Source organism: Tenrec ecaudatus, chromosome 2 (assembly GCF_050624435.1).
Source record: "Tenrec ecaudatus isolate mTenEca1 chromosome 2, mTenEca1.hap1, whole genome shotgun sequence".
Taxonomy (NCBI): Eukaryota; Metazoa; Chordata; class Mammalia; order Afrosoricida; family Tenrecidae; genus Tenrec; species Tenrec ecaudatus.
In genome coordinates this window covers 160,065,864-160,136,834 of record NC_134531.1, presented here as the reverse complement: position 1 = coordinate 160,136,834, position 70,971 = coordinate 160,065,864, and the positions used below count along the sequence as shown (strand labels likewise).

The 70,971-nt window shown below is 49.9% G+C and overlaps 1 protein-coding gene across 2 annotated transcripts; it reads left to right on the top strand.

The window, feature by feature from the left end:
* Positions 1-18,142: 18,142 nt before the first annotated feature.
* Positions 18,143-58,554, top strand: CCDC69 (coiled-coil domain containing 69). Of its 2 annotated transcripts, XM_075541842.1 has the most exons (10): positions 18,143-18,352; positions 24,647-24,864; positions 38,347-38,416; positions 39,785-39,891; positions 43,408-43,495; positions 53,680-53,753; positions 54,746-54,847; positions 55,784-55,903; positions 57,005-57,102; positions 57,876-58,554. In XM_075541842.1, exons 2-10 carry the CDS (start codon positions 24,838-24,840, stop codon positions 58,054-58,056), a joined length of 867 nt encoding a protein of 288 aa, XP_075397957.1. In that variant the 5' UTR covers positions 18,143-18,352; positions 24,647-24,837; the 3' UTR covers positions 58,057-58,554. The 2 variants fall into 2 exon arrangements, with proteins under 2 accessions (XP_075397957.1, XP_075397956.1); XM_075541841.1 differs by lacking the exon at positions 24,647-24,864.
* Positions 58,555-70,971: the final 12,417 nt, after the last annotated feature.

Genomic DNA, 70,971 nt, shown 5'->3' with positions numbered 1-70,971 from the left:
TTTAATTCTTCAAGAGAAACTAGGGATCCAGATTTGTATATGAATTCTGAGACTTTTATAAAAGACTTCATGAGATAAAAGTGGATCCGCCGGCAGACGCATTCTAAGGAATCCTCATGAACTTCGTTCAAAAATGCCAGTGTTTCCAAATGGTGTGTTAGACATATCTCTGCTGCCCGCACGCACGTACGCACGCGCGCGTGCACACACACACTTTTTTTTTAAGTGTCAGAGTTTCACCATGTGATTCCAGCACCTTCTTCTACGTGCTGGGAAACTGGGATGCAGAGAAGAGAAAGACCGGCCCGATTTTGTTAGGGTGTTGCCCAGCGGAGGGCCAAGAGTCCTGACTTCAGGTCTGCCCCTTGGTGCAGGGCAGCACTAGGACCCCCACATCCCCAAGATTCCTCCTCCCACGCGGTGGGGGCGCGCTCCGGGGAGCTGGCCCAGGCAAGGGAAGCCCGGTGGGGCTGGGGAGGTCGCCAAAGTCCAAGGGCAGAAGGGGGCGGGGAGTTTATTTTTAGCCGCCTAGAGTGTGCCTCTAAGCCTTATTTAGACATCAGGCGACAGGGTGAGCTGGCCACAGCGGGGGCGGGGGAGGTGGTAGCCCCCTTCCCCTCTGGGGCTCCTCTTTCAACTGCGCTTCCCTGCCTGTCCCCTGAATTATCCTTTCTGGGGGCTCTGGGGCCCACTCAAAGGAGCAGTCACTCCAGAGTGGGCGCTGTCCAGTTCTGGCGGGCTGGCTTTGTCCCACGCCGCTACCCCACCCCCCTTTTCCCTCTGTCTACAATCACAAGGGGAAAAGAACCCCAGGACACGGAGCGCTTCATCTTCGTCCGTTTAGCCCACAAACCCATTTGAGAAATGTGCTGATTTATCATGATGCCTTCTAGACCAGGCTGTGGATTCCCTTAAACTAGGCTGCGTGTTGGCCTGAGCAAGCAACTTAGACTCCGGAAATCTGAGTTCTCCTTTGTGGGAAAGAGGGAAGGTTAGGGATAGAGGGGCTCTCTCAACCCAAGCCAACCCTAAACCAAAATTAGCTGGGCGGACACAATAAAAGGTTGGAAAGAAATCAGGCACCCGGTAGACACCTATGGGGACGACTTAAAGCTGGGGATGCTCAGACCAAGGTCACCTAGACACAGGTAGAGGTCAAGCTGGACAGGCACACACAGCACTGGGCACAGGTGCGCCCAAATGCTTAGCCGCTCAGAATGGCCGATACCCTCAACCATGACCTCTCAAGTAGGGTAGGAGGAAATAAAATGCAGGGGCCAAGGGCAGTTGCTCTTCTGATTCCCCACTCTCATTCCAAGACTCCTTCCACGTGGGTTTTTCCGTCCCCTCAAGTGGCCATCTTCAGTCTCCAACTCTTGTGTGGTCCCCTGCACAGTGCAGCCTTGCACGCGTTCCAGAGAGCGTGTACTATCTGAGACTGTAATACGTGAAACTGCCCTTTCCCCCATACAAGTGACTGGATTTACACAAGTGCTTCTGCCGGGTGAATTCTTTCAGCGTTGAGAAGCTAGAACCGAGGGAAACCACCCCAGAAAACTAAAAGAAATAGTACCTAATGGAGTTCATGGGGTCCTGAACACTAAATGTGCTAAAGGTGTAATAATTGGTGACGATTAAATTTATAGCCACTCTTGGGGTGGGGTGTTACTTAAGCATACACAATTGAGAATGTAATTTCAGGAAGTTCATGTACCCTCTGAAAATCTCAGATCCTAATCCAGTGTTGGGCCCGACCCAGTGAGTTCACTCATTTGCTCAACATGGCTTAGCTAGAGCCTACTCAAGACAGGGCTTCCTAGCTTCCTACTCCCTGAGGTTCAGGCAGTTCCACCTGGGCTCAGAGGGTCCCCATGAGTCAGAATCAACTAAACGGCAGTGAGTTTGTTTTTGATTAATTCAATGCCAACCATTGGGCGGTGTGTAGACTGAGGGACAGGAGACAGGGCTGCATGGGACTTGCCCAGGGCCACACTGAGACCAGCAGCAGACTAAGAGTCCGAATGAAGTCTCCAGAATGCCTGACTTCATTCCTTTCAGGAATAACTTCTGCCTCTGAAAAGGGGCCTCCACAAAGAGCCCTTACAGCCCCGATCAAAATGGATGTGAGGTTCCCCTTCCCTCAGCAGACATGGTATGCCTTCGCCAATGCTTCGTGCCAACATTGGCCTCTGCCAAGAGTCCCTTCCACAACGGGAAACTCACACAGTGGCCAAGCCAGGCCCCAGAGTCTGTGACCAGTTGGAAGGTCTTTCTTCCTCCCCAGGATCTGAGCTCCACTTCCCTGACTTTCCAAGACAACTCAGAAGATGACTGATCTCCAAGTGCTTTGAAGAAGATTCTGAGAAGGGGGTGGAGGGGTCATTCGGGAAACTTAACCCACCTTGCAGGTTTGTCCTGCTCCCAAGCCCGGCCTGAAAGCCAGCTCCTGGCAGCATTCCAGGTTACCAATTCATGCTCCCGCTGCAGCTGCTTCTTTAAGAAGCATGATGGAGGCCGGTCCTCACTACTGTCCTTGGATTCCGCCCAGAGCCATAATTTAAAAGGTATTGCAACTTTAAAAAACAAAACAAATATGTGTTGTAACCCAAGGCCCTGGTAACACAATGCTGGCTGCTAGCTGCAGCCTCCCAGGCTGAAAGCTGAGGAAACTCCTCTCCACCTACCCCAAGTCCACTCTGCCAACCGGCTGGCTGTAGTCACCATATTATATTAGGGAAGCTCACTGTGAGTGGGCCTTGAACTTGACCTCCTTTGGAAGCAGCCTTTCTAGACTGAGGTGCCTCTGGATACTCACCAGCTCTCTGGAGAAACCTTTCAGGAGGTTGTTGTGGGCTCCTAGTCAGCACGTTCTATCTGTCCTCCATTTGAGCCCACAGTGACTTATGTGACACCAGTCTGGTAATGCTCCTCTCCACGAGCTACAGGATAAAGCAAAATCATCTCAGCCAGACCTTCGGGGTCTCTTCCTGTCCCCTCACTCCCCACCCAACCCAAGGCCCAGCCACATGGAGCCCCCTGAGCCTCCTGGAACTGCCACCTGTTCTGGGCATGAAGACTCTCCCCCACTTTCTGATGAGAAGGAAGCCTACGTATCCACAGAGCCAGCCTCACTGCAGCCCGGGCCAGTCTTCACCCAGACGGAATGAGTCACTCACGTGGTGGAAAGCACTTCTCCGCACTCCTCACGGCCTCACTGTAGATTGTAGGTCAACTTGCCCTTTTTTAGGGGTGCTGCCTCCTTGGGGGAGGGGTTGGCCTTTTTATTACAGCAACACTGGGTACCCCTCCTCTCTCTCTCTCTCTCTCTCTCTCTCTCTCTCTCTCTGCCCCTTCACCTTCCTGCCCCAAGGGGTGGTCCAGTTTTCTTGAAAAATTGAATGGTCGGGTGAGCCTACATCCCCATTTAAGGTACTTTAGGGGACCCACTAGCACTCCGTTTAGTGCATTTCTGACTGTATACACGAGGGGTTCCCCCCAAAACTGGATGTGATGTGAGGGGGACTGGATGTGATGCATTTGGAGTCCGTTCCACCAGGTCAGACTGTTGATCAAGCTTTCTATTGAGAGGTTCTGAAAAGATTGTGTAACAGTGTCTGAATAAAAAAGGCCTGCCCTGTGGCAGACGGGGCACTGGTTTTGTCACCACAACAATGTACCTGCTCACACAGACATCTCAGTGCTCCAGTTGGGGCATGCCTCTTGCCCTACGAAACTGACTCACCTGACCGCACTCCGTGCGAATTCCTTTTGTTACTGCAAGTGAAGAGGGACATGAAAGGACAGAGATTTGATGACATAGAATAGGTGAAGGGAAAAATGAGGGAGGTGCAGTCAGCCAGCCAAGCAGATGAGTTTGGAAAGTGTTTCTAAGAATGGACTCACAGATTTGGCAAATGTCTTAAGTGTACTAGAGAGTACTTTGAAGGTGTTAAGGTTGTTATGTAAAAAATTAAAACACATAGCTCTGAAAAAAATCCAGGTGTTTGGGGTGGGGGCACCCCCGCATCTATACAATCTCTGTTGGTGCAGTGGGTTTGCATTGGGCTGCCCACTGCACAGGCAGCAGTTCAAAACCATTAGACTCTCGGTGGGAGAAAGACAAGGCTGTCTACTCCTATAAAGCCACAGTCTCCCAAAATCCACGAGTCAGTTCTACCTTTTTCTACGGGTTTCCAGGAGTTTGAAACACACCGGCCTGATCTCTTGATGGACTGGAATGCTGTTGGGTCCCGGCAAGCCCTTTCCAACTCCCATAGGATGCAAGGCATGGGGCAGAGCAGAGCTGCAGCCAAGGGTTTCCTTGCGGCGATCTTGCCGGAAACAGATCACCTGGCCTTTCTCCTGCAGAGCTGTTGGGTGAGCGAAGCATCAACCTTCTGGCTTGTAGCCAGGTGCTTAACCATTGGGCGATCAGGGCTCCTTCACCTGGGCTCCTTTAAGATGGGTATATGCTTCCCAGTTTGCATGCCCCGGCCCCAATCTCTCATCCTTGTATGTACCTACTCAGACCTGGAGACACTGGTTTTCCACCTCCACCCACATATTCTGAGTCCCTGGTCCAAATATCCTCTTTGTCCCCACCAGCAATGTGGAGGTGCTAGAAACTCCAGTATCTTAGTAAAGTAGCTGAATGAAGAGAAACAGATGAATAAAAATATACGTGCCATAAAGTTCCTTTGCCAACTCATGTGCTCTTTTTAAAATGATTATTATTTGGAAAAGCCAGCCTTTGTACTCTCCACTCTCTGACTCACGCTCCAATTAGTTTTCTGGGGAAAGCCTGCCCATTGGAGGGAACAAGGAGGATGGAGCCAGGGGCCAGGACACCACATGGCCCAGAGGAGAGGTTTGGAGAGGGGTTGCTTACATTGTAATTACGTGGCAGCTTCTTTGAGGCTGGACTAGATAGTCATACTTCCAATCAAAGAATGAGGCGAGACCCTAGGAACTGGCTGTCCGACTGAGGAAGGACACACAGTGAGTGAGTTTGGGGTTGAACGGAATTTGGCAGATGGTGACCAGTCGGAAAGTTCAGAGGGGAAATCTTTTGAAAAGGGTGTGTGTGTGTGTGTGTGTGTGTGTGTGTGTGTGTGTGTGTGTGTGTGTGTGTATGTGTGTGTGTGTGTGTGTGTCATAGGAAGAGTAAATAGATTACTGATTTAGGGGCAGCCAGAAAAACAGGGGAACATCCTACTCGGATCTAAACCTGGAAAGACTCACTCAAGAGAGTACCGGAGTCCTGCTCATTTGAAGACCCAGAGATGAACAAGCCACGCCCTGCAGGATTCTATCCAGAGCGAGCTTGGGGATCTCCTGGTCAGGAAGAGCTTGCTCAGGTGACTCGAGACTTAGCTCCGAGCTGGTGGAGCAGACCCTTGACCTTCACATGGAGGGCACAGGTAGGGGTGGTCTGAGACAGGGGGCCTGTTTTCTTAACCCAACGGGCTTTCTGATGTCATCAAAGACAGCAAACCCTCAACTCAGCCAAGAGCGTTTCAAACACAGAAAATAGGACTCCCTCCCAGACCTCCTGAGACCTAGATCCTCCACTGACCCTTTTCTCTGTGCCCATTTTTAAAAAATGCAGAGGAACTAAAGAGGTAACGCAGTGGTTCTGAAACATAAGTGTACATCAAAATTGCCTGGAAGACTTCTCAAACTCAACCTGCTGGGTCTCACTCCCAGGCTTTCTGATTCAGCTGGTCTGCATCAGGCCTGAGAATTTAAGTTCCTGTCAAGTTTCATAAAGCATCCTGGTGGGGCAAAGGTTAAGCCCTTGTTGCTAACCGAAGGGTCAGCGGTTCCAATCCAGATCACCAGGAAGAAAGCTGGGTGGTCTACTCCCATAATGATTACAGCCAAGGAAGCCCTAGGGGGTGGGCCTCCTCTGTCCCATGAGGTCAGTATGCGCCTAAATCGCTGGAGCGCCCTGCCAACAGCATCATTAAGTTCTCAAGAGATGCCGATGCTCCTGGTCCTGGACTACACTTTAAAAGCCACTCAAGTCAAGAAATGTCCAATCCCGTTCCTTACTCCAACCCAACCAAGCTCACTGTCATGGAGTCCAATCCAACTTATGGTGACCCTATAGGTCAGGGTAGAGCTGCCCCTGTGGGTGTCCAATACTGTCAGCCTTTATGGGAGTAGCAAGTCTCATCTTTCTCCCCAGGAGTAACTGGTGGCTTTCAAACAGCCTAACACATAACCCATTATGCCAATACCTAACCAAACCCAGTACCTAACCAAACCCTAAGCCTACTGCCATCAAGTTCCAGTTTGACTCCTAGAAACCTGTAAATCTTTCTGGAAGTGAATAGCCTCGTCTTTCTCCCACAGAGAGGCAGGTGGGTTCGATCACAGCCCAAGATGGAACCCCCTGCCCCACCAGGCTTCCTAAAAAGCCAAACTCGCCGCCATCCAGTGGATTCTGACTCGGAGCAATCTTAGGTAGTTCCCAAGACTGTACTTCTTGATGGGAGCCGACAGCCTCATCTTTCTCCTGCAGAGAGGCTGCAACCACCACCCACCCTGTGCGTAGCCGCCTGGCAGCACTACCAGGGCTGCTTCGCCCTCCTCCAGAGCTCTGGTCTAGAAAGATCAGTTCCCTAGAGAAAAATCCATAGGTCATGTTCTAGCTCTACATTACTCTATCCACTCCTTGAGGCCAGAGACTTTGATGGGAATTCCATTTAATAGAAAAAAATGCTGTTGTTGTTGTTGTCATCCTTGATTCGATTCTGACTCACAGGGACCCTCTGTGCCATAGAGTAAAGCACTGCCCCATCCTGCTTCCCGCTCACAGCCATTGTTTGAGCCTATTGTTGCAGCCACTGCGTCCATCCATCTCCTTGAGGATCTTCCTCTTTTTCGCTGCCCCTCTCCATTACTAAGCAGCATGTCCATTTCCAGGGACCGGTCTCTCCTGACAAATGTCCAGAGTACGTGAGACAGTCTTGTCAGACTGGCTTCTATGAAGCATTCTGGCCATACGTCTTCCAAGACAGATTTGTTTGTTCTTCTGGAAGTCAGTGGTCCGTCGAACCTGCTCCAACACCATGATCCAAATGCACTAGTTCTTCCGTCTTCCTGGTCTAATTGAGAAGACGATGGCTGGGGTAAATTGCTAACCGGTGGAATCTTGGTAGGGAGAGTTGTAAGTGGATCTGCTGCTGCTACTCTTCCCAAGGCCACCCCAACTCCCAACCACAGGTCTCCTGGGAAAAGGCTCAGATGGCTCCTTGCTCATTAGTATTACCCAGATTAAATTCCCCTTTCCACGCACTTCCCCTGCATTCAATGCAGCTCAGTGAAACACTAGGAATCTAGCAACTTGACTCCCTGGGGAGGTGGCCCACCACCCCCACTGGGGCAGTGCCACTTGAAGCTTAGGATGAAGAGTCCTCAGACTCAGTTCTTCAGGTCCTGAGGTCAGTAGATGCTAGAACAAAGAGGAGCCCAGGGACTGTGCAATTAACGAACAGCCCCCACTGGATTCGGAAGCACGTGAGCCTGCCCAGACCAAGACACACTCGAGTGGAAGCCGAGGTCTTAAGGAGCGCAGGGCACCCTCTCATTGCTTCCCTCGCATATATTTCCAGATGAAGTTGTTAAAACCAGCATCTTCGTGAGCCTGGCAAACCCGAGGTCCCTTTCTCAACAGAGCCTCTTTCCCCACCCCCTATATCAAAGGAGCCGTAGTGGCTGCAAACTGCAAGGCCAGCAGTTCAAAACCACCAGCTGCCCCATGGGAGAAAGACCAGTTTTCTGCCCCATAGGGGCAGTTCTACCCTGTGCTAAAAGGTCGCTACGAGTCAGAATCAAGTCAGTGGCAGAGAGAGAGAGAGAGAGAGAACTGAAGTAGGAGTGTCGGTAAGAATAGCCTAGCTCAGTTCCATCTCCAGATGACACTGAGTGGACTCCAACACGCAGCACCCCAGTGTACCAGAGTAGAATTGGGCTCCTTTGGGTTTTCAGTGGTTGATGTTGTAGAAGTTGATCACCCAGCCTTTCTTCCAAGGCACCGCTGGTTGGATTTGAACCACTAAACTGCTGGTAAGTAAGTAGCCACGTGCGGTTTGCACCTTTCCGGGATTTTTGCACCTCCCAAGACACCACCCCCAAAGTTAATGGTCTTAATCAGTGATTCACGTCTTGGTTAGGAATGGCTTTCTGTGGCTACTGACTGAATCTCAATAGCAGTTACTTTTAAAATATTACTTATTTCATTTTTATTTTTTATTGTTTCTCTTGAGTTTACCAGTTTGTGAAGCACAGAAGGAGTGGGTACATAGAGGTAATACCTGATGCAAAGGCTTATAGGGATGGGGGGTACGGTGACAGGGAGGGAAAAGGGGATTTGGGGAGTAAACAACGAAGGCGGGATGAGGAGGGAGCACCAGAACTGATTATTGCAGTTCATTTTAAAGGGGATTCAAGCATGGGGGTGGAAACTGTTCTAAATTGATTGTGGTAATGATTGTACAATTCTTCTTGATATGATTGAATCACTGAATTATCAAATTGTATGCTATGTGGATTGGGGGCCAATAGAGATGTAAAAATTATATTACTGGCTTACCCTAATATGAGAAAAAGTTTAGAATTTGAGTGTCCACGCTGGTGTGGGCTCTTCACAAAATCAGCAGCAATCAAGCTTCCTTGTCTTTTTTCTCAAGGTGTTAAGATGGCTGCTGGGATCCAGTCATCACATCTGCATTCCAGGCAGAGCAGCGTGGGTGGGGAAGAGGGAGCCCTGCTCCCAACTGAATCATCCCTCTATTAAAAGCTTTCCTGGAAGCGCTGGGCAGTAATTTTCCCTACCTCTCACTGGCCATCCCTAGATGCAAGGGAAGCTGAGAGCATAGCCGTATGCTGTCCCAAAGCATACCAGGATTCTGTCAATAAGGGAGAGGAAAGGAAGGGTAGCGGGCTAGGTGAGCCTCTGCCTCAACCTACTGAACTGGGGGGGGGGTAGGGGGGGGGAGACAGAGTCCATACAGAGGGTACACAGCACACTGAACACCTCTGACTGAGAGGGAACTCGAGCTGAAGCAGAGGGGAAGGGTCCTCCCTGCTTTGTATTCACAGTGGGCCTTTGGGACAAGAGCATTGGAGCTGTAGAATCACAAGCCCCAGAGACAGACAGGTGAGGAAAGGCGTGCTGGGTAAACCCATTGACACGGGATCTATTGGGAGCCTATGGGACAGAGGAGAACTGCCCCACAGGGTCCCCAGGCTGTCAACTTTACAGGAGCAGACTGCCATGTCTTTCCTGCAGGGAGCAGTGAGGGGTCAAACCACGGGTCTCTGCCCTTTTCCCTGGCACCACCAGGCTCCTCCACTCAGATTTGGAGAAGGGCTGGCTCCAGTCAGGAGAACCTGAATAGAAAAATCATTTCAAGGCTAAGAGACATTGAATGACCCCTGAATTGAGGGGCTCTGAACCTAAAATGCTAGGACCCAGAGTTCCTGGTTGATGCAAGTGATTGATGCACTTGGCTGCTAAACAACAGGTTGGAGGTTCAAGCCTGCTCAGAGGTGCCCTAGAAGGAAATGCTGGTGATCCAGGACAGGGAAACTTGACCACTGAGGGTCCTCTGGAGCACCTATGGAGTCCCCATGGCTCCCCAGCAGCTGGTCTAAACCTGGGGTCCATCCACACACAACCTCATTGGGTAGGTTGCAAGGGGTCCTTGAACTGCCAAAAAATCTACAAAACCTTTTATTTGGGGGCTCAGGTTAATCCCTGCATTGCTATTTCCAATCCTTCCTCCAGGAGCCCGCCTCGGCCCAAACTCGATCCCTTTACTCACAGTCACGGTGCAGCACTAACTCTTCATTTCCTAAATCCCAACCCTCCCGTTCTACCCCGACTGGACTCACGCTGTTGCTCCGCCCTGATTCTCCTCTGCTGCCTAAATGTGGATTTGTTATTGCTATTTTTAGGTGCCATCAGAGTTCCAACTCATTGTGACTACATGAAACACAGCCTTTTTCTGGTCCCATCCTCACAACTGTTGTGTCTGATCTTACTGTGGTAGCCAGCGTGTCCACCTGTCTCCTCGGGGGTCTTCCTCGTGTGTGTCGGCCCTCAAGTTTGCCAAGGAGGATGTCCTTTACACGGGACCTGGTCTCTCCTCAGGAGCCCTGATGCTGTAGTGGTTATGCATTGGGCTGCTAACCGCAATGGTGGCAGTTCAAAACCAGCCACTCCAGGGGAGAAAAATGAGACTTTCCACTCCCGAAGAGTTATAGTCTCAGAACCCACAGCGGCAGTTAGACTCTGTCCCATAGTGAGTTGGCTCTGTCCTAAAACATGTCCAAAGTAGATGTGAGTTGGTGTCTCGCCATCCTGGTTTTAAGGAGCATTCTGGTTGCACATCCTCCGACATACTTGTTCTTCTGACAGTCCACGCCACTCTCTATATTCCTCACCAACACCATATGGATAGGTTTGCAAACCGGCTATACAACCACCCGGAGGCCAAATTAGTCAGGGTTCTTAGTTGCAAGAAACACAGGCTCGGCCATTAGACCTCATTCCAACCTGAGCTTCCAGGATGAACGTTCTTTGGCTTTAGTATTCCTCCAGGAAGTCTTCCTTGACAATCCCCGTTCACCGTGGCGTCTTACCGTCCTTCAGTACTAATGTTTTCTGCAAGAGGACTACCGCTTGCCATTTGTCTCAAAGCCCATCTTGCATTGATTTCCACGTTCCCGTAGGGATAGGTCTCCTGTCACCAAACAGATGGCAATTAACTCAGGGTAAGGATCAAGTCTTTCTCTCTGGCGCCTCCAGCGTGGGTGAGCAGCCTTCCAGTGTGCCTGGGCAGGAGGAGCTTCTTGGGGCATAAACTCTCAGTGCTCACGCTCTAGGCAAACCAGGATGTTAGTCACCTTACTTGCCCAGGAAATGGGCATGTCGTAGTCCCTGCTAGTTAACTGCTCACATCACTGCTGCACACTCATATTTCTGGTTCTCCTCATCTTCTGGACGAGTGTTGTATTTCCTCATCCCCTTGAAGTTGGGCATGACCATGTGCCTTTCTTTGGCTAATGAAATGTGTGGGCACCCAACGTGTATCACATCTACATGGAAGTACGTAAAGTCCCATGGCCTTTGCTCGCCACGGCAAACCCTGGAGCATCATCTTGAATTCGCTGCATCACAGGATGGTACTTCCCGGAGGTGGCACGGAGCCCTCTGCCTCCCCGTGCTCCCATCAGAGATGCGTATGATACGTAATGGCATCTCCAGTGGTGAGCCACCGAGATGTCTACAGGTCTCACTGCTGCCGCAAAACCTCACCTAACCAGCAATCAAAATATTCCACTGGCAGCTTTCTCAAACTCAACTTCACAATCCAAAAGCGAACGGACAAGAACAAAATGCAAAACAAAGAAATGAATTGTTTTCAGTTGGCATCTCAAAGCATGTGGCCAGAAGCCCAAATGTGGGGCAATGCAGAAGCGAGTCTCTCAGGAGGTTCAGAGCAATGGCCGACTCGAGAGCAGAGGTTGAGCAGGGGACAGAATTTGCTTTCCATGGTCAAACCCCAGGAGGAAGCTGGGGTGTTCCACTCCGTAAAGAGTGTCAGTCCCAGAAACCCACCTGAGCAGTTCTACCCTATCCTACAGGGTCTGCACCAGTCAAAACTCAACTCAAGGACAATGGGTTAGTGGGGTTCTCATGAATGGGCTTAAAATCTTATTTTTTGGTTAAAAAAAAAACCCCTTTTTCTGATTACAAAAGTAGTAACTGCATCCTCCTTTTTTCAGTTGTGCTATAGTTTATTTTTATTTTAATTTGATGCTTTGTTAAAGTATAAAATACAAAATATTTAAATATCTTAAAATAAAATAGTCTTGTTGGTGAAAGTATACATAGCAAGCAGGTTCGCATTCAGCCATTCCTAACATACCATTCCGTAACAGTGGTTACACATCTCCCATTGTTGTCAACATGCTCATTATTTTAATCCTAGTTGTCCATTTCCTTAACTAAGTCTCAATGCCCCAGTCTTCTCGATGCCCTAGAGCAGCGGTTCTCAACCTGTGGGTCACAACCCCTTTGAGGGTCCAATAACCCTTTCGCAGGGGTCGCCCGATTCATCACAGTAGCAAAATGATAGCTATGAAGTCGCAATGAAAATAATTTTATGGCTGGGGGGGGGTCACCACAACATGAGGAACTGTATTAAAGGGCCACATCATTAGGAAGGTTGAGAACCACTGCCCTAGAGCAACTGTCTACTCTGATAATCGATTGTTTTATAAGAGCGCAACACGCAAATGTCGTATTCTTTATTTTTAAAAGAATGTAATGACATATATTTTACATATTCAATTCAATAGTCCATTCATAGTAATAAGAGTTGCACAATCACTTCCACAATCAATTTTAGAACATTTACGTCTTTCTTGTGCTCATTGTCATTGGCACCCTACCTCCCTCCTCTTTATTTATTTATTTTAGCTAATCTGCTGTTTAAGAGATTACTTCAAAGAATAGTGTTTTTAGTTTTTTTTTTTAACATTTTATTAGGGGCTCATACAACTCTTATCACAATCCATACATATACAAACATCAATTGTATAAAGCACATCCGTATATTCTTTGCCCTAATCACTCTCAAAGCATTTGCTTTCCACTTAAGCCCTTTGCATCAGGTCCTCTTTTTTCCCCCTCCCTCCCCGCTCTCCACCTCCCTCATGAGCCCTTGATAATTTATAGATTATTATTTTGTCATACCTTGCCCTATCCGGTGTCTCCCTTCACCCTCTTCTCTGTTGTCTGTCCCCCAGGGCAAAGGATAGTTTTTATAAAACATTTCAAAGGTATCTCAGGGCAATAGTCTTGGGAGCCCCTTTAGTCTCAAAAAAACAAAAACTTGGACCCAACTCGTTGCCATGGAGCCGATTCTGACTGGTAGTGACACTACCGGGCAGAGGAAACTACCTGTGTGGATTTCCAAGACTGAAAATCTGTATGGGATTAGAAAGCCACGCCTTTCTCCCAAGGAATGGCTTGTGGTTTCAAACTTCTGACCTTGCAGGCCAGAGTATAACCCACCATACCACCAGGGTGTCCTTCATTCTCAAAAACAAACAACAATCTCTTCCTCTAGACTCTAGGAATTTTAAATTCAAGACCGTATTTTCTCCCTTCCTATCAGGACCCTGTTAGTGTGTCTCATTCAGATCCAAATTTTCAGTAGTGCTCGCTGGCCCCTCTAGTTCTCCTGGCCTCAGGATAGACATACACATTCAAAAATATTTTTTTAAATGAAAAATAAAATTGGGAGCCTACAATCCCACTCATCTATAGGTAATTGCTGTTTTTACTGATAATTGTTGCTGTTGAGAATATACACAGCAAAATGTACACCGATTCAGCCAGGCTACGCGTCCCGCTCGGTGCCACTGGCTGCATTCTCTAAGGTGTGCTAACACCCTCACCCCTTACGAAAGGTCCTTCCTCATGGACATGGGATCACTCTCCTTCGCTTTCCAGCCAGGGCTTCACACCGCTGTCCTCAGTGCGACCTCTCCTCGCTAATTCTCTAGGAGGGCCCAAAACAGATGTCCTTCCTGAAATTAGATCCTGGTTTTCGTTCAAAGAAGGCTTCAGGGGCCGGTTTGGGTTTTCAGTTTAAAATTTTTTTTTTTTTTCAGTTCCACCTTCACTTTAGTTCTGCTTTCATTTTTTTTAAACTTTTTATTGTGAGTTAGGTGAAGGCATACAGAAGAGATCGGCAGCTTCGCATTTGACTCACCCATTGCAGCCCCCTCCCTGTGCCATCCCGTGCCCCACACTCTCCTGTGTTCTCCATTTCCATTCCGACCCTCTGAACTTTGTCCTTGGGGGAATGCTGCCCTTCTGATCTTAAGTTCAGTTCCAGACCTGAAAGGAGACTAAGGGCCAGTCTCTTAGATGGTCTACCTATCTCTAACATGACCAGTAATAGAGCTCTTTTATGATTATGAATTGTGTTACACATTTCTGCTCCCACTCTATCCAAGACCTTCTAAAGTCATCCTACTCAGAACAGCCACAGCTGGGCACCCTCTGATTCCGCTGGCCTCCGGCTTGTGGACACTGATGTTGCCGTGTCCATTATTCCAGTAGACTAATTGCTTCCATGTATCTTTGGATTTTCATCACCATTTTTTTTCCTCCAGGTGGGGGAGACCAGTGTGTACACCTTAGATAATGCTCACCAGCGATGGAGACCCCAGTCACTGCTCAGCAAGCTAGAATGTACAACATTGCCTTTGTGAACTATGTTATACCAGTTGACATTAGTGTCCTCTGACCTATGCTTCTGAGCCCCAAGCCCAGCAAAGCATCCCCTCGAGATACTTGGTTATGTCTAAGTAGTTGTCATGACCCCACCACATCAGAGGATCTATTGGCAGCAAAGGTAAATGTCCGTGTGCAGATATGCCCTGTTGAGCCTGTACCTATCTCTGGGTTTGCTCGCACTCTTCCTCCGACACCTCTTCGGTCTGCAATTATCTATGGGAAGATCATCGTTATCGTAGGGTCATGGATATTATAGTAATTACCTCTGATGCCTTTAACTCCCACTCTCCTCCCAGGGTCTCCCCCTGCTTCCACTCACTTGTGTCATCCTCCTTCTAATGGCATGGCACCTTCCCCACTTGTCTACCCTCTAGCCCAGTGATTCTCATCCTGCCCAATGCCAAGACCCTTTCATACGGTTCCTCATGTTGTGGTGACCCCCAACCATAAAATTATTTTCGTTGCTACCTCATAACTGTAATTTTGCTACTGTTAAGAATCATAATGTAAATATCTGATATGCAGGATGTATTTTCATTGTTACAAATTGAATATCATTAAAACATAGTAATTAATCACAAAAACAACATGTAGTTATATGTCAGGGGAAGCCAGCCCCTAACACATCATTACGGGTCTGGTAGATGCAATTGTACAGTGATAATAAGTAAATAGTAAAGTTATAGAGAGCATGAGAGACATAAGAGAAGTATTGAAATAAATGGAGTCAGTCACGATTCATGGTAGCATGCTCACCTCTGCCCCACATGGTGATCCACGTGGAGGGAGGGAGCCCTCTTTAATGCTAGCCCAAGCTTTTATATTCTCTGGGGACTTGCAAGCCCCCTAATTACAGGTGAGGACCTACGTCACAGGAAGGGGCTGTGCTATAGATAATACAGTAATGAGAGGGGGTGGTCTAGGGACACACATGCAATAGTAAGAGGAGGGATTGGGGGTATACCTGTGACAAGATGGGCGGATCCTAGATATAGGATGGCAACTTAACTTTGGATGTCACAGAGCCAGTTTTGCCAGTTACCTGGCTTAACTGATAGAGACCATTATTGATAGGGTGTGAGGCTTGGTCATAAGCCTCAGGGAGAAATAGCTTATTGTCCCCAGCAGGGAGCCAGGCCTACCCTGTAGTCTGGTGACTAACTGCCCTCAGGGAGGATGTCTGTAAGCGTTTGATCTCTCCCCATAGTTATAGATTGTGAAATATTTATTTCTAATGACAAATAAATGAAATTTTGTCTTGAAGCACACTGTAGCATGGGTAACAGTCTTCGATACTTGTCTGTGGGCGTATCTGCATGTGGGCAGACCCGTCTGGAGAGGGATAGAGGAGCGGTGTCTTGGTTCCTAAGACCATGGGAAATATGTGTTTTCCGATGGTCTTAGCGACCCCTGTGAAAGGGTAGTCTGACCCCCAAAGGCGTTGCGACAAAGGGGTTGAGAACCACTGCTCTAGCCAGAGACTTGCCCTCCCCCTCCCCCTTCCTCATCCCAGTCACCATCACAACCTGTTTCTTTCAGTGCCTTTTCTTGGCTTTTTTTTATACTAGTGGTCTAATACACTATTTGCCTTTTGTTGTGATTACTCTCACTCAGTGTAACGTCCAGATGCATCGCTGTCATTTCTGCGAATCTCACACTCATTGTTATTCATTAATGCTAAGTAGTATTCCATTGTATGTATGTTAGGTTATAAATAGCAAATGGGTTGTAAACATTGACTATTGTTAATAGTGCTGCCATGAACACGCGTGTGTATTTCTCTGTTGTGTTGCTCTCTTGCTGCTGTAGGACATACGCCAAGTAGAGGGGCTGCCCAGTCTAGTTCAGCTTCCTGAGGAAGCAGCATACTACTTTCCACAGGAATGGCACCGTCTACACACGCTCTCCAGCAGTGTATGAAGGGTTAGGCTGAAAATGTAATTCATCTTTCTCAGCCCATTGTTGTTTCCTCATTCATGACTGTAAGTGGCTTCATAAAGTCTGAATTCCTTGGAGAAGTTCAAATTCTGTCCTGCCTTCCCCCCGTTTTGACCAAGATTCTCCCGTAGAAACTATGATGGAAGCATTGTGCAATGCTAGCCGGCACCAATCAGTTCTTCGGGTCCCTCAGGAAACAACTGCTCATGGGAGCTATTAACCACGTGTTCCATCTCTAGAGCAATCACGATTGAGACCTTCATTTTTTTACATGGATATGATACTTTGTAATATTCTTTTTCATCAGCATTCCAATTGCAAAGCATTCTATCCTTATGGCTGGCTCCTACTTTAATGAATTCTCTTTTCTTAAATATTTGTTTTCATTCTTAGTTAAATTATGAGCAGTGGTTTGCTGAACAGTGGTAACTTCAGTGAGTACTTCTCTTGCAGTGGTGGGTCTCAAACTTAAAAATGCCCTGAATGGTGGGGATAGCTTATTCAATGCGACTCCTAGGCCTCACCCCTGGAATTTACAATGGGGGGGGGCTCTGATTTGCTGAGAATGTGCATTTCTAACGAGGTCCTTGGAAGCTGTTGGTTTGGGGTCACACTGTATGAACCTAAAAATCCTGCATGATGTTTCTGTCTGAGAACCTAATAACCCCTAAATGTCCCTTCTCAGAATCTTGGGCAATGGTCTCATTTATATTCTGGGAAGGGGAGCTTCTCCCAGCATTCATGACTGTAAATCCCTGTTACGGGTTGGATTTTGTCCCCCAAAAAGATATGCTCAAGTCTTAGCCCCCTGTACTTGTGAATGCAAACTCACTTGAGGATTTCTTTTGCGTAGATATGATGATAGTTCAGATGGGGGTCCTACTGGAAGAGGGTGGACACGAATCCAACATGACTGGTGTCCTTATAAGGAGAGGAGACACAGAGGGAAGATCTGAAGAGGTGGGGGGAGGGGCCAGGAATTGGCGTTATGCCACACAAGCCAGGAACACCTTGGGGCCATAAGGGAGGGTTCAAACTTCTGACTTAGAGACCTCAGCCAGAGCATGGCCCTGCCAATGCCCTGAACTTGAACTTCTAGCCTCCAGACTTGGTAGCTAATAAATTCAGGCTGTTTTAAGGCACCCAGTGTGCGGTACTTTGGTAGCCCAAAGCAACCAAAGTAGGCTCTTTCCTTGGCACACCTTCCCAAGGATGTCTGGCCTTTGCTGCCACTTCACAGTGCACAGGTAGGGATGCACACTGTATTTCCTCCTGAGGTGTCTTTCCCCTGCGTTTTCACACACACCCCCACCTGGAAATCTCTGCAGTCACAAAGTGAGGATAGCCAAAAGCCCCTTTCGCGGCAGGCTGCTGCACAAGCTTATTAGGCCGGGAGACTGACCATGATGCTACTGGTGATGCCTGTGAGCTGGAAAAACTGCCCAGAAATGAGGTGGCATTACCGTGAAGCGCAGTATTATGATTTATTTGTAGATAAGTGGTTCAAAGCTCATTTTCTGGTTCTATCTGGACTCTGAAGCTTACTAGATGTCTGCACTTTGGCAAGTTGCCTTTGTTGCACAGGTGTGACAAGGGATAGAAATAGTATATGCAAAGCAGCTGGGGCAGAAGCCGCCCTCCGTGGGGTGCTTTCTACTCCAGTAGAGTTAGGCTCAGAAACCCACAGGGTCGCGCCACCCTGTCTTCCAGGGTTTCGGCGAGTCGGCTTGAAAGAGCCCAAACCGACTTTTCTCTGCCCAGACCTGAGGTTCCTATGATTCACGGAGATCCTGGTCACCTGCCCAGGGCCAGCGGTGCCGCTAGCCCCTTGGGCTTAGTGCAGGCCCTGCTCTTCGGGTATTTACGGCGCGCGGCCGCGCCGCCGCTCGGGCTTAAGTCGGCGCTTCCAGGTTCAGTTTCAGGGTCTCGCCCGGCAGCCCCGGCCGCCGGCAGGCGTGGACCGCGCAGCGGGGCCGGCACCGCTGAGTCCGGTGGGGGCCCCGGAGTTGCGAGGCAGTGTCCGGGAGCCCCCGGAGGAGGATGGGCTGCGGACGCAGCAAGCTGAACTGCTGCAAACCACCCAAAAAGGTAAAGGGCGCCAGCGAAGTTTGCGTTGGGGGTGTTGGGCGGGGAGGGGGCAGGGATGGTGCGCGGGCAGAGCTCCGAGTAGATCCGCGGGTGTGGCCCCTCGGCTCCCCGAACGGAACACCGAGCAGGCCGACCCGGAGGCAGGAAGACTCAGCCGGGCGACGCTCCTTGCCTGCCTCCGGCCTGAGCCGCGCGCCCGGGGCAGCGAGTTTGCAAACACAGCCCCGGGGCTCGCGCAGGGCGGCCGATGCTGGCCGCAAAGAGTAGGGGAGTGTCCGGTGTCGGTAGCAGGTGCCCTTTCCCTCCAGCCCGGGGCTATTCGCTGTGTGGCACTGGACAAGTGACTTGACCTCTCTGGGCCTGCCTTCCGGCTTCCCCACTGGTTCAGAGGCAGACAACCTCTAGGGCGCTGCTGCTGGCAGAGTGGTCCAGTGGGGCCTGTTGGAAAGGCAGACGCTCAGGCTCTGCCCCAGACCTTTTCAAACCGAACCAGCCGCCTTTTAACACGATGTCCAGAACCTTCATATAAGCTTTTAAGTAGCTGAAGCTCTGTTCTAGGGCCTCCTCTGGACATCAGTGCTGGGTACTTGGTGGCTGCTCTGGGGGGAGCTGGGAGGAGTGAGAGGGAGATGTAGAGCCTTCTGCTTCCCCCCCCCCTTCCTATTCCTGCCCCAGGGGGCCTCGGAGCTGGGTTAGGGCCCAGGGGACTGTGCTCAGGTTTCTTGCAGTGGGACCAGCTGCCCCTTGGGGTCTGACAAGCCCAGAAGGTCATAGCCTGCAGCCAGGAGGACAACTTCCTCCAGGGTAGGTAACCTGAGGCCCAGAGAGGGGAAGGACCAGCTAGTCCTATAACAGCTAACGCAGATCTCCTGACTCCTGGCCCTTTTCCCTACACCTGCTGCCTGCCAGCCAGGTGGGATTAGATGGCTGCACAATTTAAGGACCTAAGAGGCCCCAGACTGGGGTTCAAAAACAAAAAAGTTCACTACCATGGAGATGATTCACTCATAGCAACCCTATAAAGCAGAGTCAAACTACCCATGTGAGCTTCTGAGGCTAACTGTGCAGGAGCAGGAAGCCTCGTCTTTCTCCCTCAGAGCAGCTGGTGGTTTTGACCTGCTGACCTTGCAGTTAGCAGCCCAACTTGTAAGCCACTAGGACGCCTTGAACTGTGACAATATTTAGTCACAGTGCATTGAAATCAGATTCTCTCTCTCTCTTTCTCTCTCTCCCCTCCTGTTTGCTGGTGCACTGAGCACAGGCATTTCAGCTTACTGGGTATCCAGTCTGACTCTCAACCAAAGGTATCTCTTCCATTCTATGTCTCCTCCAAGGAAAGGCGTTTGGGTGCGACCACTGCTCCTCCTTGGTTCCCAGTTCAAAAAAACTCACACCAAGCTCAGTCTTCCGAAAACAATAGACCTTCCCAGGCTCTAGTGGGGAAACCAAGGCGGGGCCTCATGGCTGCTAGGTGGGGAAGAAAGACCCAGAGTCTTACCTGGGACTTTCAGTCAAACTGTTATAGGCGAGCATCAAGCCAAAACTCTGCCATCGATCCTGACCTCCTAGTGACTCTAAGACAGAGTGGAACTGCCCCTGTGGCTTTCTGAAACGCTAACTCTTTACAGAAGTAGGAAGCTACCGCCTCATCTTTCTCTCACCGAGCAGCTGGTGGTTTCAAACTGCCGACCACCATATAGCCCACTATAGCACCAGGGCTCATAGGCAGATGGACATCAGTCCTGGGTTTAAGACCTGGATGTGCTACAAACATGCTACCTAATGATTGTAAGCTCTCTCCACCCCCTCCCTGGACCTCAGTTTCCCCCTCTCAATCAGTGTTACCCTGCAGACACCTACACTTTGTACTGGATTGTGGAGTGCAGTACAAACACATCTGATTGTCAAGGGGAGCTGAGTAACTGGCTTTTGTGTGCCAAGTCAGGTTGGGAGCATATGCGTTCAGTGGTGAGGGTGACAAAGAGGACGATATCTATAGATCCGAGAGCCTGTGGGCTCTGCTCCTGCGTCAGCCTCTCTGTCTGCAAAGTGGGCCAAGGGTAGATTCCGGCCAGCAGAAGAAACTGGGGGAGGAGCCCAGGCTGCTCCAGCTCCAGCTCTTCCAGAGACTAGGATGGGAGACTGCAGGGAGTCCTGTCCTGTGCCTGCCTCCCACCCTTCTGAGCCAGTCTCGCCCTGGCACAGCCTGAGCTGGAGCCCTCCAGCCCAAGCCGTGAAGGGCATGTAAAGTTGGCACCAATGGAGGTTGCCTTCTAGAGAAGGGAAGGGTCTGAGGCTCAGGACAACTTCAAGCAAACTCTCTGGGCATTCCCTTCCCTGCCCCCATGCTGCCAGTGGCTTCTTTGCCATGACAAAAGCCCTTTGACATGAAAACCTTCATGTCTGTTGTGCCACAGAGCCTCTTAACCTGTCCTCTGCCCCACCAGTGCTAGGCCCCTGCCCCTGTATGACTGGTTTTGTTTTAAATTCATGCCTGTGCTCTTGCCCAATTTCAGCCCCGTGGGAACCCTGGTGACATAGGGGATAGCGTGCTCAGCTGCTGTCACAAAGGTCAGCTAGTTTGAGTCCACCAGGCATTTCATGAGAGCAAGATGTGGCCATTGGTGTCCATCAAGATGTCCAGTGTTGGAGACCCGGTCTGTAGAGTCGTTATGATTCAAAATCGACCAACGGCAATGGGTTTGGTTTCTGCTTTGGGTTTGGGCGGGGCACGCCAAGGATGGGGGTCAGGTCAGGGTAGCAGTGACTCACGCCTAGTGGCAGCTCACAGAGCACTTCCACATCCTTATCTTTGCCGAGGCTCACACAAACCTTGAGAGCCGGGCTGAGCTGGGAGGAGACTGGCGCTCAGCGAGGAGTGCTGTGTCCAGAGTGAGATAGCTAGAGGGTGGCAGAACTGTGTACTGGAGACCAGTGCTCTGCACTCCCCAACTGGTATCTCCTGGGAGCCAAGAGCTGGCACACATTAGAGCGGATCACTGAGGGCTGCACACAAGTTGCTTGAGGAGTTAGCCAGGTGCCAAGTCCAACCTTGAGAGCTGCAGGGCAGTCCCTTAGAGGAGGCCAACCTTGACGGAGCACTGAGTCTTGGGTAGGAGTCGTCCAGCCACATGGGGAGGGAACTTCCTGAGCAGAGGCTGAGCCAAATCAAGCACAGTGTGATGGGGCTCGCAGTAGATAGGGGACTTACCAAGGGGCCACCGTGGCTCGGGACAAGGAGATAATTGCTAGGACCTCCTAAACCAAAAATAAAACACAATCACAGCCATGGAGTCTGTTCTGACTCACGGCAAGCCTGTGGTCCCCTTAAAGTAGATGTGCCGAGTGTTCTAGTCACCATGTTGGAGCAGATTGGAATCCCAGTGAATGAGTGAGTGGGGCTGCCTGGCAGTCTGAGAAGCCAGCTGCATTTCATCCCCCAAAAGCTCTCAATCTCCTGAGCCTCATGGGCACTCCCCTCTGGTTTACCTGACAGTGTTTCCCAAGTGATGCTTCATCTCCCTAGAGTCGAGGACCTCAGCTCCAGCCGGAGCACCGCAGCCTGAGCGAGCATCAGAAACCCTATGTCAACACTGCACCCTAAGCTGCGTCTCAGGCCAAAGTTACTCAGTGGGTCAGGCATTCGGGGGCTCTTCCTGAGCTCTGCCAGGTCACTGTGAAGGGGGTTGGGAGGGACTGAGGCGACTGATGTGGAAAGACAGACATAGGCACAAATCACTCTGAATTAAGCCCATATGGTAAGGGCCTGGGTCTCAGATTCATGTTCATCTGCCATCAAGTTGATTCTGACTCATGGAGATCCCAGGAACTTCTCCATAGCGAGTCCGTGGCTGTAATCTTATGGAAGCAGTTTGCCGGGCCTTTCTTCCATGAAACATCTGGGTTAGTTTGAACTGCCCACTGCTGCCACCCAGGCTCCTTGCTCCTTTGATAACTCAGCAGAATATGTGTGTGTGTGTGTGTGTGTGTGTGTGTGTGTGTGTGTCAGCTGCACCATGCTCACTCCTGACTGAGTGCTGTTTTAGTTCTGCACCATCACGGATCTAATAAGTGACCTTGGCTTCGCTGTGCCTCAGTGTCCTTCCTCATTGGTAAGATAGGTCTGATAGTAGTCCCTGGGTCACAGGGCTATGCTGGGCCTTAGATGGAAGAATGTGCATAGTAGAGGCTTCGCCACCCTGGCAGACAATATGCCCTTCATAAAAGGTGGTGTGGATGCTGTCATGGGGAGGTTACACTCTGAGGTATTGAAAGCAAACTAGGATATGGGGATGGGGGGGCATTAATATCCCTGAGAGGTCAATGGGGGTCATGCTTGGTCTCAGCCTGGAGCCCAGCCACTGCCTGCAAACCTCTGTTGTCGAGGGGCTGGGGAGCAGCCTTGTTCGCTGCAGAACTGGGGCTGTGGGGAGCTAAAGGGAGCCAGATGTCCACTTCTCCAAAAAGACCTCTTCAGTTAATGAGTTCCCCATCAGTGGAGGGGTTCAAAGTGAGGTCAGGTGACATTTGAGCCAGAATATTAAGAGAAAACTAGCACAAGACGAGCAGAGGAGCAGAGTTAGGATTCAAGACAACCTGGGTCTGCCCCATGGCTGTCCATGCCTCAGAGCCCAGGACAGGCCCTGGTTAACCAGGGAAGAAGGCCCAATATTAACGTAGTGGGGGTTTTAATAATTATTCCAGTGATTAGAATGCTGAAGCAAGTTCTCAAAAGTAGGAAAAACACAAAGAAATGGATCGCCACATTTCCTCCCCACCCCACCCCCACCAAGAGACAGCCATGACCTATGCCTCTGTGTCATTCTTTCAGGTATGTTTCCTCACACATCATATTCAGCGTTGTGATACTGTTCACAAAATCGGACTCTGTGTCCAGGGGGCTCCTCCTACTTTTGTACCTGCTGCGCTGCAAAGGCCACTTCCGCTGGGAGCAGTCTGTGTAAAAGTTAAGTCTAGGAGCCAGCCCCGCGAGACGTCCTGTTGCTTCATTAACCAGTTTGGGCACTGGATCGTTTACATTCCCGCCCCGCCCTCATTATTGACTAGCGTCAGGCTGGGTTTGCCTCCAGACCCAGAGGCAGGGCACCTTGGGGTACTGAGAGGGGAGGTGGGGTTGGTGGTGGCTGTGGGCACGACCGAGTCCAGCCCACCACACCGTGACCCCACGGGGGGTTTTCTTCCAAGGGCACATCACCTCCTTCCCTGTTGCATGGTGAGCTGCCAGGTGGGTTCAAACTGGCAACCTTTCAGTTAGCGGCCCAGGGCTTCTCCGTGGCGCCCCAGGGCTCCTTGGGAGGAGGATCACAGGGCACTTTGAGGAAGACTGTAAGGCTTTGCAGGAGCAGACAGCCTCATGGTTCTCCCACAGAAGGGCTAGTGGGTTTGAACCACCAACCTGTCCGTTAGAGGCCCGGCATTTAACCCACGATGCCACTGGGGTGTGTTTTCTAAGGAGGCGATCCACCCCGTTCTGTAGGGTCACTGTGAGCTGGAGTGACTCCGTGGCATCGAGTTTTTATTGGGTTCTGAGACATGGCTGTGTTCTGTGGGGCGAGCAGGCGTTGGGCATTTGATTGGGATGTGCGGGGGCTGTCTTAGGTAAAAGGATACGTGAGTGGGGTGTGCCATACTTGGGCAGTAGAAGCAGGACAAATCTGACCTTTTAGCTCAGTTTGCCAAGATGGGACAGTCCGGACGTAGGAAAGGAAGCTGTGTTTTCTGTCTGGCCGAGCCCTCTCTTCCAGGTATCTTGGGGATCCTGGCATGTACATGATCTCTGAACCAGTGGCTATTTTCTAGTCTGGAAATAAATGCCCCAAAGTTACGGAGAGTTCCTAGACAGGGCACCTTGGGGGAATGGGCTGCTGGGTTTGGAGACTCAGGACTATAGCGTCGGGGGACACCTAGGTCAATTGGCCTAATATGAGCCACAAAGATGGTGCCCTACAGTCTATGTTGGTGAGTAGCGACTAGAGTATTTAAAGCTCACGGCCAAGATGAAAATAATAATTTATAATTTATCAGGGGTTCAGGAGGGAGGGAGTCCCGGGGAGAGAGGGGAAAAATGAGGAGCTGATATAAAGGGCTTAAGTAGGAGGATGCTTTGAAAATGATGATGGCAACATATGTACAAATGTGCTTAACACAATGGATGAATGTATGGATTGGGATAAGAGCTACATGAGCCCCCAATAAAAATATTTAATGAAAAAAAAAGTTTTAATGTTAAAAAAGCTCAAGGCTAGCCGTCTAAGGGGGTCTCTCTCTGTCCAGAGGAATGAAGAGTGATGACAATTGAAGACACATGGAAGCAATCAGTCCAATGGGCAATGTGAACAGCCATCTCCACAATGCTGAGACCAGAAGAAAAGACAGTACCTGGCCACCACTGACTACTGCTCTCAAACAGACGTTAGGAGGTCCTGGATAGACTGGGAGACAAATATGGACTCAAACTCCAAATCATGAAGACGACCAGGCTGACTTGTCAGGTAGAGTCTGGTGAAGCTCCCGAGGCCTGGGTCCTCGTCACCCCTGAGGATTGTGATGGAACACACTTGCAGGATCAAACAATAGGCAGGTTGACAGGGGACCAATGTCACTAATGAGCTGTGTGCACCTTGGAATCTTAAGAGATCAAAAGGGCAGCAGTTGCTTAAGGACAAAGTTCAGAAGGGTTAAGAAAGAGGATGGAAACAGGAAGCACAGGGAGGAAGTGGGATGAGTGATATTGCATTGTGGGAAGTGCAGTCAATGAGATGAAACAGGAGGTGCGTGAATTGTTGAACAGAGAACAAATTTGCACCGTTAGCCTTCGCCCAATTCACAATAACAAAAAAGTTCATCATAGTAATGAGATCGCATAAAAAGCAGTGCAGGCTTCCATCCAGGCATGAGGTTGCTCTGTTAGAACAGGACGTCCATGGTCTGCAAACTGAAACACACATTGGAAAGATTTCTAATCATCCTTGCCTTTTAGAACAAGCTTCCGTGATATATTTTCTACATGTGTACTTCTTTTTAAATTCCATTGTCTGCATTCCAGTTGAATGGCCAAGGGGCCAGCGACGAGGCCCCAGAAAGGACTAGGGATTTTCATCTTTGCTTTTATTGGGTGTTAAATTTGAGGCCAGTGTGTCATGCCAGCAGTGGTGGTATTTCGGTTGCTTAAAAGGGCAGAACATCAACTTTTCCAAGACATCTCAGTGCCCAGGATCAGCTGGTGCGCTAGTCTGACATCTGCTGAGAAAGGGAGCCTTTAGGGGCTGCTAGGTGAAACTGATGGACGTTTCATGTTAAAGCCCTGAGTAGAGACCTCCTAGAATGGGAGCAGCCTGGCAGGTGGACCTTGTACTGGCTCTGCCATCTCAGGGTGCACTTGTAGTTCCATCCTCAAGATCTGCACCATGCCCTTTCCATGCCCCATGCTCAGTACGGGGAGCTGTTCCCAGTGACCAGGGGAGAGGACCAGGTGGGGGCCTGGGAGAAGCTCCTGTAAAGCCATCTTAGGCTGAGGGAAGGAGCTAGGGAAAAGAATATATATATATATATATATATATATATATACCATCTTCAGCAGGTCTGGATCTATCCATTACCTAAGGAGAAGCCATCCCTCTTCTCTCCCCAGGGGAACTTTAATCCCTAAAATCCTTAACAATCATTCATCTTGTGTCACTTTATTTTCAAACTTGAACCTTCCAGCACATCTAGGGCAACCGCCATTGAATCCATAAACCATCTATCCCACGGCCAGGCCCCCTCCCTCCAGATCAGTGAGGTACAACCTGACCTATTTCCATCCTTCCTTCTCCCCCAGCCGGAGAGCCCTTTCCCACTGACTGTGGGATGAGCTCAGAGGCCCGCCTTGCCGTTCATTCCCCAGCTGCCCCCCACCCACTTCCCTAACGAGCTCGCCCCCTCATCTCATCCTCTCCTCAGAGAAGTAAGGACCCTGAAAGTAGTTGTTTACCACCTCACCCCCAGCCCTGCTTTGTCACCAGCTAAAGAAGATGGCAGCCTTTCCTTGGGAACCGTGACATGGCAGCAGAGCGGGGACGCTGAAACACGCGGCCTGCGCACTGCCAAATGCCAGCTGCAGCTTCTGTGGGAGATAGGGCCCCGGACTGGGCGTCAAGAAGGCCCTTCCCTGGGCTCTCTCACCCTGGATCCCTTGTGCCCCTGGATCTCGGGCCCTGATTTCTCAGCATGTCCGTAGGTGATGGACAGGCTCAGCTCCACAAGAGAGCCGCACCCCTGTTGTTAGTGTTGTCTCTTACCCTGGAGACAAGGAGCTCTTTACTATGCTATGATTTTAAACCATCTACGACTTCCCCTGAGGGCAAGCTGTCCCTCGGTGACACAGTCACGTTAGCCCCTTCTCTGCAGGTGACGGCCAGCTGCCATCCATGTGGGCCTTTCTGGAAACTTTTCTAGATATACATATGTGCATTGGATGTGCTAATACAAACAGTCGATTTTCCATATTGTCATTCTGCCGGGGGGGGGAGGGGGGGTTCCTTCTCTTCTGAATGGCATCGACTTCATTCTTTAAGACACACAAATGATACTCCCCAGTATTAACATATCTCGAGGTAGTCTGTGAAGAACCCCCTTTCGGTGGACCAGAGGTTCGTCCCTTTGCAAACGGTCCTGCCCGGAACTTCCCACAGGTGCCTCCCAGTCTGAGCTCACAGCTGCTTCTCTGTGCTGCCCTGTCCTGCCCCCAAGGGTCTGGGAGAGAGCCTCCGGTGATGTCGGAGGTGACTGCTGGGCTCTCCACCATCTTCCTCTTCCGGGGCACTCCTACCCTCCCCCCCTTCGTGCCCACCTCCCAACCACAGATTTTCAAGAACACAGGCTGGTGGGGAAGGCTTGGGGTCCCCGGCACACCATCTGCACAGGGCCCCTTCCTCCCAGTCCTCCAGAGGAGCTGTGATGGACTGATGCCTAAGTGTGTCACACGGCCAGCCCCTGTCCTGCCGGCAAACCAGCATGGCAGGATTGATCGGGGGTGATTGCAGTCCCCCCCTCCTCCCACTCGCCGTGTCAACATCAGAAGGGCGCGCACACATCCTCTTGCCCAACGCAGATAGAGAGGAGGAAGCAGGGGCCCAGAGAGAGGAAGGCGCCTGCCACGCCCACACAGCACAGGAGTGGCAAGCCAGGATTGCAGCGGGGCTCCCCGTTTGCCATCTGCTTGAGGAGACTGGCAGATAGCTGGGTCCTGGGTGTCTCTTTGCTACCTCTTCCCACCCTTCCCCCAGCCACACACACAGCACACTGTGCACTGCTTGGCTGCCCAAGTGACAGAAATGGCTTCTAGCCGTTCTGCCAGCTCTGGTCCCTCTGAGGAGCCACTACACCTGGCAGCCACCTGGGGAGGGGGGTGCTGATATGAGACCAGAAGAGGGGGGCTCTCCACTCAGGCTCCCTGCCAGTGAGTCAGTTCTGACGCCTGGCTTCCCTGTAGGACAGAGTCGAACTGCCCCTGCTGGTGTCTGAGACTGGAACTCTGGGAGGGAATGCAGAGCCTTGTCTTTCTCCCGCGAAGCAGCCGGTGCTTTCTACCTGCTGACCTTGTGCCCCGCTGCCCAGCTGGTGACCACAGCACCACCAGGGCTCTCGGAAGGAAGAGGAGGTGCAAGGTCTCCTGGAAGACCTTCCGTGAGTCTTTAGCCCTCGACGTCTGAAGCGAAGGGCTGAGTGTCCACTTCAGGCCGAGCCCCTGCCGCATGCCTGTTCCTGGCACCCCCATGTGACCGCAGAAAAACAACTGAGGGATATCGTCCTCATTGTTGCTGCCCGGTCTTCCATCCTCATCAACAGAAATCCACTGCTTGCCGGCCCCCTTCGTGGGCGTTGGGATGTTTGCATCCATCCAGAAGATTTTCGGGGAGCCCTGCTGGAACCCGCCCACCATGGGTGACCCTGCTGCTATTTGAAACACCGGGCGCAGAGCTACAGCTTCATCCCAACACAGAAGCCACCACAGGATGACAAACGGACTGACAGGTTGTGACTGCCAGGTGCTGGGTGTGTCAAACGGAAGTGGTCTGTCCTCCTGAGACTTCTACTGTCAGTCAGATAGGAACCATGGAGACCACATCCTCTCCACCCCCTCCTGGGACGCTGGAAACTCTGCAGCGGTTCAGAGGCTACGCTGCTCCCACCTGCAGCCGGGGGGGGGGGGGGGGGGGGGGGGGGGGCGCCTGGTGGGCAGGAGGCCAGGTTGACTCCACACAGGCTAAGATGCAGGAGCAGAGCTCGATCATCTTGGCTCCTGGCAGCGTAAACTTCAGGGCGGCTGCCCACTCAGAGATGGTGGAAGCTGAGGCTGGCATTGACGGCTTTCTTCCACCAGGGTCTGCCTTTGTCACCGTGTTGTGAATGCCACAATCTCTCAACAGCCCTGGGCGTATGGACCCTGCCCTTCCTCCATCTAAGTCCCCCCACCCCCGGGGGCCCCTTGGGCCTCCACCCCTACCTCCTTCCTGCCTGTACCTCAGCCAATGGGCTCTGTCTAGGGTTGCTCAGATCCGAAAAGACCGTTGCTGAAGCCCCACCCACGCTGAGATCAGACACCGGAAAAGGAGAGGGGCACTCTGATACCAGGGATGGGTGTAACCCCAGTCCCTAAGGGCTCGGAGTCACCCCTCCCCCTGCCCCCCCCAAGGGCTCAGCTCCTCGGGGAAATCTGGTGTGTACTCCAGCAGGAAGGAAGGGCTCTCGGGACCATCTGCAATCTGAACTCTCATTAGGGCTCTGCTCCCCTGCTTTGTGACCTCTGGAAAGGAGACAGAGGGTCGCAGGGAGGGGTCTTCACAGATCCAGGAACCCTTCTGCAGCCCCAAGGGGGTGGAGAGAATCATATGGTCGAGGGGCTGGTTTAGGGGGACAGGTCGAGAGCTAGGGGACCGCTTCAGAGCCCCGGATTTAAGCTAAAAGGTGTAACAAGGACACGGGTTGATGGGCTTCACACACACACACACACAAAATTTTTTTAAGTGCAGTCTTGAAGGCCCACAACATCATGGGGGAACAGTTTGACCAGAGAGGGTTAGCCAAAGTGCCGCCTAGAAGGACTTCCCTTGGGCTTGCATCCTCGAAGGATCCCCGCGGGAGGTAACAGCATGGTGGCATCTGTCCAAGCTGTCCTGTTCAACCAGGGCTTCACACTCCCAGGGGGCTAGAAGAGGCTTGTCCACACGGGCTTTCTTCAGGCGCCAGCTATGCTCTGGAGGCTTTAGAACCCTGCTGGTGCAGCGGGTTAAGCGATGGGGTGCCAACCAAAGGCTCTGAGGGAACAAGATGAGGCGTGGACACCCCCAAAGATTTACACCCTCAGAAACTGCAAGGTGCGGAACTGGTCCTCATCCTGTAGGATCACCATGAGCCCAAATCAACCTGAAGACCCCGGGGTGTGTTGGTAACTCCTCAGAGGACACGGGGTACAGCCTGCCAAGGAAAGTTTGCTTTACAGCTGCTTCTTACATGCTGCTACTGACAGGTAGCATCCTCCCACAAGGCAACCTATCTCTTTCGGGGACAGTCCTGTCTGACGCTCCCCTTCATAGGGATGCTTCTCCTTGAACTGTCCACTCTTGGTCACAGGCCTGTCCTCTCTGGCTGCAATGGCATGCTCGCCATCTCTCTCCCAGCATCCTATGGTGCTGGGAGGACGGAAGGCAGGTTTCTGGCTGGTTTTCACACTCAGCCATTAGCAGTCCCTCCTCTCATATGGTTCAGCCCCTCCCCCATCTGCCAGCCCCTTTGGGCACGTGCGTTTGTCTACCTCCCCTCCAAAAGCAGAGCTTCATTAATCTAGGAGCTCTCACCAGGCCCAGACGGAGCCGGACTGGCTTCTCCCCAGCCCCGGGCTCTTGTCCTCTCACCATGCCCTCACGGCAGCCCTGACCTAGCAGACCAGAGCTGTTTCGGTCGAACCTAGCAGAAGGCTCAAGTTTGCTTGGCGACAAGGAGCTTGGGTCCCAGAGCTGTGTTTGTTATTTCTGTGCAGCTTTGCTTGTTCCACTTGTTTGTTTGCTTGCTTTTCTGTTAGCATAGCGTCAATTCCAACTCATGTCAACCGATGTCTGTCTGCACGGAACGAAACAGGCTGCAGTGTCTTACGGAACAGGGTCTCCGGGGGCTGGTATTTCAGAAGTAGATCACCAGGCCTTTCTTGTGAGATCCCGCTGAGGGTCTGGACCTTCCAGCCATCCAGTTAGCTGTCAGGCACATCAGCCACCTGTACCAGCCAGGGACTCTGTTAGCAGCAACAGGAAGCAAACTATCCTGGAGCCTGGACCAAGGAGAGCATCTGCTCCAACCCTGGCCCTTTGCCGATGGGGAGACTGTGGTCAGAGACAGGGAGGGGCTTACCTAGGTCCCACAGTAAAGCCAGACCTAGGTCTCATGGCTGCTGCTCCAGCCCCGGATTCTCCCTGTGTCCTGTCCTGGCAGTTGCCTTCTTGGCAGCTTTCTGGCTCCCAAGTTTCCACTGAACTCAGGAAGAGGCACCAGCCCTGTTCTAGAGCTCAAGCCAGATGCCCCGCCCCAGCCCCAGCCATCCCTCTTCTATTGGAAGGGGAAATTCTTGTGCGTCCGTTCCACCTCCATCCCTTCAATTCCAACTCTGCCCCTTGACCTTGAAGAGGAAGTGGCTAGGGCCTCACTGGAGATTTTCCATGCAGTGGCTACTTATTAAAGAGGCCTGCTGGTGGCACTGCGGGTAAGCACCGGACTGTGAGCCACCAGGTGCTCCGTGAGAGAAAAACAAGGCCATCTACGCCTGTAGATTTTTACAGCATTGGAAACCCAACTTGGGGCCACTGCAAGTCAGAAGTGACTCCATGGCAGTGGGCTTAGCTTTGGGGGAGGAGGAAGGCTATTTATAGAGTCCTACTCCAGTCTGGGTCCTTCATCCTCTAGCTGCTGGCATCCTGGTCCCCTTGGAAGAATGGCAAAGCTGGAGCTTCCCAGCGGTCCCACCTCCTTGGATTCTGTAGGTCTCGAACCGCACCTGGGGATTTGTGTTGAGCAAGCTCTCCAGAGGCCTCTAACGTAGGACGTCCATAGAGACCACATTCTTAGAAGCACTGTCTGGGCATCGTAACAGATACTAGATGGACCCAACTGAATTTTAAAATGTGCCCCTCTCCTCAAGGAACCCCAATAGCTAACTCAGTAGTTCATCTCTTGGAGGAAATTGGAGCCTGAAAAAGACAGGGCTGGGGGAGGCAGGAGAGAACTGAGCCTGAAGGTCCCAGGAGAACTTGCAGTGTGTCACGCCAGCATGGTCTTGCACAACCTGGGACGGCTTGTATGCTGAAGCCGGCAGTACCAGAGACAGCACTAGGTCACTTTCATCTTGTTTGGGCCTAGTGAACAACACACATACACACACACGCACACAAGTAATGCTATTCCACAGTGGCAAAAGCTGCAGTGAAATGGACCTTCTGTGCCGCTGGTGGTAGAGTCGCGTGATACAACCTTTCGGGAGAAGGCCCGACAACCAAGCTGCACCAGTAGCAAGTCGACTCTGCAGCCCATGGAAACCCCAGGTGGGCCTCAGCAGCAGAACTGGACTCGCGGAGTTTCCAATGACTGACTTTTGGGGAGTGGATAGCCAGGACTTTCTGCTGAGACACCTCTGGGTGATCTTGAACCTCACCCCCTCCAGGTAGCAGCCGAGTTCTTATCCGTTTGTGCCACCCCGGTGATGACCCTTTTGGAGAGTGGACTCAGTCAGTGTCAAGGAGTGCAAATTGCCATCCACCAGGACACTCCTGAGCGCCTCACAAGGAAACCAAACATCGCTCAGCAGCAGACCCTGGCTGGAACGGCTGGGCTGTCCATAGCAGTGTTGCTGGTCAGAGCCAGTACAGTGAACACAGCAACGGAGCCATGCATGAAACGCTCACATTTGACAAAGATGAGCTGTAGGGGAATGTACATAATGTTCCCATACTGTGTGCAGACAGTGCCTACCACCACGTTCCAGGTGGTATCTTTAAATCACAGGGCTTTCTTTTCATGTTTTCCATACACTGTAATCAGAAAAAGATCTTTACAGACATGTCCGTGTGAAGCAAATGGAGAAAATGACTCACTGGGAGTAGACAGTGAGGAGGCTTACACGGCTCTCTAAAGCAGTGGTTCTCAACCTGTGGGTCGCGACCCCCTTGGGGCTCGAACAACCCTTTCACAGGAGTGACCCAATTCATCACAGTAGCAAAGTGACAGCTATGAAGTAGCAACAAAAATAATGTTATCGTTGGGGGGTCACCCCAGCATGAAAAAAAACTGTATTAAAGGGTCACGGCATTAGCAAAGTTGAGAAGCACTTCAAGGCTTATCCTGGGGGTATTTCTCAGAATCTGAGGACTCAGACACGAGGCTGGGCCAGAGGGGGTGCCAGCCTGTGGCCTGGAAACTGTTAGCGGAAAAGAGTGTTACACCTTCTGAGGGGAGTCCCTGAGAATTCCCAAGGAATCCTGGTGGCTGAGTGAGTTACACTGTGGGCAGCTAACGTAGCCGTCCAGATGTGCTTGCTGGGAGAGAGGTGAAGCAGTCTGCTGCTGTAGAGATTTATAGCCTTGAAAACCCAAAGGGAAGCCCCACTCTGTCCTCTAGGGCCACTGTCAGACTCGACTCCATGCTAGTGGGTTTGGCTGGTGAGTGAGACCCTGTGTGGTCAGTTATTAACCCGAAGGTTGAATATTTGGACTTCTGATAAGACAGCTGACCAGGCAGACCCTTAGCAACCAAGCAGCCCTGCGGCTTCACTGGAATAGATGCACAGGGTGATCCTGGAACCCTGCGCTTTGGAGGAAAGGCTAGAGAAGTGGATTAAATACTAAGGAGATGCTGAAATGACAAGAGAGGAGACAGGCGGGTGACAGACAGGAAACCGATAGGTGACCAATAGGTGTTGGCTAGCCTGACGTGGCGTGGCTATCTTGAACCTTTGCACGCAGTATTATATCCAGACAGCAGCCTGGCACACTGGTGGCTAGTGACAAGGAAGGTGTTTCCTACACCCGCCTTCGGATCACAACCAGTCCCCACTCTCAGCCCTACAGCAGCACAAAGCCCCTGACCTGCCTGAGCCTGGAGCCCCGCACTCATGGCTCAGGCCTTCTGGTCGACTGTCCCTGCTTCTGAAGCCACGTGAACACTCCCTCATCACACCAGCAGAACATGACCACCCAGAGAGGACAACAACTCCTTCTATCACCAGCCACCCTGCCCCCAGCTGCCCGCTGGGCCTGAAAGAATTCCTTTCAGGGACAAGCACCCTGACCTGTCACCACCTAAGCTGGCACAAACTACATCTGGATCGGGAACTGTGACCCCAGATCACAGAGTATCCCCCCCCGCCTCCCCCCCCCCCCCGGGGAGCTCCCTCACAGCAGTGCTGGGCCCTGTGCCCTCACACCCTCCTGTGGGCGGGTTCCTTCCTTTCCCTTCCCTGTTCTTGCTTATCTTTCCTTCTGTGCTGTCCAATTCCCTCCCGTGCTGCTGCTTCTCTGCTCTCTCTTCTTCCTCTCTCTTGTCTCTAGCTCACCCCCTCCCCAATTTTGCTTATTGCGATGCTTTAATTGCTCTTCCTTGTGCTTGCTCTTCTTTTCTCTAGTCTCCCTTTCAGATATGAAATGATTTCCTTCTTATTGCTGTTTACCTGCGACCCCCTGCTTGTTTTTCTTTATTTGAAACATTAGTTCAATCATTTCTTTTTTGAATGTTGCCTCTTTTTCTCTTATTCTGTTGTTGCTGTTTTTCTTGTGCCACCTGACAGAACACAGAATCCACGCTCAGTCAGCCCAGCCTCATCCATACCTGCTGCAGCCACACCACTGGGAGAAGGCCCGGGCTCCTCCTATCGCATCAGATTCTCTCTAGACAGCGCAAACACCAGCCAAACCGGCTTCCCTCCACGGCAGTGTGCACACACGCATGTTCTCTGGTCACTCCCAAGGGGGCAGGTAGTGAGTGGCTAAGGCCTTACCAGCATAAAATCCTCAAGTAACTGCCAATCAACACCACCACAAGGTCTTAGAGATCATTTTAATCCTCCAAACTCACAGCCATCGAGTGACCTTATAGGACAGGGTAGAACTGCCTCTGTAAGTTTCTGAAGCTGTGACTCGACAGAAGAAAACTTTATCTTTCTCTCGAAGAGCAGTTGGTGGTTTCGAACTGCTGACCTTGCAGTTCGCCGGGCCAACACATAACCACTATGCCAGCAGAGCTCCCAATTGCAGTCCACAAGAAGAAACTAAATACAGAATGACCAATACACAGAACCAGAATACCTTTTTCAGGAAGAAAAGACACTGGACCTACCCCAATAGGATTCATATGAATGCCATTTAGACTTCCGGAACATTGCTTCTCAGCCATTTGGCTAAGATCTAGTGTGGACTTCTTGAACAGATTGAAAGATTGAGAACACTATAGACAAAATCAAGAAAAATAGGAAAAAATAGAAAATTTCAGGAAAACACTATAGGTACAAACCAACAAAATTAGGTAAAAACTAGAAACCATAAAAAATAGAAACGCACAAGATTAATACAAAGATTTCAGAAATAGAATACATTGAACAAACATGTATAGAATTGGATCAGTGGAAGGCATGATGAGTGAGCTTGAAGACAAATCGCTCAATATTAATCACTAGAAGAACAATAAGAAATCCAAAGACAATCTAAGAATTGTGTGGGACACCATCACACGGAAAAGCGTTTGTGTGATTGGAATTGCAGAACAAGAAGAAACAACAAAAAGCACAAAGAAAGTTGTTGAGGAGTTGTAACAAGAACACTTCACTAGCATCAGTCAAGATAAGAAGACAGACATTCAAGAAACCATCCGAATCCCAAACAGAACAGACTCCAAAGAAAATCATCACAAAATATTATAATCAAATTTTCTAAAGGAAAAGGAATGAGGAAGAAGTCCTGAGAGCAGCTCAGGACAAAGGAAAGAGAGCAAAGGGTAACCAACAAGACTAAGTGCTGATTTGGGGGCAGAAACCATGCAGGTGGAAAGATTATGGGATGATATATAAAAATCTGAAAGAACAAAATGCCAACTGAGCAAAACTATCCCTCAAATTGACATTTTGAAATAAACAGAAGTGAAGAAATGTAAAACATCCAGAGCAACCTTACAAGAAAACTAAGGGGTGTTCTTTGAACAGAAACAGCAACCTGAGCAGAATCTAGATGAAAACGCCATCCAGAATCCAGCCCAGATGTGGAAGCATCTAACGTAAAACAAACCCTAAGACTGAAAATAGGGAGCCAGAGATAAACATTTATAACCTAGACACTTGTAGTGTAAATAGAAGGAATAATACAGCTACAGAACTTCCAAATAGAGAGTAAGTCAAGGAAATCTCAAGATAGAATAGACAGTTTGTATCTTGGGAAGGAATTGAAGAAAGAAACCGGCAACTCTATAATGGTGGGAGATTCCAACGGACCATTTTCAATGAAGGACAGACCAACTAGGAAAAAACTCAACCAAGACCCAGAAGAGCTAAAACACACAATTAATCAATTTGACTTCATGCACATATATACAACGCTCCACCAACCACAGCACAAGAGACATTCTTTTCCAGGACAAAGGCATCTCCTCCAGACTAGACCATGTGGCAGTAAATGTTTTTTAATATGAAAATATTGGACAAGCCGAGGACAGAGAGATCGCAGTCATACAGTGTTGGTCCTACTGTGGAATGTAGTGATTCTAGAGCTGCATGGTTCTACCCACGCTGTTCTGCAGCCTCTAATGTCTTGAGACCCGAGTCCTAGTGCTGGTGAGACTTTCAGGCACAGTGATGCTGTGTCTCTCCTCCTGGATCTCAATGTCCTCGGCTTGTCCAAGTTAACAGAAGAGCCAGGACTGGGATCCAGGAACTTCCCCTCCCATGATAACACAGCCCAGCTTCCTTAACCAGTGGCTTCCACTGGGAAGAGATGTCCTCTTGCCTCTTTATGCACCTCCTTTCTGCAGCCCAGGGGAGAGGTTGGCTCCTCTCATGCTATGGGATTCCTTCGCTGACAGCTTCCCTGGTCTGTGCCAGGGACAACCTAAGAAGGAGGGCTAAGTCTTCCCACAGGTGCTTAGAGGGCTAAATTGTCACGCCTGCCCCCCAACTCTGCACCCCTCCCCCCTCAGTTCATCTGGGGCATCAGAGGCGGGGAAAGGGGTCCTACTGCTACCAGTGGGGGCCAGACTGTGACAAGCCCTGTGGGGGAGGGGCAGAATCCTTTTAGGCACCTTTCCTTGACCATGACCTCTCTGTCTAGCAGTATCTCAGTGGTTTCTGAGTTTAGGGGGAAATTACCATAGTTCATTTCAATAGTTACCTTTACAAAATCGGTATTATGAATGCTCAAGTTCTCTTGTACCGTCCTCTGGCCTCTTGGACATTTCTCAGGCATTTCCATAGGCTGACCCACTCGTGACTCATGTCAGACCTCAACCCACTTCCGTTTCTGGGGTGAAATGAGAAAAATTAAGGTGTGAGTGAGTGTAATCTTGAGTAAGGTCGCTAACTGCCCTTTCCTGAGCAATCTCGTCTTGAACTTTCCCTTACTGAGTTTTGAAAAGTTTCTCTTTTGAAGCCATAGCGATCCTCTGTAGATCGTTGTTCCGATGTCTTTGTTTCATAAGCCCACATCAACTCTCCGTGGGGGGGGTGACTCTCTTATGGAAACTGGGAATTTTGGAGACACCAACACTGCTATTGAATCCGTGATTTCCTTTGTGCCAATTCAACCAAGATTGGCCACGTGCTGGGTCTCTCTAGCTGTGATGCAAACACTTCCAGTTATTTCCTAAGCTGCTTAACCTCGCTCACCCTCAGTCTCTTCGTCTCTCAACTTGGGATGCTCATATTTCACTTTGAACATGTTGTCAGTCCCTGGAGAAAGAAAGCGTGCTTAGTAACGTACAGGGACAGTGGGAAAGAGAAAGGCCCTCAACACGACGGACTGACACAGAGGCTGCCTCTGTGGGCTCAGCCACGGGGACGGTCGTGAGGATGGTACAGGTCCGGGCAGTGTTTCCTTTTGCTGTGCACGGGCTCACCATAAATCAGAACTGACTCAATGCCATCTCACAGCAACGTATGTCACAGGGTTGTTCTGAAGGTTAGATGATATAGGTAAGTCAGCATCGTACCTGGTACGTCTTGAGTACCTGTGTCCCCCGCCTCAGTCCATCTGGTAAGGTCGGTGTGATGGTCTCCACTGCACAGATGGGAAGCAGTCCCTGCCAACAGAGTGCAGCCAGGGAGAAACCCTGGCTGGAGCGTCTGATGCTCCAGCCCCTTCCATTTGAGGGAATTTGGCTAGAAGGTGTGGGGTCCACAGGCCCTACTGGGGCAGGGGGCTCATCTCTGGATTGGGGGTTTGGAGATTTTAGCATGCTTCAGGCCACAGCTGGAATCAAGGTCCTAGGAAAAGGTCTGGCTAAGCCCTGGGAGAAGGAGAGGAGGGCTCGTGAATCAAAGAAGCCACACTTCAGGGATCTGCAAAAAGAGAAAACAAGCAAAAACCCTGTTGCCATCAAGTGGGATTTCAACTCATGGTGACCTGTGTGTTTTCTTGGATGAAACCGTTAGCAGAGTCATTCACCAGGCCTTTCCACTCCCCACCCCCCGCCCCCGCAGACACTGGGCAGAGCTGCCAGCCTTCAGTTGAGAACCTAATAACAAAGCACTCATGTCAGCCAGGCTGGATGGAAGACCAACTAGCATCAAGTTTCTCGCTGAGAGTTCACTCAGCAACAATTAGAAACCCTGCTCTGGGAATCCCTGCCCAGACAGTGGGAGCCCTGCCTGGTGCTGAAAATCCTGCCTCATCTATAGAAGAGTCCTGCCTTGGCATCTGCCCTCACATTGACCTTCCACCTTTACCCTCACCTCAGCCGTGTTTCCCTTCTTTCAGAGGCACCAAGAACCCAAAAAGCCACACAGAGCAGTGCCCCAGGAACTAGACGCCCTCAATGATGACACAGGTGAGTGGCCACCCTCATAATGCCCCTGCTAACACCCATGAAGACATGCTACCTTTTTAATAAGCTTCTCTCCTGTTGGTGCCAATCCGCTGCTGCTCTCAGGGGCCTGTGTTTGGACTCTGAGTTAAATGTTTCTGAGCAAGTCTGAAGATCTTGACTGTGATGATATCTAACACGTGTCTGTCAACTCACAGTCATTGGGACCCCCGTGTCCAGGGCCACCAGGCCACTCCCTGTTCTATCCTGATGGGATTGCAACAGGTCTGGCAATAGGGACCTCACTTCTCTAGCCATACCTTTGCCAGAGGTCACCTAAGGCATTCTGTAACGATCTAGCAATACTAGTATTACCTTCTGACGCTTGTCCTGAGCAGCGGTCACTACCGTTTGTGGAGCAGCGACGAAAACACTTCTTGAGTGCCTCGCCCTCCCTTTACTAACTTTTGTGCGCCAAGCAGCAGAATCAGGCAGTCACGAGAAGTGTTGGTCAGGAATCAGCTCTTGTGGGTTCATAGTGCCAGTTGTGAAGCTGGTAACCTTGAGCAAGTTGGATAACTTCTCCGTGCCCCATCTCCTCATCTCCGTGAAGCGGTGATGACAATAGGCTTCACACAGTGCGTGCTTGTGAAGATCAGGGGCATAGCACCTGTGTGGTAAGTCCTCTTGAACTGTTTGTATCATGTGATCACCATTGCTTTCAGGTTGAATCCTCTCAACGAGGCAGGTACCTTGCACTCTCCTGATTTCACAAATGATGTAACCTGGGTCACACTGACTCTCGCTCCTGCTCACAAGCAGCCCCTCCCCGTCCACATGGGGGAGGGAGGGATTACAAGGCAGGAACTCACACAGGTGCTCACAGGGCCCCGCTGGCAAAGCCAATGATGAGGTGACCCCTTCCGCGTGCCCTCAGTAGGCAGACGCAGGGCTGCGGCAGGGAGCAGGGCCATGCCCTGGCCAAAGCATGCAGCTGCTCCTGAGCTCCAGCTCCTGCGGGACTTAAAAGCACAATGACCCAGGTGGTCAGTTGGCTGGCGTCTTCCAGAACAGGTGGAAAGCTATGTAACTCTTGCAAAGCATTCCTGCTAATTAACTCTCAGCAACTGATTTGTTTAAATTAATTGGGTGGAGTAAATCATAAACCTCTCTGTGCTGAGTCTGTCCCGTCCCGTGAGCGTGCTGCTCTGCAGTGTGAGGCCACTGGCCACGGAGATTCGGGGTGCTGCCTCTGGAGGCCCGTCCCTCCCTGAAACCCTTCTTGTGGTGGAGGCCAGCATCCCCACTCCTCCTCCTTGGCCCCACCGCCTCTCGGCAGGACCCTGGCTCGACCACAACCCTCCCTGATGTTTTTTGTTTTCTCCTCTGTAGCCACCCCTGTCCAGCTCTGTGTATGTGAGGAGACAGAGCAGCACCGGAAAAACATAACCCGGATTCTCCAGCAACATGAAGAGGAAAAGGCGCAGTGGGCACAGCAGGTGAGTCCGGACGGCCCCTACCCCTCTCTCCACAGTCAGCTCACCTGGATAACCCCTGAGTGGGGCCTTGCTCTGCTTGATCTTGTTGTAGGCCTGTCTTCCTTCCAGCGGCCAAGAAACCACAGAAAGCCAAACCCAGTGCCTTCGTTTGATTCTGGCCCCTGACATCCCCCAGGTAGAGAGCGGAACGGCTCTGCAGGTTTCTCTCGGCTGTTATCTTTAGGGAAGCAGGTCGCCAGGCCTTTCTTTCACCGGGCCGATAACCAAAACCCAAACACACTGCTGTTGAGTCCATTCCGACTCGTGGCAACCCTACAGGACAGGGTACAACGGGCCCTCTGGGTGTCTGAGGCTGTAACTTTTCATGGGAGTAGAAGGGCCACTTTCTGTCCCCAGAGCAGCTGGTGGTTTCGAACCGCAGAGCTGTGGTTAGCTGCCCAACACATCACCACCATGCCACCGGGGCCTCTCAGCATGCCGATGGGTGGGCTCAAACCACTGTCTTTCAGGTGAGCCATTGGATGCAAATGGTCAGAGATGAGCAGGTATTTGTATTAAGCCAGCCTGTGCCAGGCACTGTGGTTCAAGCAAACAGCACTGGCAGCTGCTTTCACAAAGCTGGTGGTCTGTTGGGGAATTGTCAAAGGCCCAGGTGGCCCTGGGTTGCACCCCTGGCCCCTCTGTGGTTGAGTGGGATCAATGAGTGCTGAGAGGAAGAAGCCGCCTCACTCTGGACCAAATGTCTGTGTGCCGGCCCCAGACCCTGGAGAGGCCTTTCTAGCAAAGTGACTGGTTGAGATTGTTCCAAAGTCTGCTGATCCCTCCGCCTGGGTCCACACAGAGCCAGCTGTGGGGAAGAAGCTTCAACTTTTCGCACTGGGACTTGCTAGGTAGGTAGGTGGTTGCTGCGACAACAAGTGGCCTGTACTGACTGAGATAGGAAGGTAGATAGTAAAATCCTAGAGCAGCGGTTCTCACCCTTCCTAATGCTGCGACCCTTTAATACAGTTCTTCATGTGGTGCTGACCCCCAACCATGAAATTATTTTCATTGATTCTTCATAACTGTAATTTTACTACTGTTATGCATCATCATGTAAATATCTGATATGCAGGATGTATTTTCATTGTTCCAAATTGAGCATCATTAAAGCATAGTGATTCATCACAAAACAATATGTAATTATAGATTGTGAAATATTTATTTCTAATTACAAATAAATGAAATTTTGTCTTGAAGCATGGTGTAGCATGGGTAACAGTCTTCATGTCAGGTACTCGTATGTGGACATATCTGCATAGGAGCCGACCCGCCTGGAAACAGATAGAGGAGCGGTGTCTCGGTTCTGAAGACCATCGGAAATAATTGTTTCTCGATGGTCATGGGTGACCCCTGTGAAAGGGTCGTTCAACCCTCAAAAGGGTCGTGACCCACAGGTTGAGAACCGCTGCTCTAGAGGGTCAACTACAAATCCCACAGAAAGTATAGACTCTAACGTTTATGTGCATGATAGAAGGTCAACCAAGTCTGTGGGATTAGAGAATGTCTTCTCGGGGGAACATTCAATTCAAGGTTTTTAAAAACTTTAGCTGGAAATAAAAATCGAAGGGGCAAATTGCAAAATTATTCACTTGAACTCATTGAATGCCAAGTCTGTGAAGACCTGGGCAGGCTAGCGTCCTATCAAGGGGAGAGGACATGGAAGAACTCTGATAACTGGCCAGGATTTCCTTTCATCTCGTTCCTGCTTGGTCCCTAAACCCTCCCCACTCTCTGCCTCGGTGTCCATCCTTCCTTGTAAAAGGCACTGTTCCCTTATGGGGCCATGGTAAGATTCTGTGACAATGTCCAAAAGCTTTCCCTTAAGTAATTTTGTTTAGTTATTTTACATTGTAAACAGGGAAAGTTGTCCTTTATCAAATATTAGCAATATGGGGGTACTTCTCTCTCAAAGTAACACGTATACAGAGGGAGACACTGGTACCTGCGGCAGTGTCCACAGCGTTCTCAGGGGCGGGACTTCTAGGAGTTGCTTATGCATTTGTGGGGCTGACAAGTCCAAACTCCATAGGGCGGAGACAGCTGGAAACTCCCGCCAGCTTGTATAGCCAAGCCGCATGGTCAGGAGACAGGAAGAGTGAGGCAAGACAGAATATGACCTAGGGACACTTACTTTTCACTCTTAAGATTTTCAATGGATTAATTGATTGATTCACAGGGTAATTATATTGCATTGCAGCACATTATAGTACATTATATTATGGAAGGTAATCTGCTTTACTGTAAGCAGACTGATTTAATCACAGTAACTTGACATGTTTAGCCAGGTACCTTGGCAACAATAGCTTCTCCCAGGTTAACACATGACTCTCAGCGTCACTGCAGGGAAGGGGCACAGAGGCCTTTGGTGTAGAAGCCACATTGTGCCATGGTTAAAGGATTCAACTGCTAATGGAAAGGTCAATGGTTCAAACCCACCAGTCACTCTGTGAGAGAAAGTTTTGGCAACCTGCTTCCAAAAAAGATTTGTAGCCTTGAAAACCTTGTGGGGGACAGGTCTACTGTGTCCTATGAAACAAACAAACAAAAAAAAACACTGCCATAGGGTTGACTCAGGGTGATCCTCTAGGACTGAGTAGAATTGACCCTGTGGGTTTCTGAGATTTTTAACTCTTTCCAGCAGTGGACAGCCTCATCTTTCTCCTGAGGCGCCATGAGTGGGTTTGAACCATGGACCTTGTGGTTAGCAGCTCATTGCCTAGCCCCCTATGCCACCAGGACACCTACTCTGTCCTAGAGGCTTGCTATCATCATCTCAGTGGCATTGGGTTTAGTTTGTTTGTGGGAGGGTTTGGGGCAGAGCAGGGGCTGGTGGTCAGTGGCAAACTGGAACTGTTGGTTGTTGTTGTTGTTGCTGTTGTTGTTGGGTGCCCAATCCTGGGATATCCTCAGCATTGTTTTGTTTGAGCCCATTGTTGCAGCCATTGGGGCTAGAATCCTCTTGAAATTGTGCCTTGCATTTGGGCGTGCCTGTAAGTCAAATTCTCACAGGTCAGAAGGTAGAAAACATCTCGAGTGGGGGGTCATGAAAATATCTGGGTATGTTCAGCCTGGAGAGGTGTAACTTTGGGGAACATAGCCCCACTATGCTCAGATCTCTGCGGACCACCCGGGCTGAGGGAGAGACTGGTTCCATGTGGCTCCAGAGGCCAGCAACAGAACCCCATAGTGGAGCTTAGAGAATCCCCGAAAGCCCGATGCCTGGTTAGAATATGCAGCCTTGCAAGTGTGGACTTCTGTTCATTATGCACAAGCCAAGGCAGCCACCTTGGAACAAGAGTGGAAGCACCACAGGACCGCCACGGACCCCCTGAAGCAAAGTTCTCCAGGTGGCCACGGGATTGGGGAGTCATACCTGAGTGGTCTCCTACCCCTCCAATGAGGGGAGAGAGCTCCCATCACCGAGCTCCGGGTTTGGGGAGCAGGTAAGTGATGTTGCCCTGCAACAACCCCCAGGTGGAGCGGGAACGGGAGCTGGAGCTCCGAGAGCAGCTGGCTGAGCAGCGACGGGTCCTGGAGGGAGAGCATGAGGAGGCCCTTCGAGGTAAGGACGGAGATGCTCCACTGGGTGGGCTGTGGGTAGGCACCGAAAGGGAAGGGGGTGGGGGTGCCCACTGACCCTGCTCTTCTGCTCTGGTCTTTGACGTCAGGAAGGTGAGAAGGTCTGGTCCGATGCTCTGTTTTGCCATATTTGAAATGAGTTTGTTTTTCTCTGAATTCTGAAGGCAATGTATATATCCCTTAAAGGAAATTCGAAACACCTAGACTGATAATAATAACAGCCTGCAGATGACCCTAGAAAGTACAGACTTAAAACCCAGACAAATAGTAGAACCTCTCAATGTCCATCATTTTCTCCACAGTAATGACACCCTGAACATGTATGGTTTGGACCAGAGTTTTTAAAATAACTTGGTTTCTTCTGATATCATCAAATGTGATAACCATATGAAATTTTAAATCTATGTATTGAAAGAAAATTTTGAATAGCATAGTGCAGATATCAGACTCTGGAGCCATGGTCCTTGCGTTTGAATCTGAGCTTCTACCACTTACTAGCTTGTGTGTCCCCTGGAAAAGTGGTGTAGCTTCCTTATGAGAAGGAATGGATATAATGAATGAGCGTGTAGACCACACCTGGCATGGAGCGACTGCTCGCTATCACTTGTGCCCATGTTACTGAGAAATGACATTCCGGGTCTTTGTTCTCAGGGACAGCCACTGCCACCCTGTGCTGTCCTTGCAGTGGCGATGGAGCTGGCTGTTGGGAATGGACTCAGCTCATGGTGACTTTGTGACACAAAGCAAAGCCTGGCCTGGTCCTGCACACCTTCACAGCTATTACCATTTGGGGTCCCGTTGTGGCTTTTAGTGTAAATCTGCACCATTGAAGGGCTGCCTCGATTTCTTCGAGCTCTTATGTTTCTTCTTCATATAGATGAGTGTATATAATATTTGTCTATAGATTCACATTCTATAAAGGAGGCATATTGGGTTTTGTCTCAGTGAGCTGCATTAACACCTTGTCATGAAGCCCTTCTGTTAACTGAAGTTTGCATAATGATTATATTCTTGTAGGTCTCGTGGTTTATGTGAGCACTGTGGGGCAGACGTTTTTCATTCCAAACCTTTTGGCGTTGCTTATAATCCTAAACTCCACTGCCATCAAGTTAATTCCGACTCGTAGCGACCTTAGGGACTGTCAGTCTTTATGGGAGCAGTCTCCTCTGTCTCTGGTGGGGTGGCTGTAGGTTTGACCTTCGACCTTATAGTTGCAGCTCATTGCCTAACACCCAGTGCCACCAGGGCCCCTTTGTCGATCATAGCAACAATGTTTTTACAGTGAAACCCAGACGGTTAAATCTTTGCCACGTGCATGATTCATTTTTAGAATAATGTCCAGTGAAATTGGTGTGGCAAAAGTGTGTATCTTCAAGGCTACTGAAGTTGCCCTCAGAATGCCCTGCCAGCTTTTCCTGTTGGCCCCGCACTTCTCCAGAGTCAGTTACCGTTGAAGAACACAGGCTTGTTTTATATACAAAGTGTTGCATCCTGTTCTTTACTGCTAACATTGTATCTCGCAACTTTCCATGTAGTTTTGCCGCCACTAAACTGGTTATGAATCCACAGGATACATGATCCCTTCTTATTGCCCAGGAACCTAGGCTTCTAGATTTGAGCTTATTCTAAATAATAGTGCTGCATTAAACACCTTCTGCATAAAGATGTGCCCACGTTGCCTATTTTGTCCTTAGATTCTCAGAAAGTGAGTCATTAGAGCCAAGGTCTGAGCAATCTTAACAATCTTGAAACATATTGCTACATGAGCACAGTCTGTTTTGAAATGGAATAAAAGCCCTTGCCTGGGAATTTGGCCATGTGGATTCTAATCCTAATGCACCACCTAAACGGGGCTTCTCACTTACCGTTCTTCAGCCTCAGTTCCACGTCTGCCTCTGTACCATCTACCTCTCCTAACTCACAGGGAACACGTTGCCCTGGCCATGATTTTTAGCACTCTAAAGCACCTTGAGGAGAAAATATTCCTACCACCAACCCCCTGAGAGGGGTGGATTTCCTTGTCAAGAATTCTTCCCTATCCATCTGAATTCTTCCCATTATTTTAAAATTGCCTGGCACATATTAAATATTATAGAGGAATTTATGTAGTAAGTCAGTGAAAGTGTAGCATGGGAGGAAATATTTGGTGTAGGGGGTCGCTTAAAGGGAGGTATCGCAGTGATTGAGAGGTACCAGTCGTGGACTCACGTGGATGAAACTGCTTGTTTGTTTGTTTTTCTTTTTTGTTGTTTGTACTTTGTTTTAAATTATTTCACAGTAACAACTATAATTAGGTGGCCCCGTTGGGTGTATAGATCCCTGAGTTCTAACACGTGTCTGCGTTGGGGCAATGACGACCACAAACAGCAGTTTGATTACCTCAAAAAAGCTCCCTCGGGCTACCCTTTTGCCCTCGCACCCTTTCCAAAGCCAACCCGGCAGCCACGGCCTGTCTCTAGCACTGTGCTTTGGTCATTGAGATGCCATAAATGAGGCCGTGCAGTATGCTTCTTGACCCTGAGACTTTGGTGAGTCATCCGGGCACTGAGCATTTCCACAGTGCATGCCTTTTGAAATGCTTAGCTGTATCCTCTTCACCTGCTGTAAGAACAAATTGGAGGCATTCCCATCTGAGCCGATTATGAATAGAGTTGGTATGCACATCCCTGTTGCAGCTTTTTGTATAAAAATAGCTTTGTTTCTCTTGGGTAAATATGGAAGAATGGGATTGCCGGGTCAATCAGTAAATGCATGTTTAGCTTCATGAGAAATGGCTAAGCTGCTTTTCACAATGACTACTGGGTGACACTCCACTCAACAGTGAACAAAGGCTTCAGTTGTTCCCTGTTCTCACCAACACTTGTATTGTCGCTGTTTTATTGTAGCTCTTCGTGTGTGTGTGTGTGTGTGTGTGTGTGTGTGGTGGTATCTCACTACAGATTTAACGGTTACAATATTGAGCATCTTTCCATGTCTGTTTACCATCCATCCATCCTCTTTGGTCCATCTGTTCAAATTATTTACCTATTTTTAATCAGCTAATTCTTTTTTTTAAAATCATTTTACTGGGGTTCGTACAACTCTGATCACAATCTATACATTCATTGTGTCAAGCACATTTTTTTTACATTTGCTTTCTACTTGAGCCCTTGATATCAGCTCCTCATTTTTCCCCTCCCTCCCTGCCCCTCCTCCTTCATGAACCCTTGATAATTTATAAATTATTATTATTTTGTCATGCCTTACACTGTCCAATGTCTCCCTTTACCCACTTTTCTGTTGTCCGTCCCCCAGGGAGGGGGCTATATTTAGATCACTGTGATTGGGTCCCCCTTTCTCCCTCATCTATTCTTATTGCTGAGCTTTGAGAGATCTTTGTATATTCTCAACACAAGTTCTTTGCATTTTCAAAATTTTCCCCCACTTTCTCTTCGCAAAGTAAAAGCTTTATTTTTAAGCTGTTTTCACTTTGATGGTGTTTTGGTTTATTTTTCAAGGCAGCCTCCATGCATCTTTTCTCTGGGCTTGTTCTTGGTGTAAAACTCGGGTGGGACAGGAGCTGAGCTAAAATTAATTTTACTAACTCATCTCCAGGAAAATTAATTTTGACAAGACGCAGTTTATCATTTTCTCCATTTATTTAATCATTTTATTGGGGACTCGTACCATTCTTATTACAATCCATACATCCATCCATGGTGTCAAGCACATATGTACATTTGTTGCCATCATCATTCTCAAAACATTTGCTTTCTACTTGAGCCCTTAATATCTGCTGCTCATTTCCCCCCTGTTTTCTCCTTTTATTGAGCATGCTTGCTATGTCTTGCTTCAGAACTCACTGCCAAACCCCAGGTCACCAAAATGTTGCCACTTCTTTAAAATGAGAATGATGCCAGAAGCATCAGGTGAAGATGGAAGAATCACTGAACTAAAAAGAACCCGTTCACAGCCTGCCCTTCTGGAGGCTGCACATGAGCAGGAACCAATGGTGCTGAAGTTCATGAGCAGGAACCAATGGTGCTGAAGTTCATGAGCAGGAACCAATGGTGCTGAAGTTCATGAGCAGGAACCAATGGTGCTGAAGGAGCAAGTTCAAACTGTGCTGGAAGCATTAGCCGGACACAAGACTGCAGGAATGGGTGCAATACCAGCTGGAATGTTTTGGCAAGCTGGGGAAGCACTGGAAACACTCACTCATCTATACCAGGAAATTTGAATGATAGTGTCTTTAAGGTGACCAGCTGTCCCGCTTTTGGTGGGATAGTCCTGATTTTTAACAATTTTACCCACATCCCACGGAGTTTTTTAAAAGTCCCAATTTTTGGAAAGAATGCACGACAAGCTAGGGTATATGATTTTCGGCTGCCATGTGGCTATTTCACCAGGATGTGAGTTTTATCAATGATGTCCCACTTTACCAATGTTAAAGTCTGGTCACCTTAAGTTACTTAGCCAACTGACTGGAAGAGATCTATATTTGTGCCCATTCCAAGGAAAGGTGACCTAACAGAATGCTCAGACTACGGAACAATATCATTTGCCAAAGATCATCCAATAATGATTGTAGCAGAACATTGATAGGAAATTACCAGAGATTCAAGTCAGATTCAGAAGAGGGTATGGAACAAGGGTTTTGCAGAAAATACCAGAAGGGTGTTTACTTGTGTTTTATTGACTATATCAAGGCTTTTGACTGTGGACCATAATTAGCTGTGCATAACCTTGAGAAGAATGGAAAGTCTAGAATACTTGATTGTGTTCAAGCAGAAGTTGTACATGTATCAAGAGGCAGTTGTGTGAACAGAGCAAGGGAATGCTGCAAGGTTTAAATTTAGGAAAGGCGTGGGACAAAGTTGTACCCTCTCACCACACACTTATTCAATCTGTATGCTGAGAAAATCATCAGAGAAGTTGACTTATTTGAAGAAGAATGTGGCGTCAAGCTTGGAGGAAGGCCTGGCCCAGCTTGCCTGCTGAGAGAGAGACCTTGAAGCACTTGCTGATGAAGATCAAATATGGAAGACTTCAGTATGAATTACAACACAGCATAAATAAAACTAAAATCCTCACAACTGGATGAGCAGGTTGTAACATCATGATAAATAGAGAAAGGGTTGAAGTTGTCAAGGATTTTGTCTTGCTTTTTTCTACAATCAATATCATGGAAGCAACAGCCAAGAGATCAAAAGACAAGTTGCGTTAGGTAAATGTGCCGAACAGGCCTCTTTAGAATATTGAAAAGCAAATATGTTACTTTGCACCTGACCCAAGGCATGGTATTTCGATGATCTCATATGTATGTGAAAGTTGAGTATTGAATAAGGAAGACTGAAAAGAATCAGTACATTTGAATTATGATACTGGAGACAATTGGAAGTAGCATAGACTACTAACAGGACAAGCTGATCTGTGTTGGAATAAGTAAGGCAATAGTGTTTCCTTAGAGGCAAGGATGGCAAGACTTCTTAATATACTTCAGACATATTGTCAGGAGAGACCAGTCCCTGGAGAAGGATGTCGTGCCTGGTTTAGTGAGCGGGCAGTGACAAAGAGAAGGCCCTCCACCAGTTGGATAGGCACAGTGGCTGCAGTGGTGGGCACAGGAATGGAGCAGGGCCGTGCAGTGTTTCATTCTGTCGTGCAGGAGTCGCTGTGGATCAAAACCAACTCGATGGGACCTCACAACCACAACAGCACATGGTGTTAGGCTCTGCATTTAGATTTTTGATCTAGAGCTGCAGTTCTCAGTCTGTGGGTTGCAACCCCTTTGGGGAGGTTGAACGACCCTTTCACAGGGGTCGCCTGATTCATAATAGTAGCAAAATGACAGTTATGAAGTAGCAATGAAAGTGATTTTACGGTTGGGGGGCCATCACCGCATGAGCTGTATTAAAGAGTTGCAGCACAAGGAAGGCTGAGAACTACTGCTCTAGAGAAAGCCCCCCCCCCCAGGGCAATTAAAAACCTTTGTACTACAATTCATGATCCAGAATAAAGTTAGGCTTAGGGAACTGCTTTTGTAGCAACCTCCCGCTTCCCCACCTCCCATCCCCCTACCCCAACCACCCATCCTTCTAGCTGCCCACAGGGGGCAGTATCACCCACGTTGGGAAATCCTGAGTGGGGTGGTGTTCATCTTTTAATTGCTAATAGGGCCGATTGTTTTGGTTTCAGATGTTGGACTAGTCTTGGTTCTTGGAATAAGCCCTAGGCCGTGGGATATTCTTTCACATCCTGCTGCCTTTGATGTGTTAGACTTCTGCTGGGGATGCCTGTGCCCATGGCCCTGAGGAATATTAGTCTCTGGGTCTCTCTCCTGGTACTGTTTTCCTGATTTTGGTGCCAAGATAGTTTGCCTCCTAAAATGGGTTAGAAAATGCTCCCCACTTTCGTTTTTTTGGAAGAGAGCATATAGAATTGAATGGGGTGCTTTACAATTTTTTTAAAGTAAAATATATTGGTGAAACCATCTGGACCTCACCATCTCTTTTCCAAATGCTATTTAACTTCAATTCCATTTTTAAATAATTATTGAAATGTTCAAATAACATATTTGACCTTAGATTGTGGTGTTTTTGTAGGTTTGGAGAAATTGATACAATTCACCTGACCTGTTGAATTTACGTGTTTTCAGGTGTCTATTGAAAGTCTTCTTTTGAGGGGCTTATACAAAGGGCTCAAGTAGAAATGTTTTGGAAACGATGATGGCAACATATCTACAAATACCCTTGATGCGATTGATGTATGGAATCTTATAAGAGCTGTATGAGCCCCTAATAAAATGATTTTTAAGTCTTCTTTTAATACAGTTTTAAATGTCTGCTGCATCTGCCTTCATGTTTATGAGCTTGTGTCTCTTTTCTTTTGTTGGTCTTACAAGAGATTTGACCATTTTGTTAATTTTTCAAAGAACTAGATTTCTGTTTCTTTGACTTCGTATGTTTTCATTTTGTCCCATTGGTTTCTGAAATTTTTATTCCCTTTTGCCAACGTGATTATTTTATTTAGCATGTATCTTTCTAATTTCTTAAACTAGAGACCTTTCTTCTCTTCTAGTGTAAGTTTTTATTTCCTTAAATATTCTAAGCAACGACACACCCTGCAAGTTGAAAGTTTGTATTTTATTTTCATTTCATTGAAAAAGAAAAACTCTAATGTCCCTTGAAACTTCTTCGAGCCTCTGAATGTTTAGCTGTGCTTTTTGTTCTTGAATAAGTTTTGGGGCTGTTCTGCTATCTGTTATTGATTTGTAGTTTGATTCTATTATAATAAAGTGTGTATTTGGACCCTCTTACCTTTGTAAAGATTTGTTTTATGATCCAGACTATGGGCCATTGTGATGAACGTTTCACGTGCACTTGAAAAGAATGTGTATTCTATTCTGTTGATGTGAGTGGAATCTTCTATAAATAAATCAGTGACACCTTCTACTCCATCTCACCTGGATCCAGAACCTCTCTTGAGAGACAATTTAACAAATCATAACCATATTTTTTAAGTCAGGCTGTGGTTTTTACACAGCTTTTCATACCAGCTTCTGAGAGCTTTAATTCTGAGTCTTCTCAGAGACATGTATACATTAAACTGTCCTTTCCTGCCCGTTGACTGGCCACTTCCTGTTGCCATCTTTCAGCTGAGATTGGTTGGAATTTTTTCAAAAGGAACTTTTGTGGGGAGGTGAGATGACAAATAAAACTATTGATTTGGGGGATGATAACAAGCCCATGTACTGCACTACCCAGTCTTGAACTTGTGCTCCCTGCCATTGGGTCCATGCTGACTTGTAGAGGCCCCTGTGGGTTTCCAAGGCTGTGATTGTTTACAGGAGTAGAAAGCTCGGTCTTTCGCCCATGGAGCTGCTGGGGTTTTGAACTGGCAGCCATATGAGCACAGTTCAAACCTTAACCACCACACCACCAGGGCTCCTTGCCCAGTTTGGAAAGAGCTTGCGTATCCTTTTCACATTAAAATACTCAAGACACAGCTCAGAAAGAACCAGGCCAGGCTTGTTGACCTCATTTCACAGTTTAGACAACAGGACTTTTAAATGCTTAAAGTGAATCAAGGGCTCTCGGTCCTGAAGAAGCAAAGCCAGGACCAAGAAGACTGGCACCAAATTCAATGTACTTCCCACAGTTTCATGCTATGGCTAGACAACTAATTATTCCATGGTGTGGCCGACCCATTTACAGCATACTTATCCTGATGCATTTTCCCATGCCTGGACGTTGTCTGAGAGGACCACGCTCACTACCAGGAGCTCTTAGGGTCCTAGACTTAGCCACTAGGAACTGTGCCCTCGGTGCGGTCGAGTTTTGACTTCTTCCAGAGCTCTCATTTGCTCCCCTTTCTGTGACTCTTTTCTTTTCTTTTTTGGCTTTTCTAATTATATTTATTTTAGACATCATCTTTTGTCTTCTACTTTGAAATATGGGGACTTTAGCATCTCTCATACTTCTTCCAAATTCAGAAGTTTTTTATTGCATTGTGATATAATATTGCATTATATTATCATGATAGGTTTTAAGTCCACTTGGATGTGCCAGGATTCTCCTATCATATAGTCTAACATAGTGTAGTCAGCTCCATGATAGGATTGTCTGTCAAGCAACCAAGTAGGTTTTTAAAATTATTATTTAAAACATCATCTTATTGGGGGCTCTCACAGCTCTTATAACTATCCATACATCAATTGTAGCAAACATATATTTTTTTTGTCCTCAATATGACTCCTTGCTTTATTTGTAATTTTTTTTGTTTTTGTTTTGCTTTGTTTTTGGTTTTTTCTTTTTTTACATTTTATTAGGGACTCATACAACTCTTATCACAATCCACACATATACATACATCAATTGTATAAAGCACATCCGTACATTCTTTGCCCTAATCACTCTCAAAGCATTTGCTCTCCACTTAAGCCCTTTGCATCAGGTTCTCTTTTTTCCCCCTCCCTCCCCCCTCCCCCCTTCCTCATGAGCCCTTGATAATCCACAGATTGTTATTTTGTCATATCTTGCCCTATCCAGAGTCTCCCTTCCCCCACCCCCCTTCTCTGTCATCCATCTCCCATGGAGGAGGTCACATGTGGATCCTTGTAATCAGTTCCCCCTTTCCAACCCACGCACCCTCCACTCTCCCAGCATCGCCCCTCACACCCCTGGTCCTGAAGGTATTGTCCACCCTGGATTCCCTGTGCCTCCAGCTCCCATATGCACCAGTGTACAACCTCTGCCCTATCCAGCCCTGCAAGGTAGAATTCGGATCATGGTAGTTGGGGGGAGGAAGCATCCAGGATCTGGGGGAAAGCTGTGTTCTTCATCGGTACTACATCGCACACTGACTCATCTCCTCCCCTAGACCCTTTGTGAGGGGGTCTCTAGTGGCCGACACTTGGGCCTCGGGTCTCCACTCTGCACTTCCCCCTTCATTCACTATGGTGTGTGTGTGTGTGTGTGTGTGTATACACACACACATATATACATACACATATACATATATATACACACATATATATTCTTTTTTTTTTTTGCATGATGCCTGATAGCTGGTCCCTTTGGCACCTTGTGATCGCACCGACTGATGTGCTTCTTCCATGTGGGCTTTGTTGCTTCTGAGCTAGATGGCCGCTTATTCACCTGTAGCAAACATATTTGTGCATATATTGCCATCATTCTTTTCTAAACATTTTACTTTCTGTTGAGCCTTTAGTGTCAACTCCTCATTTTCCTCTCCCTCCCGACCCACCCTCATAACCCCTTGATAAATTATAAATTATGATTATTTTCATATCTTACCCTGACCGCTGTCTCCCTTCCCCCTTTGTTTCTGTTGTCTGTCCCCTGGGCAAGGGGGTGGTGGTGTGTGTTGATCATTCTAATCGGTACCCTCTCCCTCCTATGAACTTTTATTAGATCCTACTGTATTCTTTCCTTTTCATTTTTGTAGAAAAGTTGTTTTACTTGTTTTTGTACCTACCATACTTCTTACACAGCCCCCAATCCAGAGGCAGAATGATGACTAATACCGCCCTAGATTCGGACTCCTCTGAAGCCAGGTTATCTGGGGCATCTCTGGTTCTTGCCTTGGCTCCAAGCCTTCTAGGCGCAGGTGGCTTTGAGAGAGGCATCTGGAAACAGCATTTTTAGAGGTCTCCTTTCCCTACAGTTGTCCGGGCTGCACATGAGCAGGAGAAAGAAACCCTCAACCACTCATTCCAGGAGGCCAAGGCAGCCCTGCAGGTGAGAGAGGCTGGTGCAAATCTGTCTCTGAGGGGCAGGGCAGGACCTCTGGGGGAAAGCATGGTGCCTGGAAGCAGCTGAAATAGATGGCCTCTATGAAAGTGGGAGAAGACTCTGCCTGGTATTGAACTTGGCCTCTTCTTCCAATGACTGTTGGGACAGTTTGGGGGACAGTTTGGGAGACGGCATGGTCTATGTGTCAGCGTTTCATTAGACTGGTCAGGTGCATGCACAGGGATCCAGAGAAGCATGTGAGAAGAAATATAACCCAATCTGCCTAGCCAGGGAAGATTTTCCAAAAAGAGTGTTATCTATGCTAGACCCTACAGCATGGACTGGAATTTTTCAGGTGAAGAAAAGTAGGATGCTCTGGGCAGAGAGGAGAAGAAAGAAGAAAAAAAACCAGCATGCGCAAAAACATGGAAGAAATGGGGGAAGTGGGGACATAGAATACAAAGAAACTGAAAGCAATCCAAGATGGCTAAGGTAGAGGAAGGAGCAGGGGAGCGAAGAGGGGGCTGAGACTGAGGACATAGGATGGGGGCAGCAGGTGGGAACCTATGAGCTATGTTGTACTCTATCTTAAAATGCAACCTCCATGTTCCAGGTGAAAGCAAGTTTGGGCAGAGGAGAGTATGGCAGGTAAAGTCCCATGAAGAGACTGTTTGAAGGATGAGTGGAGAAGCGAGCAGGAGGAGACAAGGCTAGGGAAGTCCCTTGAACTAGGCTGGGATTTTGAATACCAGGCGAGCACTAGCGTGGCATCCCAAGATAATCACCCATGGCAACGGGGAGTACTGGGAGGATTTAGAACAAAAGAGAGGGGTTGGTATGCTTCAGGCAGAGGTGACGTAGAGCAGACCTGAGTTGTATAGAGTAGACAAGAGATCAAGCAGAAGAAGCCAAGATGTGGCCCCCAAGGTGCATGTAACGTTCACTGCTAACCTGTAAGAGTCTGGCATGGAGGGTCTCCTTCCTGTCCCTCTCTCCAGGAGACCATAGATGGACTAACCTCACAGCTGCAGGCCTTCCAAGCCAAGATGAAGAAGGTGGAGGAGTCTATGCTGAGCCAAAACTACAAGAAGCATATCCAGGTAGGTGGTAGTACACCTGGGAGCCTTTGCTCCTTGAAGTTACAGAGGCCCCAGTGGGGCCAGGGTCTAAGCCTAGGAAAGCTCGCTCCCAGGAAGTCCAAGCAGACTCTCTGCCATGGTGTCCAGTCTGACCCTGCTGCACAGGATTTTCTTGGCTGTCATCCTTAGAGGAGCATGTTGCCAGGGTAGGTTGGACCCATCAGCCTGTAGAATGGTAGTTGAATGCAAAGTGTTTGTGCCCCCTAGAAAGTTTAAACCAAAGACCAACCTCACTGCCATTGAGTGGATGCAGACCCATAGTGACCGTAGGGGAGAGTAGAAATATTCCTATGAGTTTCCAAGACTGTAACTCTTTATGGGAGTAGAAAGCCCTGTCTTTTTCCCTCCTGGAGTGGCTCCTGGTTTGGAACTGCGGACCTGTCAATTAGCAGCCCAGTGGGTAAGCACTACGCCAAAACACGTCTCCCGAGGTAGGGCTCAGGCCCCAGACTCTTCCCAGGCTCTAGAAGCAGCAAGGATTCATGCCACCGGAGGAGCTGGCTGGGGAGTTGGGCTCAGAGAGAGGCCTGTGGTCTGGCAGTGACGTGCTCAGCACTGGATGCAGAGAAAGGGGTGCTATTTGCATGTGCCCCAAGCAACTTACCCAAACCTCAGCTTCCCCATCTGTGATGGGGTCCTTGTGTGAGCATCAGAGGCTGGTAAGGGCAAATGAATCAAAGTGTATTAAGCCCTCAGCCTGGCGATCTACCTTCCAACAAATGAGCCCTCGAGCCCTCTCCGGGGGTCGTCTCGAACACATACACAATCAGTTTGGTTCTTTGGTGTTTGTTTTTTAATGCGCCGAGAGAGGGAAGAATGGTGGAAGAATGGGAAGGCAACAGATCATGCTCCTGTCTGTCTATCCATCTCATGAGGTCCCTCTGTGTCCCTGCCTAGGATTACGGGAGCCCCAGCCCATTCTGGGAGCAGGAGCTGGAGAGCTTGCACTTTGTCATCGAGATGAAGAATGAGCGCATTCATGAGCTGGACAGACGGCTGCTCCACATGGAAACAGTGGTCCGTGCAGGGAGTGCCTGGGGGCCAGCTGGGGGCGGGGCACAGCCTCCTACTCCTGTTCCCTTCCTGGGGCCTTGGCTTTTCCCAGCCTGGAGGGGGAGATTCTTTGAAGAGGCCGAAGCCTGGCCCACACCAGCTGTGCTCTGTGGCCTGTGCTGGCACTTGGCCAGCAGGCAGACTCCCACTGTGGGTATTCTGAGCCAAATAGGGGCTCCCTGTGATCTGGGCTCTGCTTTTCCTGGCGACTCGTGTTGCTGGAAGCCTCACCAGGAGAGACTGGCAGGTGTCACAGGCCAGGCAGTGGCTAAAAAGAGACAAGTCTACAAGGTCAGATAAATATGAGAGGGAGAATTGGCAAGGGTGGGGTAGGTGAGCTGTGGACAGGAAGGCCGGGGGTGGCTTTGTCTGCCCCAGCACGGGAGCCTCGGAAAGCTAGAGTGGACTCCAGGCAGAGATCATGTTGTGCTCCGCTCTGTGAAGCCTCCCCGTGGGCCCCCAAAGTAAACCTTGTGCGTCACGTGCTGCCCGTTCATCTCAGCCCCAGGCTTTCTCTCTCAAACTGTGCCCCGCCATTTTTGTGGAACAGGGTAAGAAACAAACTCAGTTCTACTTATAGGGTGATCTCCTCTGACTCTGGGGGAACCATCTGCCATTTTAGGAACCAGTGGTGACAGCAGGCTGTGTCCCTTAGCCTTCTCGTGGAAACCTACACGGTGGCAGCCCTATGTTGACACCTTCTCGCTGTCCTCTAGCCGATGGTGACTCACAGTGACCCTACAGGACAGGGGAGAACTGCCCCTGTGGGTTCCTGAGACTGTAACTCTCTACGGGAGTAGAAAGCCCGGTCTTGCTCCCTCTGAGTCGCTGGTGGTTTCGAACTATAGACCTTACGGTTAGCAGCCCACCCGCATAACTGCTACCCCAACTAGGGCTCCCTATGTTGACCTCTTGGTCTTCTGCCATCCGCTTACTGCCTCGGGAACTGTAGTACGTGGACGAGAAGGTGTGTTCAGTTTCCAGAGCTAGCTAGGGGGTACGCCCCTCGGTGTGCGGCGCTGGGCGGAGCCAGCCACGTGCTGAGCGCGCCCTGATTGGTTACAGAAAGAAAGAAGCCTGGCGCTGGAGGAGAGAGTCACCGCCCTACAGCAAGAGAACGAGGACCTCCACGTCCGTGGCCGGAACCAGGGGGTGTTGACCAGGTAGGCCCGCTTGGACGTCCCAGAGCCTTCCCTCTGCCCCAACCCTTTTGGCCAGGGGTGGAAAGGTGGCCCCAGGGCTGCCTAGGAAGGTGACTGGTCTTCCGCTGGCAGTCAGCACTCCCCAAGAACCAGGATCTGCTTGCTCCCTCCCCTGGGGCTGGTCCTGGCTACACCCAGGCTGGGGCAGGGGTGGGGGGTGATGGAGGGGTACTCCCTGGCAAAGCAGAGGAAGCACACCAACAGGAAACTGGAGGATGAATCCATTCTGAGAGCGTGGCCAATGAGCGCAGTCATCCTGTGTCACGCAAATTTATTAAATACTTCCCCGAGCAGCTCACGTCAGCCTCGCTTTAACAGAGGGATGGTTACAACTATTACTATTGCTCCATTTTACAAATCGAGGCCAAATCCGCCACCCCAGAAAGCGCAGGTACCATGGTGTTGATTCCGACTCCGGGCTGGCTAGGCAGGGTCAGTGAGGATTTGCGCTCCGGAATGTGATGGGATGCATTTGCGATGATTCCAGAAGCTCTTTTTTCTAGGCTCTTCTGGGTGAATTTGAGTCACCAAATTGACCAGTGGTCGTTAGCCAAGCAGGCAGCCATCTACTGAAACTAGGCAGGAGTGAGCAGCTAGCTAGTCCGAGGTTGGCTTGGAACTCGTGGGACCCCCTCACCCCCCCCCCACCTGCCCGCTTCCCCCCTCCCCCCCCTGCCCCCACCCTCGTGTGCTGCTCCCAGTCGGCATCCCTGGGCTCTGTGTGCCTCCTGCAGGCAGCTCTCGGAGGACCTGCAGCTTGCCCGGGAGGCCCTGGAAAAGGAGCTGCAGTTGCGGAGACAGCTCCAGCAGGAGAAGGAGGAGCTACTGTACCGGGTCCTGGGGGCTGATGCTGCGCCCGCCTTCCCCCTGGTCTCGGTCACCCCCACGGAGGTCTCTTTCCTGGCTGCCACATAGAGCGCCCGGCCTGCTGTACCGCCCGTGGCTACGGCTCCCTCTTGAGGACTTTCCTGGGAAGACAGTGGAGTGGGGCCTTGCGTTTCTTTCCCAGAGAGGAACACCCCGAGCAGGTGTGACTTAGGGAGCCAGAGTGTGCCCATCGAGAGCCCTGGGGGGCTTGGGGTGGGCGTGGGGGGCACCCACAGGGCCTTGAGGCCCAGAAGCGCCTTCACTTGTGTTGGCCCAGAGCCTTTCCTGTGATGTGGGGAGTCACAAATGCCCAAGGAGTTTCCCAACCTTCCTGACCAGGCTTCTAGCCCACCTGGGTGGGCCAGCGCCTCAGGCTGCAGGGAGCACTTTAGGTTTTAATTGCAAGGCGCAGGGCTGGAGACGGGTAAGTCCTCAGGAGGGTTGGTCTTCCCTACTACTGTCTGAGGTGGCTGTGAGGAGATGAACTAGCCCACCCCGACCTCTGGGTGGACAAGCTCTGGAACTAAAGAGAACACACGATCTTTCTTTAGCCTCCGTGCCTTCCTGGGAGAGGGGAGAGCCTGTTAGGGCCTTGTCTTTGAAGGATTCAGCGGGTCCTAGCCATGGCCCAGCTCAGGGGTGAGGTCTGGGCTTAGGGTGAAGACAGGCTTTCAAAAACAGTTCAGTCCTCAAAGGGGGCTACAAGGGGAAAGGGAGAGAAGAAAACATGTTGGAGTGATGGGGTGGTGATGACTATAAATGGTGAATGAGCAGGTGCTTTCTGTGCTGTGGGGCCCCTCCTTGACTGGCATAAAAACCACTGAAGGTCACACAGGTGCCTAACCCTGTTTTTAACCATTGCCCGCACCCAGATGCCTGCAGCCAGGGAGGCGGCTAGGAAGGGGCAGGGGAGACATGAGGGCTCCGGATCACTTGGACTCTGGTAGTAGTTGTCCCCACGCCCTGGAGGTTGATGGCCCGGCAGGTGTAGAAGCCAGCATCCCCAGCCCGGGTCTCCTCCACATACAGTGTGCTCTCTGCCTCCTGCTGCACCTGGCCTTCCTGACGTACCACGCTGACCCTCTCACTGGTGTAGGGGGGACGTCCTAGCTGCAGGGGACAAAAAGAAAGAGACACGATCTCTAACTCAGGCACCAGAGAACAGGTTAAGGAAAACCCTCTGCCAACAACGCAATTCCTATCATATCAACCGTATAAAACTCAAAACACACTGCCCGCAGTAAGTTCTCTATAGGATAAAGTAGAACTCCCTAGTTTCCTAGATTGTAACTCTTAATGGGAGCAGACTGCCTCATCTTTCTCCCATGGAACAGCTAGTAAATTTGAACCACTGACCTTGTAGTGAGCTGCCCAACGCTTGACCCCACTGAGCCACCTGGTCTGTGATCCCTTCAACAGTTGGAAAAGGGGAATGATTTTTCTTAGGTGACATTTGAAGGCCAAGTTCTTTATGGAACTGTTCAGGTTCTCCAGGCCCGAGGGACGCAGCAGTCCCCTCCCTACTCCAGAAGTGTCCAGGTGGCGGCTCCCCTGGAGCAGCATGTCCAGTGTGCATTCGGTGGCACTCTGGTTCTTCTGGATGGGGGTGAGCAAGTGCTGGCAGCTTGCCTAAGGGGAGGATCGGTGAGGACTCCATTATCAACTAGGTTTGGGCAATTTAGTCAAACAGGGTTACGTGGCTGAAGCCTGTCATGTGCAAAACCATGGGAGTGGCAATTATAAGAGGAAAAGTTTCCCAAAAACAAGGTTTGGGGTGCAATATTCTGCCACGGGTCCTGTCTGGGGAATGCTGGCCTAGTGGAGTCAGCCACCTCCAGGCACTGGTGTGCTTGCTTCCCTGCTTGGGGCTCAGTTTCTCATCGACCCGTGGAAGAACGACCACACATTTCCACCTCCATGGGGTCCGCCTTCACCATACTGTTGCCGGGTCCCACCCTCGGCCCCTGCAGGGGTTTTAGAGAAGAATGCATGGAGTTCGCAATGTGCTGGCCCAGTCTGCACAGTGAAGCCAGAGTGCTTCCTGTTCGTGGTGAAGCACACACCACCGGCTGCGATCCACGGGCCTCCGCCGGGGCTGCAGGAAACGGTCATGCCATTAACAAGCGACGGCACCTACTGCTACCGGGGAGTCGACCCTTCCGAGCCTGTAACTCCTTACAGGGATAGGAAGACCTGTCCTCCTCCCACGGAGCGGCTGGTGGTTTCAGACTGCTGCCTTTGTGGATTGCAGCCCAACACAGAACCACTACGCCACAGGGCGCCTACAGAGCTCTCATTTACCCTGTTCCAGACTTTTCCTCAGTGACTTCTGGCTGGGCAGTCGTGCCTGTGGGTATGTCTACCCTGGCTCTCAGCCCTCTGATGTACATTGTCCATTCCTTGTTCCGACATCTTCAGCAACTCGTGTCAGGAGAATGCTTCTTGGGTTCCTTCACACCCACCTGTCCCCTTTTGGACAGGTGGCTTCTGTGTGACATGTCCCTCCATGCTCTCACACCTGCCATGACGTGCTTGGAATGCCTCCCATTCACCTGATCCTGCCCACCCAACTCCACTCAAATTCCTGCTTTCCCAGGAAGCCCATTCCAGAATTCCTAAAGCCCCTGACAAGGCACCATACTATGTGATGTGGCTGTTTCACAGGTACTTGACGTTCATGGGGGGGGGGGAGTGTCTTTTTTGAGAGGAATTAACCACCCAGCCCCACCCCACCCCACCCCAATCAACTCACACTGAGGGAAAGGCTAGTGTCAGAGGATGCCCAGGAAACCACTGTGGGTTTTATTATCTGATCTATCCATTCATTTCTCTCTCTTTTTCTCTCTTCCCTCTCTCTCTCCTCCATCTCCCCACACACCCCCCTCTCTCTCCAGCTCCATTGTTCCCAGCTTGGGGCCAGTCTGGTCTTGGTTTGAATGTCTCCTCAGAGATGACTCCCCAGCCACTCTGACTTATGTAGACCCAGTCGTGTTGTCCTGTTTGATTCTAGAACACCTGGTGTTACCATGCATGTCCACTTATCACTTCCTCTGTCCCTCTTCATGGGTAAGCTGCTGGAGACCAGAAGCCATATCTCTGGATAAGTTGGTAAAGGAATCAAGTAGACATTCTAATACACTAACCCAAGAAATAGCTCTATGCATTTGACCAATGGGAAAAGAGGCCCGGAAAAGGGAAGTGGCCCTGCCTAAGGTCACTCAGAGAGGCAGTGCCGGCCTCAGCACTGTAATGCAGGCTCATCAGAGTCCCAGGCAGCCTGAGATTCTGTTTTGCCTGGTCATTCCTGGCCCTTATTCCTCATCGCCATAGTACACACGTGACTGCCTCTTAGCCCCTGCGTCCCTGCTTACCTTCTGCCCGGGATATTCCCAACTAAAGTCCACTGCAATCTCAGGCTCCCCCAGGACCGTGCAGGTCACACTGAAGTTTTCCCCCAGCTGGACGGATGTTGCTGGAGCTTGGACGGTGGGTTTGGGGGAAGAAGACGGATCTGTCATAGAGAAAATGGGGCGAGTGCTAGAAACCCTGCATTGATAGCACATGGAGGGGGTCGCATGTATGGGTGGAATCACTGAAACGACAGAAGGGCTGTGGATGGATCATTGGCTGTACTGAATCCATGCAGGATGGATGGGCAGGTGGATGGATGGCACAATTCTTGACCTGATAGGGGATGACTAGGTAGAATGATTTGAGAGAGGAGAAAAAAATAATTTGACTTTTGTGAGCGCATGGTGGCTAGAAAGGTTGAACTGACTGTCAGGACGGAATAAGTGAACACATGGAGAATTATGGAAAAGAGTTGACTGTTTTTTTCTTATTATTAAATACTTTTATTGGGGGCTCTTACATCTCTTATCACAATCCATACATTAAGCCATTGTGTCAAGCACATTTGCACGTATACTGCCATCATTTTCAAAGCATTTTCTTTCTACTTGAGCCCTTGATATCAGCTCATTTTCCCTTCTCTCGCTCACCCTCCCTCTCTCCTGAACCCTGATAAGTTAATTATTTTCATATCTTATATCATTCTCTATCACCCTTCACCCACTTTTCTGTTGTTGGACCCCCTGGGAGGGGATTATATGTTGATCCTTGTGATCCATTCCCCCTTTTCCCCCCCTACCCTCCCTTTATCCTCCTGGTAGCTCTATTCTCAATGATGGCCCTGAGGGGTTTATCTATCCTGGATTCCCTGTGTTGCAGACTCTTATCTGTAGCAGTGTGCATGCTCTGGTCTAATCTGATTTGTAAGGTAGAATTGAGGTCATGATAGTGGGGTGAAGGAAGCACCGAAGAACTAGAGGAAATTTGTGTGTTTCATCGGTGCTGTACTGCACCCTGACTGGCTCATCTCTTCCTTGTGACCCTTTTGTGCGGGGATGTCCAATTGTCTACAGATGGGCTTTGGGTCTCCACTACACACGCACGCACGCACGCACGCACACACACACACACACACACACACACACACACCATTCACATTAGGTATGATTTTGTTCTGAGTCTTAGATACCTGTTACCTGATCCCACTTACACCTCATGATCACACAGGCTGGTATGCTTCTTCCATGTGGGCTTTGTTGCTTCTCAGCTAGATGACCTCTTGGTTATCTTTAAGCCTTAAGACCCCAGACTCTATATCCCTAGATAGCTGGGCACCATCAGCTTTCTTTACCACATTTGCTTATGCACCCATATTATCTTCAGTGATCATGTCAGGAAGGTGAGCATCACAGAATGCCAATTATTAGAACAAAGTGTTCATGTGTTGAGCAAGTATTTGAGTCGAGGCCAGGAGTTGGCTATTTTCAAAACACTGCCGAGCCAGTTCCTGTCCGTGGTACCCCTGATGCGTCAGAGTAGAACTGTCCTCCACAGGGTTTTCAATAGCTTTACAGATGTCCATCTTCAGGCTGCTCCCCATCAACCTTCTACCATCAACCTTTCAGTCAGCAGCCAAACACCTGGATCCTTTGTGCCAACCAGGTTGGATATTAGAGGGGGGAGGGGTCAATTTGGACTCATGGTGTGGTACAGTGGTTAAAGCACTTGGCTGCTAACCAAAAGGTCAGTGGTTCAAGCCCACCAGCCACTTCCTCCTAACTTAGGATAGTTCCACTCTGTCCTTTAGTGCAGTGGTTCTTTACCTTCCTCATGCCGCGACCCTTTAATTCAGTTCCTCATGTGGTGGCAAACCCCCAACCATAAATTATTTTTGTTGCTACTTTATAACTGTCATTTTGCTACTGTTATGAATTGCTCAACCCCTGTGAAAGGGTCGTTTGACCCCCAAAAGGGGTCACAACCCACAGTTGAGAACTGCTGCTTGAAAGAAAATGATATGCTTTATCCAAAAGGCGATTGGTTGTTTAGAGTCCCGTAATTCACAGACCCAACAACTTAAGGTTCCCAAAGGAGGTACGCCTCCCCATGTGCTCCCCTGCGCCACCCATCCAGAGCCCTGCCCCACTCACAGTTGATGTAGATCAGCATGTACTTGGCAGAGATTTGTCTCCTGTGGCCCAGGCTGGCCATGCAAAAGATGGAGCCAGCCAACGAAGCTTGGGGTCGATGGATGGTGAAGCCCTTCTTCACGTCAAAGGAGATGTCTGTCCCATCCACTGGGACCTCCTCAGGAGGGAACTCCCGGTGCAATGTCACCTTGGCCAGGGGGTTGGTCACCTGGCAGGGAAGCAGGGCTGGCTGGTGGGTGCGCAGCTGCACCACCTCATAGTAATCCTCCGTGGGGACGAAGAGCTCCTCGGGGTCTTGGAAGGAGAGAAAGAGAAAAATGAACTTGGACATCACCCTGGAGCATGCGGTCCCTCGCAGGAGCTTGACCTGTCAAATCCTGTGCCCATCCCCAGCCTCTGCACTCTTTACTCTGTAAGGGTCTGGCCTGAGGATGCTGAAGAGCAACCCATGAGTTCTAGGTCTGGGGCCTCACGCCCCCCTTTCCTCTCTTGTCTGAACGCAGCATCCTCACCTGTACGGCGCAGCCCTAGACTGCTTGCTCCCTAAGGTCTTGTCATGGGTTTCTAATGTTGCTGTAATGAGCAATACCACACCTGGAAGGCCTAGCCAATGGAAATCTACTTCCTCACAGTGCAGGAGGCTAGATGTCCAAACAAAGGGCACCAGCACCGGCCAAAGGCCACCTCTCTTTTCCCACTGGGGGAGAAGGTCCTTGTCTCGTATCAGCTTCTGTTCCTCAGGTCCTTGGCATCCCTCATGTGATGTGGCCTCAGCCTTACCCCACCACTGCGTGGTTGTTCGCTGCTGCACCTAATCTGATCCTTCTAGCTCTCAAGGCTGGACTTAATAAAATAGCAAAGAAAGTATTATTCCCAAATGATACATGTGCACAGGTGTAGGGATTAGAATTTACAATGCCTATTTGGGGGCGGGGGTGGGCGGGGACACACACAATTCAAACCCTAACAACAGAGAATGGCTCACTAGAAGTCAAGATTTCTGACTTGGCTCCCAGTCCTGCTCCCCACTAGCTGTGGGACCTTGAGCCAATCACCTTCTTCCTCTGGGTCTCCACTCTTATTTGTCAGGGCTTGGCAAACTTTTGAGATGGAAGAGCCAATCCTGTCCCTCACCACAAGTTTTAAATTGTTCAGGATCCAGAAATGCATGTTTATAAACACATGAATGAAATCACCATTATCAGAATGCTCTCCCTTATATTTCCTTCAGTTTGACCTCAGAGCGCCATGTACATACTGAAGCGCTGCGGCCCCTGAGCTATGCCAGGGGAACACCAGCCACATCCTGGCCAACTTTGTACAGCAGACACGAAGTTACTGAAATATGGCATCAGAAGCACCAGGTCTGAAGGACCTTTTAAAACCACAATTTCATGTCAGGCTCTTGAGCATACAGCGCTACCAGGAGCAGGTGCTATCTAGGGGGGATGCCTACCAAGTCCTAGAGGGAACTGGGGTGGTGTGGTCAGTCATCCATTGGCTGCAAACCACAAAGTCAGACTCCGTGTCTACTCGACTGTGTGAACTACAATTGTGGAACATTACAATAAGGATGCTGAAGAACCACAGACCAGCCCCCCCCCCCCATTTTCCAGATGGGAGTTAAGGGGAAAGAGTTATGTTTGGAGGATGTTCCCTGACTCAGACCCACCCGTGAAGAAGACAAAGGTCTTTCCCTGGCGGTCCTCGCCTTAGGCGCAGGCGCTGTCCCTGCAGTACTGAGCCCAGCAGCCGTACTCCCCCCGTGTCTGCGGCCGTGGAGTTCACCAGCAGCAGCTGGCTGTGCTGACTCAAGTGCTTGATTCTGAAAGACAGTCAGTGGGGACAGAGCAGCAGGTGACAGGCTGGTTCTTCAGGCAACCCCCTCCAGCCCCTTCCCCTAGTGGGGATGTCAGGTTTTGCATTGCCCCCACCACCACTACCACCGTGGTTTCGAATTGGTTCTCATCTAAACCCACTGGAGAACCTCTGGTGGCACAGTGGTTAAAGCGCTCAGCTGCAACCCACAAAGTGGGCTGTTCAAACGTACCAGCTGCTCTGAGAGACAAAGATTTGAATCCATAAAGATTAATAGCCTTGGAGCGCTCTGTCCCTCGGGTCTGTATGAGAACCAACTGGACAGCAATGGGTTTGGGTTTAAACTCACTGGTCTTAGGAACCACTTCTGGGCCCCTTTCCTCCCCCTGGGACCCTCCCATGCATTGGGCCTGGTGTCCCCCAAACTGTGCTCTGTGTCCCTTTGCTCAATGGGAAGAAGCAGAGCCCCAGGAAGGAGCGCCAGCCAAGGAGGCTGAGTGGAGCAAGGCAAATCTATTTGAGCCCCCTGGAGATGGGGTTGAATTGGCTTTGTTTTGTCTTTATTTCTGACTTCCCCACAAAGGTGTCCCTGGCAGACGGGATGGGGGTGGGGAGCATCCAAGTGCAAATCAGCTCAACCCTCTGCCTCTCTGGTCTTACCATCACTACCTCTTATACCCTCTGACCCCAACTAGCGCTTTTCCCTGCCTGCAGGAATTGCCCACCCTGGGATTGTGAGAGGGTTTTCACCCATCTGGTGAAACCATCTGGTGAGCCCTCCTTACTGGGCTCTGTAGATGCCTGTAGTTATACAGAATGGGATGCTGCCCTGGGTGGGCTCTGAGCCATCTTAGTCCCTGTCAGATTCTTAGTCCCCCAGATTCTCAGCACACTCTCCCACGGGTTCCTCTGTCCCATACCTCAGCCGTCCCCTGTCCTCCTCCTGCAGGTACACGGGCACCCTCCAGCGGACCACCTTTCCCCAGCAGTGAAGCTCCAGCGGCCCCCCAGCCGGCAGGCTCAGAGAGTCCCCCACCTTCTGGAACTGGCCCCTCACTAACACCTGGGTCAGGATGGAAGGGGCTGGGGGTCTTGGGGCTACAGAGAGGGTAGCCTCCATAGGAGTTGTCATCTGCCGAGGCTTCTGGCTCCTGTCTGATTGGGGCTTTCTCCGGCCTGCGGCTCCTGAGGGCTTGGCTTCGCCAGGACACGCTGCTTTGTGGCCCCTCTTTCTCTGAGCCTTTGGGGATCTGCCACACTCCTGGAGTTCAGCTACAGAGAAAACAGCACAGGTTGGGGATTTTCAGCCTTTGCCGTTCCCTGCCGCCCTAAAATCTGCCCATTTCTCTCACTAAAACCTGAGAATTCTGTCCCCTCCCACATTTATGACACCCACACAGTTCATTCACGCTCATTAGGGGAAATTTCTAAAACACAAACTGGGCAAAAGGATTAAAACCGCCCCAAATCTCACTGTCGGTAATAACCATGATTTTCTTTCCCAGCTTTCATTTTTCTTCCTTTGGGTTCTCTGCTTTTTCTTTCCTTAAAATTTCCAGTATGCGCTGCATGCGGGGTTGGGACACTTGCCCGCTTTGTTTGAGGCAGGTTTCCAGAGCCGGTCTCTGGTCACGGTCAGCATCCCACACTCTGCCTCATCTCGTCATTACAGTCCCCGTCTCTCATCCTACTTCCTGCGGTGTTTCTGGTGGCCAGGCGCCTTCTGTCCTGACCCTCAGAACGTGTCCTTGGGTAAACGCTGCCCTTTGATCTTAAACCCTGACTGTTCTGAGCTTGGAGCCTCTTGTCACTGTTCCCCTTAGAGACCTGCCTACTGTGGGGCTGAAATGGGAGTCGAAGGGTGAGTTCCAAACCTTCAGAGTGACGTAGGGTCATTGTCTTGGGGCTCCACCAGTTTCTTATTAATCTTTCAAAGTACATTTTTCTGGGGGGGGGGTTCCTATGTAATTGTTTTGAACCAATATTTCATCTGAAAAATTAAAATGGAAAAACTCAAGGATCTTTTCCCCTATGGTCTGCATTCACCACTTACTTCGAAAGCCCTTCATTCCATGTCAACTGACACATGTGTGCCCACGTGTTTAATGACTTGCATGGTACTTCATGGGGGATGTGCCAGGTTTTCTGTCTTTGTGTTTGGATACTTGGATGGTTTCACATTCTTAGCTAAAATAAACTATTCTGTTCATGCCCCTTTGAACAGAATGCTTCCGTAAAAGTGGGGGTGCTGGTAGACTCTGGAAGGGACCTTGCACGCTGTCTTATCAGATTGGCCCCCACTGTTGCAGAACATGCTCCCATAAAGGTCATTTACCCGTGCTCGTGATGGGAACCTCACTTCTTGGCAATATCAATCCCCAAACAAAAGCTCAAACCTAATACTGTTGAGTCACCTCCCCTCCTGGTAATTTTCTAGAGAGTTTTACAGGCTATAAATCTTTACAGAAGTGTCCTGAAGAGCAGCTGGTGGGTTCAACCTGGCGACCTTGTGGATAGCCCGATGCCTAGACCACAGGCCATCATGGGTGGCAATACCAAGAGCTGCCACTTACTAAGGGTAAAGGCTTTCTGGCACAAAGTAGTTATGTGCCGCCAAGTCAGCCAAACACCAACAATGAAAAACAAAACCCAGATGTGTTTCCATTGAGTGGCTCGCAGCTCACGGCGGGCTCATGTGTGCCAGAGCAGAACTGCCCAGAGGGGTGTCTTGGCCCTCATGTTGGGAGAGGTAGATCCCACAGGGGCTGTCTCCCATGAGCCTGCCAAATGGGTTCGAATCGCTTGCCTTCGGCGAATGGTCGAACAAAAACTGCGCCATCTGGGATTAGCACCTTTACCAATACAGTCTTATTTCGACCTCTTCCTGAAGGGGAAGGGTCCCTGGGAGGTGTCAGTGGTTTGCTCTGGGCTGCTGAGTGAAAGGCTGGCAGTTCAAACCCACCCAGCAGCTCTGAGAAAGATCAAAAGCTGATGATTTGCTTCCGGAAGATCCGGTCCGGTTCACACCCTAAAGAGTGCAGCTCTGCTCCGGGTCACAAGGCATCAGAACCAACAGGGAGATGGGTATTATTCGGAGTAGTCGTCTGATTCTCCAGAGGAGGAACTTGGGGATCACAGAGCTTAACTCCCCCAACGTACTGTGCCCAGGAGTCGGAGACTCAGAACTCACACCCAAGTCATCCTGATGCCACAGCCCGTAGGAGCCCCACCAGCAGACTCCCTCAGTGCAGACTGCGGGGCCCACAGGCTTCACAGTCTACTCCTTGATTTGTCTTCCCTGTGAAAAGGGAAGAGCTTCATTCCACGTATCCCCTGGCCACACCAAGCCCAAGTCTGCTCTTCGTATGGAGACGGACACACGATGAGTGGCACATGGTGAGACTCTCTTTTCGTCCCTTCTCATTTCCATCCTTTCTCCCCATCCCTCCTCCCAACACTCCTCACGCCACGCCCAGATCATGCACAGGCTGTCGCGGGAGCGCCAACTACTATGCTTGGCATCAGGTACCCATTAGAAGACCACTTACAAACGCCTTGGCGGGTTAGGCTACACCGGTATTGGTGGGAGTTAAAAACAAGCACACTCCTCAGTGCCATCGGGTCATTCTGACTCCAGGAGGCCATCTGGGACAGAGTGTCCCTTCCCCCGTGGGTTTCCATGACAGGACCTTTCTACGGGAGAGGAAGCTCCTCTTTCTCCCGGGAGCCGCTGGCTGTTTCCAATTGCTGCCCTTGTGGTTGGCAGCCCAACGTGGACCCCACACCTTGGGGGTTCCTTCTTGGTCAGCCCTAAATCTTTCTCTCTCGCTCTCTTTTTCTCTCTCTCTCTCTCTCTTACACACACACACACACACACACACACACACACACACCCCTATAGTCACAACTACAGGTACCAAACCAGCAAAACTAAGACATCGAAACCACCACTTTCAAACCTCAGTGTTCTGTTGTTCATATGCTAAAAGATCTCTTCTGTGTCCCCAGTGGGGTCCTCCTTTCAGGGAGGGTAAGGATGTGGCAGGGCTTCGGAAAGGTAGGGAAGCATCCTGAATCTCTCACAGGTCAGACCTGCTCCTATCCACCCAGCAGGCATGGCTATGCTCATTCAGAGCAGGAGAAAGGAAGTTGCAGAGAGAACTGCTGGGCTCACTATTTATTTTATTTTTTAATTAAAAGATCATTTATTCGGGGCCCTTGCAGCTCTATAACAGTCCACACATCAATGGTATCAAGTATATTTGTATATATGTTGCCATCATTATTTTCTAAACATTTACTTCTATTTGAGCTGTTGGTATCAGCTCATCTTTTTCCCCTCCCTCCCAACCTCCCACCCTCGTGACCCCTTGATAAATTATAAATTATTATCATTTTCATATCTTATACCGACAGCTGTCTCCCTTTCCCCACGAGCTTGCTATGTTAACCACAGGATGCAAAGCCTGCTGTTAAAAACAAGACTAGTTCAAGTTCTAGACTATGAATGGATTTATCTCTATGAACTTTACTTTCCACATCTGTGAAATGCATTGGCAGTTTTTTTGTTTAAGGTTTCACTGCGAATTGGGTAAGATTCACAAAGCAAATAAATTTTCCATTCAGCAACTCAAAAAAAAAATCCCCCAAAAACATCTTATCAGGTAAAGAGAATCCAGGAGGTATGAATTGTCCACTCGGGAGGAGGTCCTAATGTCATTATTTACCTGCAAGGCTGGGGAACTATTGTGTTTTGAGAAGATAAAAATTTAGAACCAAGACTGGGCCATGGAGGCAGCCAGGTGGTTCCAGAGAAGGGGTGGTGAGCCCGGGGCAGTGGAAGGAACGTGGGCTTTAGAGCCAGCTGTCTTCTGCTACAAACCAGCTGCGTGGCATTGGCCACATCATTGAATTCCCCAAACCCTCATTTCCTTCATTTAACACATGGGAACAAGAGCACCTTCCTGGCAGGACTTGCATGAGGATTCAATGGGATGAGGCAGAGAGAGTATTTAGCACGGTGCCTGGTATGTCCAGGACACTCAACACATGCGGCTGTCATTAGAAAGGACGTGTCCGTATCCTATTGCTGCCATAACAAGCCATCGCAGAGTCAGTGGCTCCAAACAGTACAAATGTACCATCTTATACTTCCGAAGTCCAAAGGGGTCTCGGCGGGCTAAAACCAAGGTCCGGCACAGCTGTGTTCCTTGTAGAGGCCCTAGGTGGGAGGGGATCTGGCCCCTTGCTCTTTTCAGCTTCTGGAGGCTGCCCACAGGCCTTGGCTCATGACCCCGCCTCTCCATCTTTCTCGGGCTGCCATCTCTCTGGCTCTCTTCCTTTTTCCTCTTCCTCTTTTAAGGACTCTTGTGATAGCACCGGGCCACCCAGATGATACCGGACAATCTCCCAGCACCATGATACTGTTAGTTAAGTAGTGCCCTTACCTCCCCTTTATCTGCCGTGCAATGTAACCTATTCACAGATTCCAAGGGCTAAGATAGGCAAATCACATGAGGGGCAGTGTTTTAAGTATAAAGCTAATGCTTTTCAAAGCTACATTTCAGAGAGAGAAACTCCTGCCCAGCAGAAGCAGGCCAACCAGAGGGCAGAAGCAGAGAGAGGGGCCGTGAGCACCCACGGG

What these genes read in the sequence shown, in the direction of transcription:
- CCDC69 (XM_075541841.1), top strand. Translation starts at nt 18,305, where the DNA reads ATGGGCTGCGGACGCAGCAAGCTGAACTGCTGCAAACCACCCAAAAAG. An exon ending in CGCCCTCAATGATGACACAG is followed by an intron (nt 38,417 to 39,784) that starts GTGAGTGGCCAC and finishes TCTCCTCTGTAG; the next exon opens with CCACCCCTGTCCAGCTCTGT. An exon ending in ACTACAAGAAGCATATCCAG is followed by an intron (nt 54,848 to 55,783) that starts GTAGGTGGTAGT and finishes GTCCCTGCCTAG; the next exon opens with GATTACGGGAGCCCCAGCCC.